Below are 72,089 nucleotides of genomic sequence, written 5' to 3'. Positions count from 1 at the left end.
CTAGAGGAGTTGTACACCCCTAGCTGCCACTGCTATTCAGTGGCCTGAAATCAAATGTCTCGCTCCAGATGACCACTGCAAAGTATGATCTTGAGTTTTGATTATAATGTGCTGATCTTTAAAGATGCATTGAAAAATGTTGATACTCCTGATACTCCTCTGCTGTTATGGAGTGACTCATGCTGCCAGCTATGGCTGCAAAGTTTGGTCGTACATGTTATGTATATCGTTTATTGTTAAATTTGAATCACAGTTCCTATTATTACTGTTACATTGTTTTTATAGCTTTATTTTGGTGATTTCGAAAAGGTTTTTGATTAGCCATATTTGTTTGTTGTTGTACAGAGTTAGACTGATAACTTTAATCTAAATTGTCTTATGGTTGTTATTGTTTGACTTGCATCCCACTGGGATTTTTGCACACAGCATTGATATACGGTGCTTTTTCTGGAAGACTTTGCTGTTTTTTCCTGGATTTTTCTGTTGCGCACAGTCACTTTAAGATGTTACTTGTTCATGTTTTTGTTTGTTGTGGTTGCACCCGATTCAAGAGCCGAATGGCTCACAGGGCTATACCTAATAAATGAACTGAAAATGAACTGAACAGGAGCACTTTCATCGCCTCATAGTGCACATCAATTAATTAACATCCCAGTGGATGATATAATTGCCCAGGTAGATGTAGCCCTCAAAGGCTTGGGACACATCCCAGACGTGGCAAGATCTGAAATTGCCACCATCCTTAAAAATGCTAAGAAACCCATTAGTAACATCAGCAACGACGAGCGGTCTGAACTTGCCAAATTAAAAAAGAGAGCTGATAATGTCATCCTCTCAGCCGACAAGGGCAATTCTACTGTAATCATGGATAAAACCACATACAACAAAATCCAAGACCTTCTTAATGATGGCAGTTACACCAAAATCAACAAAGATCCTACCAACCGCCTGGCTACAAAAACTAACAATATCATTACCAGTTGGACTTCTCTAATCGAACCATTCAAACGGCTCTCCCTAAAACATTCTGCTACTAAACCACCCAGATTCTATGGTCTTCTAAAAATCCATGAAGAAATTACTCCACTTCGGCCCATCGTTTCCACTATCAACTCACCTACCTACAAACTGGCCCGTTTTCTGTCTGATACCTTGCTTCCATTCACGGCAAGACGACCTCAGCAGTACATAACTCAGCTCACTTGGTCTCTATAATCAAGGGCATTTAACTATCCCCAGATGATTTACTCGTCAGCTTTGATGTAGTTTCTCTGTTCACCAGATTCCTGTACCTGCCACCTTAGCAATAATTGAAGACTTAGTCCAACATGGACTGAATCCTGATGTACCTACTCTGGTTAGGTACTGCCTTACCAAATCTTACTTCACCTGGAATGATACTTTCTACAAACAAAATTAAGGTACCCCCATGGGTTCCCCCTTATCACCAGTGATAGCGAATGCTTTCATGGAGAAAATGGAAACATGCCATCCAGACATCCACCCTACGTCCTTCCTTGTGGAAGAGATATGTAGATAACACTTTTGTCATTTGACCACATGGCCTGTCAGCTTTGAACCAATTTCTCAACCACATCAATTCCATACACCCATCCATCAAATTTACCATGGAAGTGGAGAAGGATGGTAAGCTACCATTCCTGGATGTTTTGTTTGAGAAGAGACCTGACGGCTCGTTGGGACAATCTGTCTACAGGAAAGCCACCCACACAGATTCCTATCTGAAACCTGATTCCCACCACCATTCGGCACAGAAGAATTCCATCATCAAAACACTACACCATAGGGCTCACTGCATTTCCGACCAACACCACCAAGCCAGTGAACTGGAACACGTACACCAGGCCCTCAAGATAAATGGGTCCTCGGACCGCATTATTCATAAAGCTGTTTCTCCAACCATGGAGAAACAACCCCCTGAGAAGCCGATCAAAACCATCATGTTACCATACATAGTAGGTGTTACCAAAAAGATTTCCAAAATCTTAAACAAACACAAGATCCAGGTCAGATTCAATACAGTACACAAAATCCGTGATCTAATCCCATCAGTGAAAGATGTCATTCCTAACATGCAATATCCTGGAGTTTACAAACTGAGTTGTACCTGCGGTAGCAGTTACATTGGGGAAACGAAACTACATGTCTCAGACCGTGTCCGCGAACACAAGGCAGATCTGAAACATGGCAGAACCAATACCTCTGCCGTAGCTGACCATTGGCATGATATTGTTTTTTCCGAGACCAAGGTACTCTGCTAACCTTCGGGCAACTATCAAAGGTTTGTTCATGAAGCCATCCAGATATATAAACATTTACATAACTTCAACCGAGAAGATGTATACATATTAAGCAATCATTGGAAGGATGTTATTAACCAGGTAAAACCTTAACTGCTTTATGGTTGTGTCTATCATATCTGCCAGGTAATAGTCTATTTTTCGAGTTAATTTCCCCCCACATCCCCAGCTCTCTCGGCCTCCCACTTCCAGTCCCACCCACTTCCCCCCCCCCCCCCAGCCTCACGTCCTCTCTCCCCCTTGCGCTCACGCAGTGCTCCGCTCCCCCTATCCCACACCGCCCCCCCCCCTCTCTCTCTCCCCCCTTTCCCCTCCCCCCTTTCTTACCTATATAACCTCTTGCCACGGCAGCTCTCTCTCCCACTTCAGCAATTATTTTCTTGCTGTGGTTTTCCCACCTGATGATGATTGCTTGTGTTGCAATCGAAACGTCATGATTTATTTTATTTCTAAATACATGACTTTACCGCAAGAACCAAAGAGTATGGATTCCTGCAGTCACGAAAGCTTCAAATCAGCATCAATTAATTATCAGTCGCCCTGCGAACGATTATTTAAGAGCGCTTTAAAAAATTTCATTTTTATCACATTACAATGTGGAATAAAACAAAACAAATGTTCCTGGGTAGTAAGTGTTATTTCCTAATTTCTTATGCCTGTAGTGACATATGACGTCACTACTATGCCGGGCCTGTATACACATGACGTCACTGGCATATTGGGCTGGCAGGCGTGACGTCATGGCCTGTTCGGTATGGAGGCTGTTGATGAGTGCCACGGGGGTTGTGTCAGGCCATGGCACTCCGAGTGACCCCGGCCGGACACGTGACCAGATCCAAGAGGGGGGCCAGGCACCCTGGGGGACCGAGGGGGTAACGCCGTCAGGCAGTGGAGCCTTCTCGAGGGTTCGAGAAGGGGGGCGTGGCCAGGGCGTGGCCGGCCACGCCGGAGTGGCTTATAAGCAGGCTCAGCGTGCAGAGCTGGGCTGTTGGTGCCTGGGATGAAGCCGTCGCATGAAGACTCGGAAGACACAAGCCTCCAGTCACCGTGGCCATGCAGTAGCCTCCTAGCTTGGCCACGCCAAGTAGTTCCGAGTGTTAGTGAGAGTAGGACGGTGGTCACCACCTTATGTATAGGGTGTGTTGTTGCAGTTGTGTTGCAGTTGTGTTAAATAAATAGTGTTGCCTCCACACGAGTGTGTGCGCCTCTGTCGGACCATTACATTTGGTGACAGAAGTGGCAAATTGTAGGTTAGACTTACCTATGGCGAGGCGGAATGCTCACACGTCAGAGGCAACCTGCCAAGAATTCTTCGGGTGAAGAGGATGACGGAGACTTCATCCCTCCAACTGCCCCGGGGAAGCCGACCCCGGAGAGTCCTGCCGAAACTTCGCCGCCGGCAGAACAGTGCTGTGCAGCTCAGGCAGTAGATTCTTCGCTGGCCGACGCACATCGGACGGCCAGCGCCCGCCTCGCTGAGTTACTGGGCACCGCGGCCGAGTTGGTCGCCAAACTCGACAGCGGGGAGCTGTCGCCGGAGAGGATCGCCCTGGCGCCGCATGTCGTCGACACCGTTGCTGCCGCCGTCCAAGCGTGCGACTCTCCTGCCGTTTATAGGAGCACTAATGTAAAGTTTTTTTTTTAGAAATTGTAAATGAATCGTGTCAGTCTCTTGTATTCATTACTGCCACCTCTTAAGTGTTGCCGTTACATATTCCGAACCCCATTCCGCCGTTTCAGTGGCAACGGCCTGCAGCAGCCACTAACTACGGAGTTATTGTTGTGGTGGAGAGGAGCCGAGCCAGCAGCCAGCAGGTTTAGAATGTTTTTATTGGGCTGCAGGATGGTTATCTATATATATTGTTCTGCCTCACGGAAGGTGTGGGGGTGTGCGTACACAGGAATTTCCTGTATTTATTTTGAGTTTGGTCACGTGACCAGGAAGTTACGATTTGACATTCTCTAAGCCACGCGGCAGGGTGTCAGCCATTACACAGAGTACAAAATGGAGGCACAAATAGCGTCTCAGTGAAGACAGGTGCATCTGTTCATTGTGGGACTTTAAGAAGCATTGTCTGTAAGTTCGTTTATGTTCTTATAAGACTGGGAATGCTGTTATAATGTTAGGATGGCCGTTATAATGCTGTAAATGCCTTTATAATGCTGTTAATGTTATATGAGGCCTATTTAACAACCAAGCCTGCCACTTGCATCATTGTGAATGTTACTTGTAATTGAATAAGTCGAGTCAAACTTGTACCCATATAACCTTATTGCGATCTTGCGAGCAAGGATGACGAAATATCTCACCCACAGTTCAGTGTTATGTGCAGTGCTGTACATTTAGGCTGCAGTATGGTGATTACTCGATGTGCCCTTATTTAACACAGTAGCTTATTCTCTTGTATAGATATTCAGTACTAATGTAGGTGCCTGGTCCATCCAGGTTCTATTGTTGAGTTTCATGTTATCTAAGACAATGTTATGATGCTGTAGTGTTCATTCATTGTATTGATATTCCAAGTATTAACAGATGCTGTATTTTGTGCTGTTTTTCCATCAGTTTTACCTCGTTCAATTCATTAAATACGTTTTGAGTCTGATATTCACCCTGGCTCTGAAGGTTTATTGAATGCGAGGTTATCTACTTGGATAGTGGTGCAACGCAGCGCACAGCGAGGCCGAGATATATATAAAAGGGAAATGTTTAGCATACTTCCCGACATGCAACAAACTTGAAATTTGGCATGTGGGTAGCTTCCAGACTGTAAAAAAAATTACTTTTGTATTTTGGGGCAAGTGAGCGGTGACGTCACATCTGTGATGTCACCCGCATGCAGCAGCGTTACGCAGTGTGCCTGCTAACGTCACACATCCCCCCCCCACCCCCCGCGTAGGCCGTGTATTAATCCAAGACAAGAATCCAAGTCTCGGGCGAAGCCGGATAATAAAGCTAGTTAAATAATATACCGCACATATAAAGGTGTTGCCTTCCACTGTGGACCAGTAGTCACTTGAATGAATCTCGAGGTAGCTCTTGCGATATGCATTTCCGTGGGTCGATCTCTCTAACAGGAAAGGAGTTAACACTGAAATCCGAGTGGATACTTCGTCTCACGACGTGACATCGATAGCACTATAGGGGGTCAAATTGGGGGAAAGGACAACACAAACACAGTTCCTCTCCCATGCAGTTGTATATGGGCAAGGGTTAAACAGGCAAGGTAAATGTGTAAATGAAGATGTATTGAGAACATTGCTCAGGCAATTTCATTGAAAAAGAGAAACCTAAAGGATGGCTCTTTTAATCATACTGCAATACAGCTCAAGCAAATGAAATGGCAGCGACACGCGCATAGGCGCCTCCATAAATAACGCCCGTGGCTTCGGAATCAATTTTAATTATTTGAAGAGAAAATAAAGTGGCGTGTTGAGGGATGTGCGGTGATGGTGTTGGTGGGACCCCCCCCCACCCCCGCCCAGACGCGAAGAGTGGGGTGAGTCTCGGTGGGTCACGCGAGGCGGAGCGCATGAGGTGGGTGGCGTGGAATGGAGACACCTTAATCTCCCCGTGGCAAATACAACACCCGCTCACACACTCACTCGCTCACTCACACAATGCACTCGCACACGTACATATGTAGTGGTGTTATTTCACACGGACAACTTCTTTTTATCCTGTCACTTTATTCGTACAGAACTCATCGCGTCCAACACCACGTATCTCCGTCGCAACTGTTCCTCTTGTCCTGCTCGGCCGCTACGCTCCACTCACTCTCATCTCGCTCCGCTAGCCTGCTATGTTGCATTCTGCTAGCTTCTCCACTGCTAGCCTCTTACTATACACTCTGCTAGCTTCTCTACTGCTAGCCTTATCACACTCACACTAGGATTCCGCAAGCCCCTCTACTGCTAGCCTCTTACTATACACTCCGCTAGTTTCTGTTGTAATCTTCTCTTGTGTTCACTCCAGCCAACTCCCCTCCTCTGCCTCAAACATTCCTCTGTTATCCCCCTCCTCATTAAGTTCCCCCCAGATGGCCCTCATTAAGCCGGCGTCCTTCCCACGCCTCATGCACGTGTTCTCCCCCTTATCGCCACTATCTCTGGCCTCCGTGGCGCCTACTCTGCTATGCATTTGCAGCCAGCCAATCACTGCCTCTTTCCCTAATTTCTGACGTCTCTCTATCTGCTGTCACCCAGGCCACCAGCCTACACCTGCTTATCCTTAGCTGACCTCACTGTCTGCAACCCCGTACATAATGCAACTGCTGTTTGCAAACCCTGCGCGCGTTACGCCACTACATATACATACACCAACATACCTTCATGAACTCACTCCCCCACATACACTCACCCACAACCTCTCTCGCTCACGCATCTCTGGAATGCTATTGCCCGTCTGGAAACGCTCTTCGGTCCGAAATTAGGAAGCCACTGGAGCGATTAACTTTTAAATCTTTAGATTTCTTTAGAACTGCTTTTTGTGTTTAGTTTTTTGTCCTTCCCCCACACCTCCGATGAGCACAGTTGGATATGTCCGGTGTGAAATAAGTCCAACATATACATACACACAAAGACAAAGACTGCCCGTATAGCTTTAACCGACTTTTTGGGCAAGTTCTGTTAACGAGCACCTATGGAAGGCCAATACGGCACACGAGGGGGTGGGTGGTCAGCACCACGCCCGACCGCCTTTGTCTCCCCCAATGCTGACAACCACAAACTCACCCACACTCATTGACACACACACTAACTCGCCCACACCCACTCACGCAGTCACTGACATGCAGCCCACTCATCACTTCAATCCGAGTGCCCTGTAGCCATTAAAACACAGCAAGCATACAACGATGATCATTATTATAAGGATGACGGTAATACCATGACGATGATGAGTTAAATTATGACGTCACCCTGCTGCTCTATTTAAGACTGGGAGCAAGTGGAGGACTTTACCATTCTGGCTAATTGCCCGATGATGCTGAATGTAATTACCAGCGAAACGTCGTACTCAAACTGTAAATGCTGTGGATTCACTCTTCAACACACCGGTGGGCTAAAGTGAACTAATTGTCTTTTGTCAACGTGACACTTTTTTGCTGATTGGCCGTGTCGGGTGGTGGAGGGTTACGACACATTTATAAATAACGCGATCTAACCCAAAAACCTTTATTATGGACGATGATGATGTTGGTAATGCCTGATTAGGCTCTTAGCAAAGCCATGACGATGGTGTTGGTGAAGTATGATGATGGTAATGTCTGATCATCATGATTAGTTAAGGATGGCAATCGTCAACATTATTAACAATACAGTATAGAGCTAAAGCAGACTTCAAACGGGCACGTCACGCTGGCCAAACGTAACAGACGACTCCATAAAAAAAGACATGCAGTACGACAAAAAAACCTCTTAATAATATAACCCTACCACATACACATATGGGATTGGGCGGGCGGTGTTCATCTCAGCCTCCCATGATCACAGAAAACAGTCAAAATGGATCACATTTACTCGTGACCAATACAGTTTGTATAATGTGTAAAATGTGGAGGGAGAGGTATTGACAATTCTAATAGTTCACTCGGGAAGTTCTTACGGGTGGGCCAATGAAAATCCTCGGTCGGTCTTTTCCATCAGCGACTCACAGACAAGCTCTCAGATAACAATCGACACTCGCGCTTTAATTAAGTGAGCATTGCAAGCAGCCGGCATCAGCTGCAGCTCGCAATGTGAGCATAAGTAGCAGGCAAGCAGGATCCGTGTTGACAACTGTTTTGTAGAGCTCCCTGTGCTGTTCGTAGAAGATGAGTTACAAAGGATTATAAGACGTTTAAAGCAAAACGTTGGAGGTGCGTTGTATAATCGCAGTAGGTCTGTGTGTGTTGCCAGATTTTTGTATAACTTTTACACCGGGAACAAGTTTGGGGTGCGTCTTATACTCTGAAGAATACGGTATACGCACCTTGATGTTTGCGCCTCAATATTGCAAGGCACCATGTGGCAAACGTTAAGAAACGCTTTCCACTTTCTATTAATCTAATAGAAGAAAAAGTCAAACCAGAGCGGGTGTGTGCGTGTATATACTGTATACGCATTCTCTACGGTTAAGTAGCATTATGGGTGATGTTAATATACTTATATACAAACATAAAAGAGCTGATAACCAGCTGCGTATTGTTATTGCAAAAGGCGAACTATGGTCGAGTTATTTACTATTGGTATACAGTAGTCGTGTTCTGTATCTTGTAATTGCACTCGTCTCTTTAACGCATGGGGGTCCGCGGTAGGCAATATATAGACATTAACACACGCACTTGACAGCCTGTGCAGTATATACGTGCACGCTAAGTGCTCGTCAACGAACAAGCCACAAAAGGCTTTGACAAGTGCTAATGGTCAATGCTACACAAATAAATAAATGAAGCCAACACTACACGGGCACATAATCCATTCCACTGTCGCTCGTTTTGCTACATTTAACCTCGGTGACATTAATCGACCGCTGGCCGCCACGTCCTCTATACGAGCTACGTGCCAACACCGGCCCTTCAACAACCCACGCCACCGCTTACAGTAACGACGTAGAGCTCAGTAATAAGATTCATAAATAATAATAATAAAATGTTACGAAAGAACAGCAGCATACGGTGCAACGGGACATCCTAACATGAGATGGCGGAAGTGGGCCCAGTAGAGAGAGTTCTAGAAAGGCCTTCTGGAAGGTATTTTCATCGACTCTTCCACGTTGGTCAGACGTATTTTAAGAGGTGTGAGTCCCCTACGTTACCTCATCACACACAACCTGCCAATCGGCTAACTGGGTGGACAGAGGCGATTTGGGAAAACTCTGGATTGCAATTCCAGGGTGCTATCCATTACACCACGGCAGAATCCGTTTACTTTGTGAGTTTATATGTGCGATATAAATAAAACTTTTTTTACTATTTCTTCCTAATTTTAGAACAGATTGTGCTATCGCTGTCATGGCATGAGAAGAATGTAACCATTTGGATCTTACAGAGCAGTGCAACGCATTGTGTTGCAGAACAACCCACGGCAGCAGATATCAAACAACTACTTCTGATATCAAGGCCGTAATTATAATATATATTGGGGGGGACATATCCCCCCCCCCCAATATTCCCCAATATTCAAATATGCCCAAAATGCCCCCCCCCCCCCCCAATATATTGCTATAAAAAATTGCTATGCTTTGTAAATAAAAACAACAATTTGCTAAGCCTTGGCCACAATATCTGGACTTGTCTTCGTATAAATCAATGCATAGATTTCTGTATATATGATTGTGTTGATGGTTGTACTTTATTCATCCATAATCTCTGCCATTACATACAATGAAACAAGAAATGGTAAAAAAAGTAAAAACAGAGCATGTAATACAATACACTATTAGACATTATTGTAAAAAAAAAAGTCCATCCCATGTGTTAGTGAATTTTTCAATATTTTAGGCAGGAAATGAGTTTTCAAATTTAGATATTTTTCTGGGTTGGGATCCCCAGACACCCTGAAAGATTAGGTACCCCCCAATGTTGACTCCATGGCTACGGCCTTGTCTGAGATCGTTTCAAGCCTCCTCCGTTCGACACCGTAGGAGGAATTTCCACCCACTCTGCATGTGAGAGTCACGTTCATTGCGCGAGAGTCAAACGGAGCTGGAATTTAGCCTAATTATAAGTACTGATGTTTAAACAGTCATTGTTGACCATCAGCTCACTACACTTAAGAACCCAGTTTAGTCACAACGGCTCTAATTCAAATCCAAAACTTCGAAGGCACGAGGTCAGTCCTTTGACCCTTGATCGACATAGCCACCTGCTGTAAGAGCCCTTTAAAATGTATTCGTTTTTCATGGTAAAGGAGAGATGAGGGAGGGCAAATAAAATAGGAGAGCACCTATCTGGTTTTTGGCACTATTGGAACTCTAATCCCAGAGTTCAAAGACCGATGCAGTGCATGATAAACCCATGAGCATGCGCGCTGAAGTTCACGCCCATTGGGTAAAACCGGACTTGTCTGTCATCATAAAGCTTTGGTGAGGGTCTTGGAATAAATGTTGATGAGTACTTGTGAAGTTAGTCACCAGCAGGAGTAGCAGCATCTGTCCTGATTTCTGTCTGAGACCCTGCTTCCATTCACGGGCAAGACCACCTCAGCAGTACTTAATTCAGCTCACTTGATTTCTCTAATCAAGGACATTTCACTGTCTCCAGATGATTTTCTTGTCAGCGTCGATGTAGTCTCTATGTTCACCAAGGTACCTGTATCTGACACCATAGCAATCATTGAAGACTTGGTCCAACAGGGACTGAATCTTGATGTACCAATCTTGGTGATGCACTGCCTTACCAACACTTACTTCATCTGGAATGGTACATTCTACAAACAAAATGAAGGTACCCCTATGGGTTCTCCCCTATCACCAGTGGTAGCGAATGTTTTCATGGAGAAATTTGAAACAGATGCCATCATGACATCCACCCTTCGTCCTTTCCAGTGGAAGAGACACGTACATGACACTTTCCTCATCTGGCCACATGGCCAGCCAGCACTGAAAAATAATAAACCACATCAATTCCATACACCAATCCATCAAATTCAGCATGGAAGTGGAAAATGATGGCAAGCTACCATTCCTGGATTTTTTGATCGAGAAGAGGGCTGATGGCTCATTGGGACATTCCGTCTACAGGAAAGCCACCTACACGGATTCCTATCTAAAGCCTGACTCCCACCACCGTCCGGCCCAGAAGAACTCCCTCATCAAAACACTACACCATAGGGCCCACTGCATTTTCGACCAGTGCCATCTAGCCAGTGAACTGGGGCACATACACCAAGCCCTCAAGATGAATGGATACTCAGACCGCACAATCCGCAAAGCTGTAGCCCCAACCATGGGGAGACAACCATACATAGCAGGTGTTACCAACAAGATTTCCAAAATCTTAAACAAACACAAGATCCAGGTCCGATTCAATACAGTACACAAAATCCGTGATTTGATCCCATCTGTGAAGGATGTCATTCCTGAAATGCAATACCCTAGTGTTTACAAACTAAGTTATATCTGCGGCAGCAGCTAGATTGGGGAAACGAAACGACATGTCTCGGACCGTGTTCGCGAACACAAGGCAGATTTGAAACATAGCAGAACCAACACCTCTGCAATGGCTGATCATTGTTATTACGCAGTGGGCTCGCACGATATTGTTTTTTTCGAGACCAAGGCACTCTGTAAACCTTCGGGCTACCATCAAAGATTTGTCCATGAAGCCATCCAGATATATAAACACAGAGACAATTTCAACCGAGAAGATGGTATTCAGCTGAGCAATCATTAGAAGGACGTTATAAACCAAGCAAAATCGTAAGTTTCTGTGGTGCTTCCATCCTTCCCTGCCGTTTGGCTGTTATCTCCGACTCTCTGAGTTGCATTGCCCTGTGAGGTGCCTCTGCATTAACGGGCTGGGGTCTCACTAACATGGCCACCTCTGCTCCCTTAGCCTCGATGTATCGATGGTTCTGGCTGTGTGATGGGCTTTGTGTCTCACTGGCGTGACCACCGTTGCGGTGGTTCTCTTGCGTGGATGCGCTTGCCTCACAGCGCAGTTGGCAACGCCGCAGCTTGTGTTACACATAGACATGACATTAACTTACTGATCCCCTTAATCTCCCTGCCTAATCTCTCCCATCAACATAGTGATAATCTCCCATTAACACTGCTTTTGTGCGCATATGCGGGGATGATACTCTTAAGCGGCGACGGAAGCTCATTTCATGCTAATCTCTTTCCCTAATCTCTCTTTTCCTAATCTCCCCATTAACACTGGAAAGGAATTTATCCGGGGATGGAATTCCTTTCCAGCTCAGACCCCGCTTGCTTGCCCATCGCCACGTAAATAACCTCTTGTTGTAACAGCTCTCTCGCTGTTTCAGCAGTTCCACTGCTGGATTATTTTTTTCTGCCTGAGGACGACCACTTGTGTTGCGATCGAAACGTCGTGATATGGTATTTTTTGTTTTATTTTATTTTTCTACCTACGTGACTTTACCGAAAGAACCAAAGAGTATGGATTCCTGCAGTCACTAAAGCTTCAAATCAAGACTTAACATACTGTTGGGGCAAGTCCTGTCAAGACCAGTCCCGATGTATTAAGGCTGAGTTGATGTAGGAGGATGTCCATGACTGGTTCAAATATCTTGGCATGTTCTATTCTGAACCTCAAATTTATTTACACTATCCTCCATCCTGCACACATTGTCAACAAATTGCAACCCACTGTTCTTAAATACATCTACAGGGAGGTCCAGATGTCTTATGACCACCAATATATTGACCCCGAACATTTTTTTCCTTTGCAAATTAATTTCTGTTTTAAATAAACCTCACCTTTAAAATATAGTTTTAGAAAATGAAATGGGGGTCACAAGACATCTGGACCACACTGTATAACACTTGTCATTCCACATTCAGCAATGAGAAGACACAAGTGAGAAAATAAAAACAGAATCTGCACCATGGCATAATGTATTAATGTTTCCCAACCTAATATATATTTTTTTAAAAAGCAAGATAATATAATCGGAGAAAAAAGAAAATGTCATTGAACATTGATGTCAAGAACATTTGTTAATTACCTGAGGTCGATGGTGCACTCAACCACGAGTTATGCGCGCGTCACGCAGGCAACGTTACAGGAAAAACTAGCCCCACCTGGTCCTGGAGGGTCATAACCGTTCATCTTTTAGCATTTACGCGCAAAACTCGCAGACGGCCACACGGAATAATAAACAGTGGTGTATCTATCGAGTGTGCAGGCAGTGAAACTGCAAAGGGGACCAGGCGCCAGGCAAAGAAGAGGGCAAGGGAGGTTGTGCAATTATATTATATTTAATTCCTTGTACCAGGGGCCCATACTTAACCATGCTACGCCACTGATAATAAATGCAGAAATTATCTTCGGTGCGTGCATGTTTAAAAATACGCAGCTCTCCAAAATGGTTTCGTCTTTTAGATAAACTATCAAGAGCTTAGTTTCAGCTGGAAATGACTAGGACCCTGCTGCTAAAAAATATGTCCCTGTAGGGGGATGTGGGGGTGGGGGGCCAGGAAATATTCCGTGATAAACCAAGCCCTTGAAACTACAGTCATTTATATTCTTGGTTATTTCGATAAAGTCACGTAGATAGAAAATAAAAATATAATGTTAATAAAAAATAATTAAAATTAAAATAAAAGCAAAAAACCACGACGTTTCGATCGCAACACAAGTGATCTTCATCAGGCGGAGAGAACAGAGGGGGCAAGCCTCCAAATTCAACTGCTTATAAGGGCTTTCAACGTGAGCAAAGCTGTGCGGTGAAAACAGCATGGGCGAGGCAGCCAGCGCCAATGTAGTAGCAAAGCGCCATAAGTACAAGTAAAGCGAGTGCGTTAGACAATGGGGGGAGGAAGGAGGCAGGGGGAGAGAGAGGGGGGAGGGAGAGATATGGTTGGAGCTGAAGGCGAGGGCGCAGTCCAAGTGTGTTAGACAATGGGGGAGGAAGAGGATAGAGATAGGGGGAGAGAGGGGGTATAAATGGGGGGGGGGGTATAAATGGGGGGGGGGGGGGCATTGCATCTCGCTACACCCATTCACACTGCTGACGGTAGAGGTTGACAAGAAAACACAAATCAAGTCATGATCCAAAGTGGTTGATGACATCTTTCCAATGATTGCTGAGTTTAAAACCGTCGTCTCGGTTAAAATTGTGTCTGTATATATGGATGGCTTCGTGAACAAATCTTTGTTGATAGCCAGTAGGCTTGCAAAATACCATCGTCTTAGAGAAATACATTTCACGTGAGCCAGCCGCATTTAAGTAATGATCAGCCACGGCAGAAGTGTTGGTCCTGCCGTGTTTAGATTTGCCTTATGTTCACGAACACGGTCCGAGACATGTCGTTTAGTTTCCCCAATGTAACTGCTGCCGCGGATACAGCTTAGTTTGTAGACGCCGGGATATTGCATGTCAGGAATCTTGTCCTTCACAGATGGGATTAGATCACGAATTTTATGCACTGTGTTAAATAGGACCTGAATCTTGTGTTTGTTCAAGATTTTGGAAATATTTTTGGTTATCCCTGTAATGTAAGGCAAGGTGATCGTTTTGATTGGATCTTCAGATGGCTCCTTCCTCACGGTTGGGGTGATGGCTTTGCGGATTGTGTAGTCAAAATATCAGTAATTTACTTTACATAAATGCGTATGTTTCGAAAACAACGTACATTTCCGAATAAATCACAACACAATGCCCTCTCATTGTAGCCAGTTCCGCAACAGACTAAAACAGTGTTGTTTCAGAGAGCCTACTTCAACGCGTGATCAATGCGCATTCGTGATGGACTGAACTCATAAGAGTGCGCAATATCAAATGTTCTTACTTACTTTTCGATGTACGTGTTTTGTGTTCAATTTGACACCTTAAGACAAAGTGGTTAATCCTGTGACGGCGACGTGAGAAAATAAAGGCAAGGGATGACGGTGACATCGCACCTTGCTTGCAACCTATCACTGCCAGCAAGTCATCCCAGAGAAAAATCCTTGCATGGATTCAGCCGGCATCGCTGGTGCCAATTGCAGGCCACCAGTTATAGATACGCGGTGACGGGGTGGGGGTGGGTAGACACAGTCTGTGCCAACATGATAATGAATACCACCGTTTTGTAATCTTAGTTTCCCCACATACGTATTTTTTGTGCTCTATTTTCTTAGTTTGAAACGCAAGCAGACACCGCCGAGATTTTGTTTTATCATGTCAACCTCTCTTCTTGAATGTCTCTCCAATTAAAATCCCAAGGAGATATTTTTGATGGTTGCGTATTTGCAATGGTCTGTGTGTAGGTGTGCACGTGCGTAGTTGATAATAATTCAGCCCTTTGCCCATCCACTGTTAAATGAAGGCCTCAGTCATGGGGTTGTTGGATCACACTTGACTACCTCTGCTCGGTGCCGTTTGGTGAAGGGGATAGGGGGCAGGACTGGCTCAAATACCACTCGCTGACTGGCGTGAGCTGGCCTCAAAGTACACCTAGCCTGGCACAGGCGATATTGAGTCGTCGCTTCACTAAATTACGAATCACTGTTTTTATTGTTAGTGTGTGTATATTTGTGGAGACGGTGACGCAGTTGATAGCATTGTGTTGTGAGTCTGGTAACAGGAGATTCATTACCAGTCACGCCTAACATTAGTGGCGAGTGACATATGCACAGATCCTGGTCCTTACCCAAGTTAACTCGGCTTCAAAAGAGAACCTTGTGTCGTGTGTAATGGGAACCCAATGTGGTGTTGGCCACTCACCCCCTCGTGTGCCGTGCCGGCCTTCATAGAAGCTCGTTAACACGGCTATGTCTCAATAGTATGTTAAAGGCTGTGCATGTGTGTGCGTGCATGTGTTTAATAGTGCAGTAAAGCAGATTTTGAGTTAAGTTTCGCTTTTATGCTGGACGCTCTGGTGAAGTGTTTCATCATTGCTCGGCTGACAATGTAAATATGATTTTGCTTCGCTAAATATATTTTTCTGGAAATAAACTTGATTTAGGAAAGGCAATCGCGAAATAAACACTGTTAACAAAGCGATTCAGGGCAGTGAACCATCACCCTTGGAAACCGACAACCTAGGGACATCGTCGCCGTCTTAAATTAGTTTTGGAATTCGGTTTTTCACTTTTTTTCAAGATTTTTATGAGCTGTCAAACAATGAACCAGCAGTAAGAAGGCGAGAAATATCCACAATAGCTAAGCTATGGCATTGACAAAATGGGTGGAAAGAGCCCAGAATACCTACAAAAATATCGCTTCGAGTGGGTCTAAAACTATTTACAGTCGTCACGTCCTTACGGGCTTGCGTGCACATGCGGTTACAATTTAACTCGTGACGTATTCATAGCAACCTTTTTCCCCATCTTCGTTTTGAACGGTAAATTTCGCTCACATATGGGGCTTGGACTTTGGATTGTCGATAGCAATTTAGTTGCGTGTGCATGTGTGTTGCGCAAGACGTATATTGGGCGTCAAATTTATGTGATGCATTCATTGATCACGCCAACTGGTACATAAAGGACCCAACAAACTATTATGTTGCAAGGAGGCGTTACGAGATCGCTACGACTGGCCCACTACTACGCGGTAATGCTACATGTGCACGTTGAGTCCAGACCATGATAAATTCAAAGGGCGCATTTATAATTGATGCGCCCCATACGAAAAGTCATTATGCTTTTATTGCACATGCGTTTGCATTACGCGTTGCTTCTCATGCGCACCAGTAGATCAATTATCTTTTCTGTATTTATTCCATGGCCTATATAGAAGGGGTTCGGGGCAAGGAGGGGATAGTAAGTACTCAATATTTATTGTACAACACAATGGAATACACGAGCTGATTCGTGTCTCATGATTCGCCTTTGATTAATTATCTGTGTGTGGGGTGGAGCACTAACCCACGTCAGTGGCGGGTGATATCTGAACTGGTCCTGACCAAAATGGTGAAGGATGGTCAAAAAACCCCATAACCGAGACGGCGTGGGGAGGTCGTCATTGAGCAGTGGATTAAGAGAGTGCTGTAAACATTTATTCAAGTATCTATTTACTGGCTAATGTGTTGTTTTTGTTTCATCTGCACTTAATGTGTGCGTGTGTACGACGGTCACCCAGTATTACGTAAACACACCTGTTTAACATTAGAAGGAAGTTCTGGTCCGGTGATCGATAACGCCAGATGATGGACTCAATTACAAATCAGCCGTGGCGCTCGCGTCGATCAATGTCGTCGATCGGAAAAACAAATGTGACGGAATGGACATACCTCTGGAGCGTTGCTGTTATAATCGCACCTTTTGAACGATGCACAATGATAATCTAAAGACATTTATCAATCAACCCCGTATCGGACATGAAGTTTGATTGATCATACTTCACCTCGCTGGTCACTGTGGGTTGGTAAAGTGGGAGATGCCAAGGCTGAGTTTATATATTTATATCGACAGGTCGTGTGTGGTGGGATAGAGTGTGGGTACTCCAACCTCTTTCAAACGTCTGGCCAGCTTAAAAAAGTAGGCCAAACTACCCTCTCTATATATCCTCTCTGGAGCTTCCTCTCACAGAATCCCTTCCACCAGCAGTGGAGTGACCAAGCAATTGCAGCGCCGCTCCTTTACCATTTTTATATTTAGACTGACGCTTATTGGACAATTGAATGTATAAGGGAACAATCATCGTGGTAATTTAACTTATCGCTCGTGAAGTATAAATATACTGTGCTCACGGTGAAGGTAATTCATTATTCAGAGGAGTAATCGCCTTATTACTCCAGTACGCGACTAAATCGCGTTAGGAATACTGTATATGGATAGGATTAACATTAGCCTGTGCCACCGGCCTTACGTTGCGGGCAGCATAGTGCATTGCAGCAGTATCCATTGTTGAGCTGTACTACACTACCACGTCTATGATCCTCGCCTTCACCGACCCGCGCCGACAAGCGTGGTAGAGTCTGATCAAAGAAAAAAGATCCAAAACCCGTACGTTGGAGGGAGGCCCTCATCTAGCAGTGGAGTAACAAGTGCACAACCAGTATCCACAGTTCGGTCAGATTTCTCACATTGTTTTACTTCTTTCGCGAAAGACAGTTGGGGTGACTTAAGAGGTCACCCCCAGCTTGCCTCAATCTGCTCCTCCATTTAGCCTTTCCTCTACCCACGCAACCTCTCAGTCAACCCCCGCAGGAACAACGTAATTTTTTGGGGGAGAAAATACTAGCATGGTATGAGCTGGAAATATGAATCGGTCGAATGTTGACAGCGAGGCCCGGAGGTACACCAGCCTCTTATTAACCAGGGGGACGTTTCCACTGCAGCAAAAAGAGATATAATTCTGGAATCTCCCCCCCCCCTTCCCCACGGTCGTAAGGCTTAAGTAGGCATGGCATCGATAGAGGGGAAGGCGGACTGGTCAACGGGGTGGACAGTGAAGTACACTGCATAAAACCTGATCACATACAAGAACGATTGCATGTGTAGTGTAATAGCGTCGGCTGGTGACCATGAGCGGCAACTGCGGTGTACAAACGCCGGTGAGCAGGGTGGAGGAACTGGGGCAAGGGTCATGGAGGGCCCCCATTTGGAAGCCCTTGGAACCCGCTAGTGGTTCGAGAAGGGAGGCGCGGCCAGAGCAGAGCCAGTCCACGCTGGTAGTATAAAAGGGGCTGAGAGTGGGAGCATTAAGGCTGCTGGTTTGGGATTGCATCATCTCGTTGTTGCTGTCGTCTCGTCGCCATCGTCACTGCCATCTTCGCTCGATATTGCGCTGCTAGATAGCCTGTTAACTGTCTCAGTCAGCGCCGCCGATGCTAGACGGCTAGTGTTGGGTCATAGACAAGCGAGTACAGAGTGTGAGCAGGCGAGATCGTGTGTGTTAATAAAAGGTGCCTCTACAAATATCATCTCCGAAGTCACTGCACTATACATGCAAGACACCCATCTGCAGATTTACATGTGAGCCATTATTGATTGCGGGCAGGGAGGAGAGTAGGATTATAGGGTGAGGGTTGAATTGAGAGTCAGGCCCACAATTAACAGTTGCATATGTTTTGATTTAAAGCTTTCGTGACTGCAGGGATTCATATTCTTGGTTCTTTCGGTAAAGTACAGAGTGTGCAAGCCATCTGGCTACCATGAGAGATTCGTTCATGAGGCTATCCACATATACAAACACAGAGACAATTGCAACCGAGAAGATGGATTCTGGCTTAGCAATCATTGGAAGGATTTGATCAACCATTTCGGGTCTTAATTGATTGTTCACGCTTACGGTGGCTTTCAGACCGCATCCATTATTTTCGTCTCCCTCCTCTTTTCCGAACATAGATGGACTCGTCCATCTGAATGACTGCCAAATCGCTCTCTGTGGTGCTAACGTTAAAAAAACGCCACTTTTTTTCAAATTTTCTTGTTGTGATTTTCACACCTGATGATGATTGCTTGTGTTGCAGTCGAAACGTCGTAAGAATTGTATTGTTTTATATTTTTATTATTTTATTGTTTCCCTTCTACGTGACTTTACCGAAAGAACCAAGAATATAGTTGCATATGTCTTCACGGGGACGCTCTTTGTGCCACCATTTTGTACTCTGTGTAATGGCTGACACCCTGCCGCATGGCAGAGAGGGAATCTTAAATCGTAACTTCCTGGTCACGTGACCAAACTCAGCATCCAAACAGGAAATTCCTGTGTACACACACCCCCACACCTGCCGTGAGGCAGAACACCTTCATCTCACCTTATTTTGTCCTCATGGGTATATATTTGATCCTCATAAGATTATAGTGTAAAATGGTATATGGTTATTATGGATAGACATGCATTGCACGATCGTGGTAATTGCCTTATGCCAATAAACCATACTCTAAACCAGCCTAGTAACGACCTGAAAAATATAAATACTATGCAAACCCAAGATGTATGCAAGTTGCAAATTCAAGCCATGCTGGTATAAATATCTCATTAAAAGTGATTAACACCAATTAGGATGAATGCGTGAGGAAGTTCCCTTAATGTTGATATCACACATTACTTCTAATTCATGTCAATTAGCACTACTTAAGTGTGATTTATCAACAACATCTCCATTAATTTTGAAAAGTAACACCGTGCGTCTTAATTAGCTGAGTCCGCACAGCACCACAACTTTACATGATTGTACTGTCTAAAGAGATGACACAGCCCTTGTTAACATCACCTATAATTAATAACACTCACATATCTCTTTCAAGTTATAAATGCAAACCATATCCGACTCGAGTTTCTTCAGCCGGTGACGTCTACATGCACAGCCTTGTCTGTCAATCTACTACTGGATGAGGGCATCCACCACGACGTGCAGATCGCTGAGGGTTATTTAAACAATACTTCACCACAATCATCAGCAGTGTGGATTGGTGCATGCAGTACAATGCTGAACTTTTCTATACTCGCCTGCTTACAACATAACCCGCAACAGCCTATATACTACAGTCACTTGTAATATGCATCGCAATCATCATACCCGACTGTGAAAAAGTGGCAGGATCGTCCTGACATAGAGTCATGAGACCCAGTGAGGCTTTCCTGGGAAAACTAGCGTAACAATAATAACACCAGTTCTATGCATTCTGGTCGCTTATTAAAACACTTTCCAGGAGCAACCTTCGGTAGCTTCCAGAAGCGTTCGCAATCTGTTGAGGTAATGCGCATTCCGAATGATTTGGTCAAAGGTTGCTTTACCTTACGCACACATATATTTTAAAGTGGGCACTGTGACTTGGCCGAGCTGTGTCGCATTTGCCACTTGTTGCAAAGGCTCGTGGTTCGATCCCAGCGGTCTGCCCTAGTTAACACTGCAGGTGTCGTCATTATGGTCCACATTTCGTCATTTGTTTCCACCTTCCTCTGCTAAAGTAATGCACATATTTCTGGCACCAATATCTCAAGTCGTGAAGCTGTTCACTGTTAGGTTTTCCTCTCTTTCCAGTTCCTTACATTTTTTTCCTGTTGTTGTCCATCCTACATATGTGTCCAGATAATGACAGTTTTACCTTTGCGATTCTCGCTCTGTCTTTTGTGCAGTCATTGTCCTATGTCAGTAGACTTCTCAAGTATACAAATCCCTTTACGTTCACAATCTTGCTGCTTTCTATTATGATTTATTTATCTTCTTTAGTTCTTTCGGTAAAGTCACGTAGATTGAGAATAAAATAATAAATTGATAAAATAAAATAACACAATAATATTCTCACGACGTTTCGGCCACAACACAAGCGGCCTTCGTCATGTTGTGGCCGAAACGTCGTGAGAATATTATTGTGTTATTTTATTTTATCAATTTATTATTTTATTCTCAATCTACGTGACTTTACCGAAAGAACCAAAGAAGATGAATCCTTGCAGTCACGAAAGCTTTAAATCGAAATATGATTTATTTCTCAATGTCCTCTCTTCCGAACACCATCGTCTCTGTCTTTTTCACGTGAATCCTCAGTCCCGCATCCTTTCCTGACATATTCAGTGTATGCGCACTTTCCTGCAGTACTACGTATATTTCTTCCATCAGTTCTATGTCGCCTGCAAATCTCAGGTTATTTATTCTTTCTCTTTTAACAATTATTCCCGTGCCATTGTCCTGAATGCTATCCATCACTATTTCCAAGTATTTGTCGAAGTTGTTTGGTGATAGTGGATCTTCCTGTTTCAAACCTATTATTGGTGGGAACCATTCTAGAATTTCTGATACAAAATTTACTGCTGAATTCGACCTTTCACCTATATGCTGCAGAATCTATGTCAGTCTTTTCCCTACTCTGTATGATTTTATTAAAATGCCCACATTATATTTTGTTAAGATGAATCAAATGCTTTCTGGAAATCTATTAAACGGTTGTAAAAAGTCAGTTAAAAACAGTCAGAAATCGCTGCAATCCTCAAAAACGCTAAGAAACCTACTAGCAACATCAGTAAGGGTGAGCGCTTTGAGCTTTCTAAATTAAAAAAGAGAGATGACATCGTCATCCTCTCAGCCGACAAGGGCAATGCCACAGTCATCATGGACAAACCACATACAATAACAAAATTCAGGACCTACTTAATGATGGTAGCTATACCAAAATCAATAGAGATCCCACCAACCGCCTCGGTACGAAAACCAACAATATCATCACTGATTCGACATCTTTAATCGAACCAACCAAAGCGGTTTTCCTTAAAACCCTCTGCTGCTAGACCACCCAGATTGTATGGCTTACCAAAAATCCGAAAAGAAGGTACACCCCTCCGTCCTATCATCTCTACCATTGACTCACCGATCTGCAAACTGATCCGATTTCTGTCTGAGACATTGCAACCATTCACTGGTAAGACCACCTCAGCTGTACTTAACTCAGCTAATTTGGTATCGTTAATTAAGGACATCTCACTAGCTCCAGGTGATTTGCTCGTTCGTTTCGATGTAGTCTCTTTGTTTACCAAAGTTCCTGTGCCCGACACCATTACAATAATTTAAGATTTAGTCCTACAAGGACTGAATGCTGATGTGCCGGCCCTGGTGAGACACTGCCTCACCAACACTTACTTCACCTGGAATGGAACATTCTACAAACAAGTTAAAGGTACCCCAATGGGTTCTCCCTTATTTCCAGTTGTAGCCAATGTTTTCATGGAAAAATTTAAGACAGATGCCATCCGGGCATCCACTCTATGTCCGTCCTTGTGAAAGAGGTACGTAGATGACACATTCGTCATCTGGCCACATGGCCGACCAGCTCTGAACCAATTCCTCAATCACATCAATTCCATACACCCAGCCATCAAATTCACCATGGAGGTGGGAAAAGATGGCAAGTTACCATTCTTGGATGTTTTAATCGATAGGAGACCAGATGGCTCAATGGGACACTCCGTCTACAGGAAAGCCACCCATACGGATGAATATATAAAACCTGACTCCCACCACCATCCTTCCCAGAAGAAACAAAGACGAGGCCATGTGCTCAAGTGTCAGGGTCCACATTGGCCACTGTCATTCATTACCAGCAAGTTACCTAAATGGGTGAAGCCACATTGCAACATCGCCCCATGCTGTGAAAATACTGTAGACTGACTATACTCGTCTGTGCAGCATAGCGCCGTCGTGATAGTTTTGACTTTTAAAATGGCAGAAAAATGTACTCGTGCTTTGATTATACTATGTAACACAATTTTTGTTCCTGGGTAGTAAGTGTTATTCGTAATTGCGTATGCCTAAAAAGTATAGGAAATGGCTATTATTCCCCACAACCTTTGATTTTGTGACCAAGACAGTGATATTTTGAAATTTTCCTATTTTCAATGAGACAACGGGCGAATTTGTGTCTTTTAGTTCACATAAAGTCAGAAAAAAAACATGCGTCTCAAAATTAACATGTATTTATACTAAAGTAATACAAAAATGACTTCAAAAGATTTAGAAGTGAATCGTTTTTCGAGATTTACACCGTAAATCACTTTCACCAATCAGCCCCCAAATGTAGTCTCCCATCATGTTCTCGTTATACTGTCTTTGGTAGCGGCGTTCAAAGTCCAGAATATCCTGGTGGAAGCGCTCGCCTTGCTCCTCCAAGTATGCTCCCATGTTCTCCTTGAATTTATCAAGATGAGCATCAAGGATATGGACTTTGAGGGACATCCTACAGCCCATTCTGCCATAGATCTTCACCAGTCTCAACCAGATCCACGTAGTTTTCGACCTTGTGATTGCCCAGGAAGCCACTAACCACTGCGACAAAGCTGTTCCAAGCCGCTTCCTCCATACTAGTGAGCTTCTTGGGGAATGCATTGCATTCCAGGATCTTCTTTATCTGTGGTCCGACGAAGACACCGGCTTTGACCTTTGCCTCAGACAGCTTAGGGAAGAAGTCTTGAAGGTACTTGAAGGCTGCCGACTCCTTATCTACAGCTCTAACAAATTGTTTCATAAGGCCCAATTTGATGTGCAGTGGTGGCATTAGCACCTTCCGGGGGTCCACCAGTGGCTCCCACTTGATGTTGTTCCTCCCTCCAGAGAACTCGGTCTGCTGTGGCCAGTCTCGCCTGTGGTAGTGCGCCTTGGTGTCCCTGCTATTCCAAAGGCAAAGATAGAAGGGACTATGAGAATAGGTTTTCCCCTTTTTTCTGGCAACAAAACAGGTGTTAAGCTGTTAAAACACCAAACTGAAGCCTTTTGGCATCCTCTGGTCTAACACCGTTTTGAGAAGGGGCTCAAAAGAAAGCTGTCTCTGGTGTGGACCAATCAGTTTCAAAGACAATGCATATATCATCAGAGTACTTTTTTGTTTGCGTTCTGACCACAAATATTGTGGTTAATGCAGACATTATTCCTTGTATAAGGTTTCAGTTTCGTGTTTTAACATCTTAACATTTTTTTTTGCGTTGAAAAAAGGGGAAAACCTATTATCATATTTTGGTACTGGCAAAGGAGGTCCCATGATGTAGATAGCAGGGAAACTTGATAAAACCGCCTTGGAGGCTCATCAGGAATACCCCCATTTTTAAGTCTCCGATGACTTCCCAGCCATACACATCATACTTCAAGGCGTCCAGCAAGGTCTTGATGCCGTTGTAATCCTCTTTGAGGTGCACCGAGTGAGCCAGGGGAAGAGACGGGTACTTGTTATCATTATAGAGCAGCACGTCTTTGAGGCTCCTGGATGAGCTGTCAATGAAGAGGCGCCACTCATTCTGGTTTCAGGCGATTCCGATTGCCTCGAACAGACTGGTCACATTGTGGCAGAAGCAGAGCCCATATTGATTTGTGAAGAAACTGCAAAAAGGTTGGTGACACTTCCTCTGATCTGCGACTTGCACACTTTCATCCAAAAAGTTCCACTGCTTGAGCCTAGACATCAAATGCTCGGCACTGGACTTGGTGAGACCAAGATCTCTGATCAAGTCGTTGAGGTCGTTTTGGTTGGGGTAGTATGGGTTTCTCTCCTCAGCTCCACATCTGAAATTGTCATCTGGATCTACAACGTCTTCCTCGCTCTCTGACTTGCTGCTCTCTTCTAAAGACGGATCCTCTTTCCGGAGGAGTGGGTATGGGGAGCTCATGGCAGTGTGGCACCGGGGCGATGGATGAAGGAAGGTCCGGATACGTGATAGCAGGTGCATTCTTGCCAGTCCGACGTTTGGAAGGGTCCACCATGCAGAAGTAGCAGTTGCTTGAGTAGTCAATGGGTTCCCGCCAAATTATTGGGATAGCGAACTTCATGGCTCTCTTTTCCCCTCTATACCATCCTACAAAAATACATTTATTTCACCCATGACTCATGTGTAAGAGATTCTCGCAACATTTTTCATATATGATACATTTTTTTCAATACATTGAAAATTGGAAAACATTTTAAAAATAAAAACTTTTACAATTTTTTTTATTTTCATAACAAAATTCCGAGCAACAATTGTCTATCTTACCTTCCAGAGTTTTTTTTTGCATTCCTCGCAGGTGAAATGAGGTGCCCAGGGTTTGTCTTGATCCCTGACAGGCATGCCGAAATATACCTTGTAGGCCTCACGCATCTTAGCAGATGTTTCCACAGAGTACTTTTTCACTCTTGTTTTGATAAATTGGCCGCAGACATAGCAAAATGCGTCTACCGGATGCTTGCAGCCTCTTGATGCAATCTCAGAAAAATGTAGATATGTATCCACTTAGGCAGCTGGAACTAAACTTGAACTGGTGGGCTTAAGGCCCCTGTATTTATACTATTTATATTACTGGAAAGTTCTAGAATGTTCTAGAAGTTACTCCAAGTTTACTCAGCATTGAATCAGTCTGAAATGTTCTGGAAAATAGGTACATTTCAAAATATCACTGTCCTGGTCACAAAAGCACAGTTTGTGGGGAATAATAGGCATTTTCTGTACTTTTGAGGCATAAGCAATTAGGAATGACACTACCCAGAAACAAAAAAATGTGTTCCACAGTGTTATTCGACATTGACATAGTCAATTTAGTAATAATAGGAACTTTTGGGTATGTATTAGAAGTGGAATAAATAAAAATAGGCAGGTCTACATATCTAGCAAAAAAACTACTGGATTTTTATTTTAGAAATATCAATGGTAACTTTAAATATCTGGATAAGTAAAGTTTTCAATAAAAATGTAAAACTTTGAAAGGTTGAAGCCATGAAATAATTACCAAATACGTGTAAATAATAAGCCAATATTTCTCCAGCCTCCGACAACTTTTGCTAACGTTGCTTATCTTTGCCAGAGGTACTAATTATCGTGTGCTCAAAGTGTGCACGGAAATTTATTCCATTCGTCAAAGCAGTTGTTGGTACACCACATGAATTAGCCCCAATTATAGCGTATTTGTTCATCTATAAATTCCCATCATAAGTAAAGCATTTATATAAAAAAAAATAATGACATCTCACACGAACAAACCAACTACACTGCTCATATATTTGTAAAGTGTCTCAAAAGAGATCGAAAGCTGTATTAAAAAAAAACACTTCAAGTAGGATTTTCTAAATGCTTAAAAGGTAATTAAAATATTTGTTCGTCTCTGCGTCATAAGTTAATTGCAAAAGCAAACGTATGGCCAAGAGGTTGCATAATTAGGGTCCCCCAATCCATCCCGAGAGCAATCACATATGCCAAGCACGATATTTTGCACTCAGAATTATTTCATGTGATAAACGCCCAATGGTATCGTCACAAATAGACTGCATATAAATTGCTATAAATATCGGTAGCGCGTAAAATGTGGAATTTACAGCAATTAACATATTGGGCTTAAACACACATGCACCACCAAAAACATTAAACATTGCATAACATTCTTTGGAGGTTAAAAATCCCACGTTGTTGCGTAGACTGCTTAGGAACGTGTTGTTAGCGAGCACCTATTAAGGTAAGAATGGTGCACGAGGGAGTAATGTGGCCACAGCTTCACGCCCAGCCACCTGCATCTGTCTCCCCCAGTACCGAGCCAGGTAATCGTTTTAAGTCGAGTCAACCTAGGGGTGGCTCAGGACAGGTTTCAGATACCACTTTATAACTGATGTTTGCCGTGGCCAGGAGCCCAAGTCATTGTATCTGGTTTCATAGCACAAGTTTGCTAACCACTGCGCCACCGCTCCAAATATGACCATACATCCACAGATTCCATACACAACGTGTAATAATCTAAACCCATACAGGAAATGTTGCCCTGCGACAGTTGAACATATGGATAACTTACATCAGTGACGCTTACCTATGGCGAATACACACACACGTGTATGTATAACGCTCTTAAAACGTGACTACATTAAGGCTACGGGAATGATCGAGAAGGGAGTGCGGTCAGGTGACGGAAGATAACGGTAGAATCTGCTAGTGGAGCGAGCATCCAGAGTCAGTGAGAAGGTTCGGCAAGGGGGACGTGGCCTCGGTATGTATATAAGGGAGATGCGCGGGAGAATCAGGGTCTCCGCCTGTGTCAAGTGAATGTGTCTTGAATAAAGTGCCATCTGAAGAGAAGTGTGTCAAGTCGTCATTACACATTTAAAGAGGGATTGTGTTTCTGGTCATCATTATCAGCCATCGTCCATCCACTGCTGGTTGATAGCCTCGGTCTATCCACCGTCGCCATCCCTCACTGTCCAGTTGCTGCTACCATCCATCTATACTAATGGACATGATGAACAGGTGATGGAGAGAGGGGTCGAATTTTAAATCGCTGAGCAGAAAAGGAAGCAACGGGATTGATGAAGGTGCGACTCAAGACAACTTTTGGGAGAGCACGAGAGACAATTATGGGCACAGAGGAAGAGTGAATAAAGTCTTGAGCCTGGACTTGAATGGGGACCTGAAAAGGGGCAGGGCAGACGGCTGGGAGGGGATGAAGAAGGAAACGAGACAGCTCATCAAATTAAAATTATAAGACATTATTGTTATTGTCAACGACGAGAGCGCGTGCAAAAACAAACACACGCACGCTGGTTTAACACACAACAAAGTTATCTTTACTTAGCAGCAGGTCACGCGCCACGTCAGGGGCAATTGACGCCATCGTGCATCTGCTTGCAGAGGCGCGCCCGCCATGGTCCTCACGATACCGGTTCCCCTCGGCGTCATTACCGAGTCACAAATATACAACGTGTTTACTTGCGACGTTTTCAATTCCGTTGCATGGAAACGACAAACCATGCAGGTTAATCCAAGCCCTTCTCATAACCTCCGCCTTCTCTCCTCCACCATCAACCAGCTGGTTTCTCCACCACCTCGAAATAGACATTCGATTTAGACGCTACCACAAGACCGCAGAAGCAGTTCGGGAATCGGTCTTGCCCGTAATCTGCGTTTGTGCGAGCAAAGGGGCCCGAACGCACACACACAAATACATCACTGTTAAATTGAAACCGTCTCAAGGTAGAATACATTTTACGCAATCTGTAGATTGGTGGGGGGGGGGGGGGTAGGTTTTCGTGGGTGACCCGTGTAGCTCTCCCACGTGTTTTCCCTTTTGTACCGCATGTTGTTGGGCACGATGTCCAACGTTTTGCTAATAGATGCTGGGAGCTTCTTCAAGATCTGAACTCAGGTCATGAAGAAGCTCCCGCCAGGTGAAGCGAAATGCTGGACACCAGAGAGCTCTGTAATCGAGGTTGTTTGAGATAGATCGCGTAAATATAAATGCGTCGTTAAACCCGCCGCCAACCTACACAGCCAATTAGTAAGGGTTGTCACGTAAAAAGAAATGTCAATTCGTTACTTGTACAGCACACCGGTGTGTTGGACAGTAAACCCACAACTTTTACAATTCGAGGACGACGTTTCAGCCAGAAATTACAACTAGGATCATCAAGCACCTCCACCTGCATCTCCTGTTGCCTTTCCGAGGGATACGCTCCGTCTCAGTTGCCTATGTGGGTGGAAAGAATTCAGATTTAAAAACCGTATACTGGGCAAGCTCGAGAAATGTTCTCCCATCGATTTGCAGATTCCATGTGGAAATCAATTCGCGTGCTTTTGTGATGGTTTGACGACGGTGAGAGGCTAATGTTTTTTGTTTTAATGCGTTTAACACTCGTGTTTGTTTCTGAGTGGAGGTCAATAGTCGTTTACATAAGGCACCTCGAGTGGATGTTGCTGTGCTTTTCAACCACGATAGATTATTCTGCTCACGTTGTGTTCAGTGATTCGTGCAAGTAAGGATCGACTGTTTAAAGTGTATGCAATTTAGGAGAATCGACAAAACAAAGGACACAACATACGCGAAACACAATACAAGTAGCGAATTTTGTATTTATCAAATTGTGACTTCAATCGTGACGATGCATCGAATCGAGGGAGAGGTTGAGGTGCTGCATTTCTATGCATATTTAATTTACATTCTCATGTGCATAGTGGCGCAGTGGTTAGCGTACTGCGCTATATAAACCGGACCATCCGAGTTCAATTCCCGGCTACGACTTACATCAGATATAGGTGATATCTGAACCGGTCCGGGGTCATGTCCTTCACCAACGACCGTAGTGCTCTTCTTTGGTTCTTTCGGTAAAGTCACGTAGAATGAGAATAAAATAATAAATTGATAAAATAAAATAACAATAATATTCTCACGACGTTTCGGCCACAACACAAGCGGCCTTCATCCACAACACAAGCGGCCTTCATCAGGTGTGAAGGCCGCTTGTGTTGTGGCCGAAACGTCGTGAGAATATTATTGTTATTTTATTTTATCAATTTATTATTTTATTCTCATTCTACGTGACTTTACCGAAAGAACCAAAGAAGATGAATCATTGCAGTCACGAAAGCTTTAAATCGAAATTTGACCGTAGTGCTTATGGTCAATCAACACCCCCCCCCCGCCGCCATCCCATGACCGACCACGCGTGAGGAGGCCTTCATCGAGCAGTCGATTGACGGATTGTTTGTGTATTAATACTCGATTTCATCACGCACGTGCACACTGTCAATGTCTTGCCAAGCTCGAGTCCTTTTTTTGCGTAACAGGCGATGCGTCAACGGCGTGCGTTTGCGCGGAAGCGTCTGACACGCATTTGTGCTGTACGACACGCGGCAACGAGGAAGCCCCGGTGGCAGATGCACGCGCAGTATCGAATAAACACGGGCGTCAAACTCCAGAGTCCATACAAAATATATATATATCACTCGCCGGTTACTACGCATTTAAATACAGAGGGCGGCCAGGGAATTCTCAGTGTCATCAGCATCACAATTATCCATTGTCATTAATAATTATCAGAAGCAATGTGCGTGGCAACAACAAAAAAAACGCCAACAGCATAAGCGTAATCGTCACCGGATCATTATAAACGCAAACATCGCTGTACGCAGCAACGGCGGCAGCAGAATAATCCTGATCATCAGAAACAGCAGCTGTCTCAACATCGAGCAATTACCGCAATTATAATAGTGATGAAGATATTTCGTGACGAAAAATCTGTCCATTGCTGCCGGAGCTCCATCCCGCTTCGCACACTCATTGGTACGGAACACCGCACCCCTCAAACCCCCCCAGACCCCCGCCCCTCAACCTCCCTCAACCCCCCCGCACCCCTCAAACCCCCCTGGACCCCCCCCCCTCACCCTCCCTCAACCCCCCCCGCACTCCTCAAACCCCCCCGGACCCCCGCCCCTCAATCCCCCCTCAACCCCCCCGCACCCTTCAAACCCCCCCGGACCCCCCCCTCAACCTCCCTCAACCCCCCCCCCCGCACTCCTCAAACCCCCCCGGACCCCCGCCCCTCAATCCCCCCCGCCCCTCAATCCCCCCCGCCCCTCAATCCCCCCCGCCCCTCAATCCCCCCCGCCCCTCAATCCCCCCCCCGCCCCTCATTCCCCCCCCGCCCCTCATTCCCCCCCCCGCCCCTCATTCCCCCCCCCGCCCCTCATTCCCCCCCCCGCCCCTCATTCCCCCCCCCGCCCCTCAATCCCCCCCCCGCCCCTCAATCCCCCCCCCGCCCCTCAATCCCCCCCCCGCCCCTCAATCCCCCCCGCCCCTCAATCCCCCCCGCCCCTCCCCCGCCCCTCAAGCCCCCCGCCCCTCAACCCTTCCGCCCCGCCCCTCAACCCTCCCTCCGCCCCTCAAATCCCCCGCACACCCCCCACCACCCGCCGCGCTTCTTTAATCCGCGTGTCAACAGGTAATGGCCCTGCGTGGCGACCCCCGCGCGCACCAAACTGCAGATCCAATCCCGGATTAAATATAATCCCGGCTGGGAAATGGCCTGACGTGATGAACATCCCGGTTTCAATATCTAGCTCGGCGGAGTGTACACACGTAGGCAATCCGAGCCCCAGAGCGATTAACGTGGTGCGCTACTGTAAGGATTACACGGATACAAAACAAATACAAAGATCCCCCGTATAGACTTAGACTGTTGTGGCAAGTGTTGTTAGCGAGCACCTATGAAGGCCGGAACGTCACAAGAGGGGGTGGGGTGGCCAGCACCACGCCCGGCCGCCTTTGTCTCCCTGGTGGTGATGTTTACGCACCGCATCAGGTACTCATTTGAGATTGAGTCGACCGAGGGGAGGCCCAGGACCAGTTCAGAGTATTGCCACTGGTGTTGGCCGCGAGCGGGAATCGAACTCGGGTCGCCGGGTTCGTAGCGTGGCGCGCTAATCGCTCCACTACCACTCTCCCCACACACAGAAACATGCATTGCACACACTATGTAAAACACATACACATTTGATACTCGCACAGTATATAAGCACACACACACACTATGCAGTACACAGACGTGACATACAATGCGTTACACGAAGAATGTATAACACAGAGGACTTAATTTCCCATAGAATGTTACCCGGGGCTGGCTCACCATACACATTTCGGACGGACACACATTCCACACAAACACGAGTTGCGCATACACACGAGGAGCCGTGCACAATATTTTAAGGGCAACATCATTAGTCTGGACTTTTGAAGTAACACGTTTAGGCACGTTACGATTAATCAATTAATCAATCTCAATCCATTCTTACGCTCAAGATCCATGGAACATGAATATCCATAGAATCAATTGTGCGTGAAAGAATACATTATTTACTAATTATGTCAAACGTGTAGGTACCTCTACTATAATCGAACAGACGAGAGAGAGAATACGTTGGAGACGACACAAACCAGACAAAAAATCCATTCTGGAGTCCAATTTTCTTTATTATGTGGAGAGAGTTATATTGGGTAAATATTGTCTGCTTATCTATTTTGATATTGATACTGGTCTGTGGACAGAGTCAGGGTGATTTAAGGAACTTCCCCATTGTTTCAACTGCCACGTGAGAAGATCGCATCTCTGCAATGCGGAGGTCCTACGGCGGCATAAAAAAACGAAAATAATTATCGTATAATCGACACATCCCTAATCTCAGCTCCTGAGCCACCTGGCTCCCTCGCCCAGCCACTCACTCATAAAGCACGGAGCAACCCCTGTGGGGGCATAAGCCCGATCGCCCGGGTGGAATTCCCCAAGAGGGCGGGCTGATAAAATAATCCTTTGTAGGCTTCATCATTATTTTTTAATGTCGCTTATCCAATGCTTGATCGGATATCAATTTAGCTGCCCCGTGTTTCAGTTAATGGCCAGCTGCAAGACTCAACGGTACGTTAAATGTAACTGAAAGTCATGGAAAATCACATCGCTCTACTGAGTAATAGTACCGTGTCGGTGTACGCTATATATACGCGCAGCAGATGGACACATAGACAAAAAGACAGACGGACAGATGTAAGTGACACATGGACGGGCAGACAAAGAAAAGGCTGCCATAAAATTTCCTCCAGGGACTATAAATAGGAGATCGAGAGCACAGTGAAATCCAGCATCACTGCAAGTTGCTTCTGTTTTTTTATTCGTATGACAATTGTGACAACGGATGTCAAGATTCCACGCTTAATCTATTTTATCCCCCAGCTCCCTCCGATAGACCCCCCCCCCAAACCTCTGTCCCGCATGCCACTTTATCATACAACGAAGAGTTCTTTATTGTACAGACTTTTTTTTTTGCAAATCCATTGCTGATATGGATCATCCCCACACCGTGTGGGTGGTGAGCAATATACGATCAAGCGTCACCATGGCGATCAGTGCGGGTTGATGAAAGAGGAGGGGGGCAGCACAATCATGAATTGATTTTGATCTTCTGCCCCCTCAACTCTCCACAACACCTACTGCACCTGTCTTTTTCCTCATTGTGGTCACCCATCCGAGTACTGTCAAAGCGCAAATCTGCTTCTGCTGAAGCTTTCGAGATCGGACGCATTCCGGGCGATTTGGTGATGGGCGTGAAAAAAAAGTGTTTAAAACATGCACTGTGTAACCGGAGAAAAGAGTTCGATTATTGACTTTGGCCGGCGATAAACGTCACTAAACGTCACTGAAGTATTATCCATATGTTCAACTGCCACAGGGCAATAATTCACGATTCGTCATTGGTAAACAATAATTCACGGTATGTACGTAACCTGTGCGTATTAGTTTGCGGAGCGGTGTCGCATTGGCTAAACGTATTGCGTCATGAAAACCGTCAAACGAGCTTCAATTTTTTTCAGTTTCATTTATTTGGTATAGCCCTGTGAGCCATTCGGCTCTTGAATCGGGTGCAACCGCAACAAACAAAAAACAAGAACTAGAAAACATCTTAAAGTGACTATGCATTCGCAGGTGACATCCCAACCAACCCGCACTGACCGACACGGCGTGGGCTGGAGGGGGGAGGGTGACCTTCATCCAGCAGTGGACTACCAAAATATGTTTCTTGATATACACCGATTGCTGGGCTTGGCGCAGTGGCACCAGTTGGCAAGCGGCACTCGCGCCCGCTCTGATGTAACGCAAGCAATGAATGCGGCGTGGCACCTGCCACTCGCTGCAAGTGTAGCTCGTTTCGACGCAATTTTTGCTTTCAACGGAGTCCCTTAGTTGTTATGGAAGTGCTCTTGCCAATAACATCTGATAATACATTGGGGAGTACTCATGGCGGCGGGGGGGGGGGTAATGATGGGCAGGAGAGAGTGAGGAGCAGGGCACAGATGTGTGTGGGTTCTGGAGGGGGGGGGGGTCAGTGTCTGGGTAGAGAGGTGCAGTTGCCTCGGACACGAGGTTTAGGTTTATAATAGGTGAACATTCGTATTAAAATGCTTGGCTCAGATTCAGTTATTTAACCACACCATCGCGGCGATAGCGTCTGTGCATTGAGCGACGCCGTTTACAACAAAAAAAACATGTACATCATTAGACCTCCTTTGCCAGAACCAAAATGTAATAATAGGGTTTTTCCCCTTTTTTATGGCAACAAAACTGAAACCTTTTTACAAGGATTCATGTCTGCATTAACCACAATACCTGCAGTCAAAATGCAAACAAAAAACATACTATGATAATATATGCATTGTCCTTGAAACTGATTGGTCCACACCAAGGGACGGCTTTCGCCAAAAGGCGTCATGTGGTCGAGCACCAATTGGGTCGAGGCTCAAAAGAAAGCCGTCCCTTGGTGTGGACCAATCAGTTTCAAGGACAATGCATATATTATCATAGTAGGTTTTTGTTTGCATTTTGACTGCAGGTATTGTGGTTAATGCAGACATTAATCCTTGTAAAAGGTTTCAGTTGTGTTGCCAGAAAACACCCTATTATTATAGGTGGCCCGCTAACAACTGACATTGCAGCTTCCTTCTGTCATGTTTACCTGGGGATAGTATTTGTGACTTTCCACCTTATCAGCAGCTCGCAAGTACAGAAAATGAATCGTAGCGCAGTACGTCACTGATGAAAGTATTATCCATATGTTCAACTGCCACAGGGCAATAATTCACGATTTGTCATTGGTAAACAATAATTCACAGTATGTACGTAACCTGTGTATTAGTTTGCAGAGGCGGGGAGGTACAGTCACACACTCGCAGCGACCGGCGTGACCAGGCGTGGGGTCAATTGACTTCGCACGACCCACAACGGGCGTGGGGACGAGGCCCCTCGTCGAGAAGTGGATTTGGCAAGGGCCGCTGCGCCCGTGCGCGTCTTTTCGAGTAACGGGCGCGCGTGCCCCATCAATGCGCGCACCGCGAGCGCCACCTAATGCCCACGAGGACGGCTTTGCCCCCCCCCCACCTCGCGCTTCCGGACAAATTGAGGCAAGCGGGCAAAGTCAAAAGCCTTTTTTTATTACCTTGCTCAACAACAGAGACTCTTTTTTTTTACAACAGCAAGGCTAACGTTATCGATTAAAAAAAAAACCCGTCAATCTTCACAATGGAATTTTAAGTAGGCACAGAATTACCCTCAAAAGTGCCGTCCGATGCTCGGAACATTGGGCCGGTGTGTTATCAACCAAACAAAAACATATATAAAACAGGGTTCACGTTGTGCAACAAAATACGTGTCCTCAATTTCTATGCCCCCATGCACTCGACTCCTCACCATCATCATCCCTCGCCGACAAGCGTGGTAATTTGTGGTCTAATAACTCCCCACGACTAAGTGTACAGTACGTGCAATTAATCGCTCCGCTTTGCAGACTTTAAGTTTACGCGATGCGTTCTATTAGGCTTAATATTTGTTTGTGTGCTGGTTGTATCATGTTGATGCACGACTGTTTTGGTATTTTTTCTGCTGTATTAAGGTTTCTGTAACCGTGTCCCCATCGAAAATGAGCATGTATTGCCCATGGGTTTTACCTGTGCCAAAATAAAACCTAACCCGCACGGTCTGGGAGGCTATAATTCAGCGGTAGAGTGAGGTGGGGGGGAGCGACTGGATAAGTTATGTATTCCAGATCGGAATTTAAAAGTTGTCTTTAAGTAGGATTGGAAATTGAGCTGTATTTAATACGTTGCACGTGGGATGAAGCCAGACCGCCCGCAGACCGCCTGGAGTGCAGTTTAAGATTATTAATGTTGTGTATATATGTATACACATGGGTTTTCCTGACAAGTATTATGATTCATAATTAGATTGTTTTGGGTTAAGCCGTGGAGGTAAAAATTTACTATATCCCTCCATCACCCGACAGAGCCAACCATATCAAGTTATCAAAGCAAGCAAAATGTTGACAATGTTATACACGCAGAAAGGATATATAATTTTTAGAGCAATTTCTGAGATCCCTTAAAGTAACCGTTTTCATGCACACATTATGAAGGGGCACACATTCACAATTTCCCCACACGCCCTGCTACAAAAATGTTGTCTTCACGTGACAGTCAACGTTTTAGCATTCATTCGTGACCGGGCTGAGACTATCAACTCGCTACACTTTTTTAAAAAAGTTGAATGACGAATGCAAACAAAAATTCGATTCCAGTTTTTCATAAATCCCAGCTCGGCGATCGAACATGCCCTGAGCAATCCAGGATCCTCTGACGGGAATAAGGCTTAACAGCCGACACAGATGCATTTACAAACCAATTTTGCTGTACTGCCACATCCTGGCCATCGCAAAGACCAAGAGGGGGCTTGGAGGGTTTAATATCTCCGTGCATGATCAACTAATTCTGGCCTCCAATTCCCCCTGGCCTCCAATTCCCTCGATTACATTCCTGTATCAATAATTAATGTTCTAAAAATAACCCAGCACGACCTTGCGGTGACAAAAACAAACATGCAATATTAAACCCTGTTCCTTTAATTTGCCTCGTGATATTACAATATGGATTTATTTTAATGGAAATGCAAAATGCTGCTGGCAAGGCTATTATGCTTCCCAGCACACATCCAAAAATACCCCACACATTTATCATTATAAACACGAAACATTATCACAACGTTACATTATTATAGACAGTTTCTGTTTATAAAGGCAGAGATGGTGACGAATATGGCGGTTTTATTTTCTGCAGTTTGTGCGCATCAACCCCTGCCAACAATTCAGACCCTGAGATTGCGCGTTTACTTCTGACGGCCACACTTTTGTCAATGCAACCCTAACCATAAGCTTATCCCTCGCCGTCACCCGAGCTTTAGCCCAAACCCACTGGAGGTTGGGAAATCCTGACTTCTTAGGTGTTGAGGGGGCGGATTATTTTATGAAAATAAAATACCCAGGCAGGTGCTTTGTTTGGTGCTGGTGGGGCTGCTGGTAAGCCCCCACCCCACCTGTTAGTAGCATGCCCCAATTTTAGCAGTAGACCCCAACTCCTTCTCAGAGTGAGCAGCAATTAAGATCATCTGCATACATAACATGGCTGACCAATAGGGAGGAATCCCTTGGCAGCACCAGGGCATCGATCATCCTCCTATTGTATCTGTACCAGGTGTAAATTACACTGGTATAGCCATAAAACACTTATTGGACTGCGTGATTAAATTATGTTAAATAATGTAGGAGCCAGACGACATCCCTGTCGCACCCCAAAGTAAACAGAATGCTTCTGACTCCTGGCCACGCAACTTTAGGGGCCGTCCATAAATTACGTCACGCGATTTTGGACGATTTTTGACCCCCCCCCCCCCTATTCATCACACGGCGTCACAAAAAGTCAGACCCCCCCTCAAATATCATGTCACAAAGCTCTGCCTCCCCCCCCCAAAAAAATAAAACATGCTTCAAATCGCTTTAAACTATTGTCATTGTAGTGCGTATTTAATGTGGCGCTGCACTCTTATGTTGTGGGAGAAAACATTTTTTATTTAAGTAGAACGTGTTGTCTATATTTATTTAAAGTTGCGCATTTTGATGTGACGTCACATTTCTCAACCCCCCCCCCTCTCGTCACACATCGTCACTAATGTCTGACCCCAACCCCCCCCCCCCCCCCAGGTGCGTGACGTCATTTATGGACGGCCCCTTACCCAGGCCTTCCCATCATCATGAAGGTACTTAATGATTGTGCGCAGAGTCAGGGACCCCGAAAGCATGAACAATAACCCCGAGCCCTGTGCCTATTGATGGACTCATAGGCATTGATCAGGTAAACAAAGGAAAAATGCAGATCCTACATCATTCACATGTACGCACCAAGATCCCTCGTATAGTCTGAACAGACCGATGCGGCGTGTGGTGTGAGTGAACACCTATCAAGGCCAAAATAGCACGATGAGGACGTTTGTGGTTGATGAGCGAGTGGTAGAGTCAGAGAGTTAAAGAGGGTGGATCGTCCCCTCTTCTTGCTGATACTGAGCTCCCCCCCCTCTTCATTGACGAGGCCTCCAACGACGCCAATGTCCACTGTGCATGTCCCCCTTCATCAACACGATTGGACACGTCTAATTTAGTTTCCTTCATCCTCTTGCGGGCTTTCTTATGTGATCGCACTTCACGGACACTGGATGGCGGTTTCGACTTGAGGTGATGAGTAGTAAATCGCTGTATAGTTTAAAAAAATAATTTGTCAACGACGTAAACAATACTGCAGTGGCAGTCAGACTGAAGGCCTGCACGTGTAGTGGTCGACTTCACGCGGACAACTTCATTCTTTTCTCCGACACCACTTTTATTACAACTTTCCACATTACGTCTATAACTTCACAGTTCATCTGTTTGCCGCAGCTCGCTCTTCTTCCTCCCCTGTCTCTCCCCGTCTCTCTCCGTCTCTCCCCGTCTCTCTCCATCTCTGTCCCTCTCTTCCCGTCTCTGTCCCTCTCTCCGTCTCTGTCCCTCTCTCCGTCTCTCCCCGTCTCTCGCCGTCTTCTTCCCCGTCACTCGCTGTCTCCGTCACTCGCTGTCTCCGTCACTCGCTGTCTCCGTCACTCGCTGTCTCCGTCACTCGCTGTCTCTGTCTCTCGGAGACTGTCTGTCTCTCTCTCCGTCACTCGCCGTCCCTGTCTCTCTCTCCGTCACTCGCTGTCCCTGTCTCTCCGTCACTCGCTGTCCCTGTCTCTCTGTCCCTGTCTCTCTCCGTCTCTCACTGTCCCTGTCTCTCTGTCTCTGTCACTCGCTGTCCCTGTCTCTCCCCGTCACTCGCTGTCTCTGTCTCTCTCCGCCACTCGCTGTCTCCGTCACTCGCTGTCTCTGTCTCTCTCCGTCACTCGCTGTCTCTGTCTCTCTCCGTCACTCGCTGTCTCTGTCTCTCTCCGTCACTCGCTGTCTCTGTCTCTCTCCGTCACTCGCTGTCTCCGTCACTCGCTGTCTCTGTCTCTCTCCGTCACTCGCTGTCTGTCTCTCTGTCTCTGTCACTCGCTGTCTCTCTGTCTCTGTCACTCGCTGTCTCTGTCTCTCTCCGTCACTCGCCGTCTCTGTCTCTCGCCCTGTCTCTCTCCCTACCCTCTTCGTATCTATGTCTCTCTCTGTCTCTGCTTCTCTCTATCACTCTCAGTCGCTCCTTGTCTCTGCTCCACTGCTAGCTGTTCTGTCTCCTATGTCTCCTCCCCGTTATCTCCCACACCTGCGTCGTTCCAGTCCCAACCACAACTCCCCTCTGTCTTCCCGTGTCTCTCGAATATATCCCGAATATATCCCCGTTCTCATTACCCACCAATTAATTCGTCCGCGTGCCACCGACGCCCCGCGTCCCCCCGCACCTGTTACTTGCCCCCCTCTATTCCCAGACATTCCGGCGCCACCTCGCCCTTGACAACAACCCCAGCCAATCACAGCCGTACATCGCTCCCTGGCTTAATTGGCCCATCATTACCGCACAGTTTCCCACCGCCACACCTGGCCGGCCCGACATAACCCCACTGGCCATAACTCACGCGTCTTTACCATTTCCCCCTGTATGCGCGTGTTAATCCACTACACACGCACACTTTTGATTTAGCGTCGCCCCGCCGTTTCGCCCCCGGTAGGAGGCGACGTTGAATCACTTTCCATGCATACGCAATGAAGGACTCAAAAGGCGGCAACTTCTTGGATGAAGTTTATTGTTCACTCGCTTTACTACCCGGCTTCGCCCGGGACTTGGATTCACCACGCCCGACCGCCTTTGTCTCCCCAGTGAGCGATGTTCACACACCACACCAGTTACGCGTTTGAGGCTGAGTCGACCTAGGGGAGGCCCAGGACCGGTTCAAATAATCGTCACCGGTGGTGGCCGTGAGCAGGAATCAAACTCGGATCGCCGGGTTCGTAGCGCAGCGCGCTAACCACTACGCTACCGCTCCCCACACACACACGCGCACGCGCGTCCATAGGTACACATACACGCGCTTGCTGCAGACCCATACAACTTTCAGGGTGTGTACGGCAGTAAACGACTGAAATAATAAAGCAATGCTGCGCGAAGAACTCCTTAGACCTGCAACACATTTGTACGGCACTTTACTCGCGGAGGGTTGGGGGGGGATGCGTGACATCAGCAGGCACACAGTGTAACGCTTCCGCATGCGGGTGACATCACAGATGTGACGTCACAGCTCACTTGCCGCGCAAAATATATCCATTATTGCACCCCCCCCCACCCCAGAAAATTTACAAAAGTCTATTTTTATACTTTTTGCATGGTGTACATTCTGGAAACTACCCACATGCCAAATTTAAAGTTTGTTGCATGTCGGGAAGTATGCTAAACATTTCGAACAGACACACATTCACAAATTTCCCTTTTATATATATAGATTGATAACGGAGGTTTTTGGGTTAGATCGCGTAAATATAAATGTGTCTGTTAAACCCGCCACCACCTGACACAGCCAAACTAGGAAGGGTTGTGACGGAAACAAAACGTGCCAATTCGCTATTAGTACAGCAACATTTACAATTTAAGTACGACGTTTCGCCAGTAATTACAACTGGCATCATCAGGCGACAGCCAAATTTGTGGAGAGATCATCCTGTTTCAGTCTTAAATAGAGGGATAAATGTGATATTTGTTTACGTGGCAAACCTTACTCATTGGCTGTATCGGGTGGTGGCAGGTTTACCGACACATTATATTTATGCGATCTAACCCAAAAACCTCTATTGTGGATAAAATTGGTCGTGAAAGCCTACATGTTAAACAAAGTTTATTGTCCTGAACAACAATGTCCAGTGCCCACCACCAGCCAACACCACTCTGATGAGCGTCCCCTTCTCCTCCCCCTCCCACTTCCCTTGTATCATCTTCACTTCTCCAATCTCTGCCCATGCCTTCCTTCTAACCAATCCCTCTGCTCCCCTTCTAACAGTCCCCAACGGGTCCCTTGCCTCTTTCAAATATTCCCACCTTCTTCTTTCAAACCTTCAAACCAATCACCATCTAGTAAGCCACATTCTCGCTATCCTTTTGCAGTAGCATCCCCCCTCGTGCAGGTTATTATGGTTTTTATGATATCCATGTCACCCCCATGTCCTTCAAAGACGCTATCCAAGGATGTCTAACATCCTTACACGTACACGGGTAAGTTGTTCATCGCGATGTTTTAGTGAAACAACGTTTAAACGGGCCAACGTTAAGTGAGCAGTGACTGTAGACCATTTGAGATGTGTGTTTTTTGGGGTATATGTGAACTTGTACATGAATAAATAATATCTGATTACTGTGTTTTTACTTTGAGATGCTGCTATGATTACTGTATGTGGTGTAAAGGTTAGCAGCCTGCGCTTGCGACGCCGAGGTGGTCAACTCGATCTCCCGGTGGTCAACTCGATCTCCTAGTGTGACAGTTGAAATAAAATACAGGTTCCATAATTGCCCCCCACCCAGTAGATGAATGAGTACATCACAGTCGATCGGCAGGTCGCGCGTGATGGGGTAAAGTGGGGGATGTCTCTTCCAAGATGTCTGGCCAGTGTGGAAGAGTAGGCCAAAATTCCCTCTAGAGAGGCTCTCTAAAGTCCTAACCAGTGAAGGCCCTTCTGCCAGCAGTGGCGTGAGCAAGCAATTTCAGGGCTGCACATGGACTTTTTTGTGCATTTAATTCTATTCTGAAAAATGTATTTGCATGCATTCATAAATTGTTCCTGAAATTAGTGACTTTGTATTGTGGTTTACCCAATTTGGCCATCATTATTTGTTTATAATCTGTGTGCGCCATTGATTATATTATCACTGCAGGGGTGACAAAGCTGCTACTCTCAGAAATCACAATGTGTTATTTGAATGCACGGCGATTCGCATCATTGCACGTTCAATTGTTACACTCAGTCAAAATACCGATTGCTTTCTTTTAAACATTTTATTGAAACGATTTCAGCTGCAGACACAGGGAGAGAGCACATCTATGAGAATCCACACCTGAGTGTGCAGTCATCTACGATCATTGATCGCCAAATTTGAGAAAAATGAAAGTGATGGTTAGAAGTGACTCGATCGATGGTGTAAGCTTCGTTTCGTTTTTCTTTTGTGAAAAAGCCACAGGCACCGATGACATCAAGTGCCGAACTTTACTTCTCCGTGTGTTTTTCTGACACGACTTTCTCGTTCTCCGTCTCGATGGTCTTGATGAGCACCTTCTTGCTTGACGAAAATCCGCCGCCCTTGCCCCCTGAGATCATACTGGACGACCCCAGCTTGCAATGGCTACCTGTGTGCATCACGAAAAGACAAGCGATGATTGCCCTGCATAGTGATACAAATAAAAGTGCCAGGAAAGCCTCGCCGAGTCTCGAGACTTGTTTTCAGAAAGGTCCTGCATTTTTTAGATCATTGGTCAATTTCATTGGTAAGTGTTTCATGTGTCAGAGGAAGCCAGGCTGCACGTAGAATAATATTGCATACGTGGAGATAACAATCAAAGCTACGCACAAATGGATGTAATCTACTGGCTGTACTAATATCGTCTAACCGCCTTGCAGCCCAGTTGGTTTGGGAATTTCACAAATTACTGTGATCCACCAATCCTCTCCTCCAAAGTTGCTAGATTACATGCATGGATCACCACGCCCAGATATACAAGCTATTTGGGCCAATGCTGCGAGAGAGCATTTATGAAGGGGCATGAGGGGGTGGTGTCGCCAGCACTTTGCCGTCTTTGTCTCCCCATTGCTGATACTTATAGGCTACACTAGATGTTTAAGGCTGAATCTTGGGAGTAGCGAGACAGGTTCTGACCACTCACCACTCCTGTCACCTGTGACCAGCAAAGTGCGAGGCCCATTGCTTCACCCCTCCGCATACGTGTGCATCACATGCACTATCCACTATTATCAAATAAACATCGGGGAAAGTGGGTTCACGAGCGGCTATTAAAGAACATCGCATTTCAATGACCTGCCAGTTATCTACAGAAAATGTACAGGCCACGTAACGAACCCATTCGGAAAAAGGCACGCCGTGATAGAGTAAAATATTAATGCTATTTCAAAATAAAATTATTAAAAGTAACATATTACATAAAATATATAAAATAAATTACGTTTTGATTAAATGTAATTTTAAATTCTTATTTTAATTAAAGTTTGTACAACAGCTTAGGGCTGAATGTTTCTTTAGAGGCATAAAAATATAAAATTATTCCACTTCTGTGTGAGGTTTCTCCATTGCTGTGTCGGTCAAGGGAGTTGATACTTCACCACACCAGTCAATGCGTGGTTGTGAAGGGGGGGAGCCCAGGCTCGGTTGAGATCTCATTCGCCACTGATGTTAGCCGTAGCCGTGACTCGAACTCAGCTTGCCAGGTTTGTGCACCACAATGCCCAAACCACTGCACCACCGCTCCCCCAACAATTATATACTAAGTGTGAATAAGAGTGTATGAAGGACATGCTGAGCCTTTTACTTGCATACATGCTACACAACACATACATAAAATATACTTGCATAAACAGGAACAAGCTAATCGCTCTCCATAACAATAAACTATCCTTTCAGTCCGTCGACTCATTGGCCTTCTAGACAATTTTTTTACAAAGTATATGACTATCACATAATACGTGTGTCTAGATTAATCTATTAGGCAGCTCTTGTCCCGTGAGCCTCTTACACATATAGAGTTCTCAGTGTCAAACCAGCTGCGTTGAGATTTAATGGAGCTAAAAGGTTTGGCCACCGATATCTTACTTTACCCATCTCTCTCTCTGCACTCCATGCATTGTTGCTGACACTTAAATAGGCTAAATCTATACATTTGACTAAATTCCCACGTCATTCTCCACGAGGAACCAATCTCCCACCTCTGCACTGTGCCTATGCTCCATCGCGAGAGAACACAGCCAAGAGGAAATATTTTAATTAAACGGACGTTTGCCTGGAATTGCAACTCGACGACCTGTGCTGCAATGGAAGCCAGCTTTGCGAATACAATTGTTGACAAAGTCATGGCCTATGACTTTCACCGGTTCACTCGGAATGCACCCGATCTCGTAAGATCTCGAAAAGCGAAGCGCAGCCGGATTCCGCATCAGTACTTGGATGAGCGACGACTGAGCACGCGGTGGTGACGTAGCGGTCTACTGAACAACGCGTTGGCAACTGAGGGCGGTGCTGCTAAAGCCACTGTTTGACCCGACCCTATTCTCTCACGTCTTGGCTCCCCCAACCCGAGGCAACCCGCACACGTCACGGTACACACATCAAGGAAAACATTGCATGTGCCCCACAAACACACACTCCTGAACTTTGCACGTAAGCCAGGGTGTAATGGTTCGCAGCACACGGGGCACGCAATGCAGCAGAGGTCGCCAGTTGGATCTTCCAGCGCGGCAGTTTGAACAATGAGGTTTCTGAAATCTCTCCCACCTCTGTCCATCGAGCAGTAAACATGGAAGCAACCGTGGTTAAGTCTATCGACAGGTCGCATGCGGTGGGGTAAAGTGTGAGAATTTCCACTTCTTCCAAGATATCAAGCCAGTGTGGAAGAGTAGACCGAATACTCTCTAGAGTGGGTATCTAGAGCTCCCTACAGTGGAGCTCCCACACCGCCAGCAGTGGCGTGAGTGAACAAGTGTGGGGAAGTGCCTTTACCACCTTTACTCACACATTGTATCAGCATGATATGACCTTCCACGCGGGCGGAAAACGATTTGATGGTAACATTTTGTTTAACGAGGGGGCTGCAATTCCCTTATGCAGTAAGACTTGTGGGGTGGCGGCGGGGATGGGGAAAGGGTGTTACCAGAGCTGCTGCCAAAGCCTCCGCTGCTGTAGTATTTGATGGAGACGTTGGATGAAGTCGGCACGAGCCCGTCCATGGTGTCGGTGAGACTGAGGGGTGGGATGGGGGAGAAGAATAGGGAAAAGCAAGTCACATGCAGGACTGGGCTTGGTGCCAGGCGAGAGGGGAGCCGAGTGCATCTTTGCATCTTCAAGCAAATCATCGTCTTTAGAGGGGTGTCCTGGAAAACGTTGATAACACACAAAATGACATTGTGCTTTGGTCTGATGAGCTCGGTTCGTAGGATTAGAACGAGTGATTTGTTGGCCAGTGCAATTCCTTCCCTTTAGTGTACCCCTTACCCACCACTACTAAAGTATCCAACGTTTTCACTTTGTATACATTTTACACATTTAAGGATGGATTTATACAACTTGATAGATCACCATAGGAATTTGCTTAATTGGCACATTCATTTGCTTAATTGGCACAATCGCCTGAACAACACACAAAGCGTACCTGGACTTATTCCCCACTAACCAATTCAAATCCACGCGCGGGTCGGTCCGTGTCAAGAGACCTCAACGGTATTCCTGCACCCAGCTGTCTAACTGCAACCTACCAGCAACCAGCAAAAAAAATCTCTGGCCGTACCTGACGTCACCACCCTCCAACAGCTGTTTGTACGTAGCGATCTCCACGTCGAGCTGCGTCTTCACGTCCAGCAGCTCCTGGAAGGCCACCAGCTGGCGCTGCAGCTCGATGCGCGATCGCTCCAGGGTGCTGCTTACGTCCGAGATTGACCCCTGTGCATTGGAGATCTCGAAGCGGAAGCGACCGTCGACTTCCATAAACGTCTGCTGCAGCTGGTTGTGCTGCAAAAGAAACAATCGTGAGGACACCATCATCAGACAATGGCTATCCACTGCTGGATGAATTCCTCCCCACACTATCTAGCAGTGTCGTCATGCAACAATACATCTAGCTTCCTGCACATGGGCAGATTTCATTGCTCCATTTCCCTTGGGGACACATTCCCAGGCATGTTCACTGCTTTGACTGCCACTCATGTACTCAGTCTTCACCACCAGTCATGATGCCTTTCTCGGGAAATGTGCTACCCAATAGTACTCACTTTTCTTCAGTATCAATGTCTTCTAATGACTGAAATTGGATAGTGGTGGGAAGGGTGTCCCATTTCATTCCTCACACCCATGATGGGCACGTGGCTACTATATTACACCCGCAAAAAAAGCAAAGCATGAGTGTAACTTTTCATGACGGTCAATATCATCAGTGTAGACGTGATAGCAGTGTGGTGAGGCTCTACCTTGGACATCAGCCCCTGCAGCTCCATCTGCATCTCCTGCATGCTCTTGGTCACCACGGACACCTCGCTGTGTGTCGACTCCACGGCAGAGCTCTTCTCCACTTGCTCCGCTTCGATCTGGCTCACCTGTGTTGTGAACCGAGGGGACGTTCGCCCGGATTAATTTCTCACCAAACATTTTCCGGGTGACCCGCGCGTTGGTAGGAGCCAAAGCGAGAGATGTGCACTCGATGTGGTGTGCCGAGTGTGGAAGTAATTTCTCGGTCGCTGACCCGGTGATCAAATTAAGCCATGGTGACTCGGCATATAGGGATGCGCAGCATGTGTAGTCGGTCCTACGATGCAAATCACATGAATGCGCTCGATCTCATCGGCAAATGGTGCATAGTCGGTTTGTAACCTGGTCAGTACTCTATTGGGACTGTAAGGGTGTATATAAAAAGTCAGTTCCTTTTGTTTAGTGGTAAATGCTGCGGACCCTCTAGCGGCTTGAGGGATTACGTGAACCCCTTTTACATACAACGTATACGAATCACGGGACTTTGATGCACGAACCGTTTAGCATAGGACTGCCTGGGAATATCACAATACCAGGCCATTGATATTCCCATGCAGGCTTATAAGCCAGTCTCCTTAGGGTATAAGGATGCGTAGAATCTTCGCACGCTAAACGATACGTTCATCTATTCGCGTAGGCTGCACACCAGCGTGGGTGTTCACTTGCTCGCAACCGGCCCGCGCAGTTCGTGCGCTTACGTTTCCACCCGTGCGTATTTCCTATGTGCTGTAGAAATCACCCAACCAAACGGAGGCTCCCTTGATGGACCAGATTTCCAGCTTGTGCACGTGTAATTCTGTAAGTGTCGGGAGGGGTGCCGTGCCTGGCTGCGGAAGTAGTTCTCAGCCTCCTCGCGGTTGCGCGCTGCAATGCTCTCGTAGTCATCCCGCATCTGCGCCAGCATCCCGGCCAGGTCGATGGAGCGTGCGTCATCCACCTCGATCGTGGCCGAGGAGTCCACCTTGTCGGGCTTTGCACCCAGACGTGACAGCTCCTGTGGGCAAACAGCATGGTGAGCGCACGGCCACGTGTACGTACGTGCACCACAAAGACAAACATCCCCCGTATAGCCTTCACCAGGCTGTTGGGCAAAGTGTTCTTAGCGAGCACCTATTAAGGCTGGTAAGGCACACTGGGCGATGGGTGGCTATAACCACGTCCGGTCGCCTTCATCTCCCCAGTGCCAATGTTTACACACCTCACCAGGTACCGATTTAAGGGCTGAGTCGACCTAAGAGAAGCCCACAAACCAGTTCAAATATTCGTCATCTAACTCAGGTCACACACTGATGCACTTGCACATCAGGACACACAAAGACAATGACACAAAGAGCCAAGGTAACTCACACACTGAAACTCAGACACACAAGCGATCTGCCACTCGGTGAAGGTTCCCCACCTCGTCCTGCGAGCGCTTTAGGAACTCGAGCTCCTCCATGAGCATGCTGTACCGGGACTCCAACTCAACCTTCAGCTCGGTGGCGCCGTCCAGGTCCTGCGCGGGAGTCACAATGGGAACTTGTATTCATCCACGGAAGAATAGTCTCAGTGCAACTTGCCTCTCTTCGCAAATCACTCCGAATGCACCCGATGATCTCGTCATACCTCAAAAGCTATGCGGAGTTTGAACCCGGTAAGTACATTACTCCGACGGTAGACTGCCTTGGGAATACTAGGGGTGTTTTAGGCCTGTGGTTGCGAGCTGGCTACGTACGGTGCGAGAGAAGTTCAACATACATACAATGATATGGCATAACACCAATGGATTCTTGAATCCATCTGTGCGGGGCTGTGTGTGCGTTGTCCTATAGTACGACACGTGGTGGCGTGGTTTTGCACGGGCCGCTCCGGTTTATTCCCACAAGTCAGTGCGTCAGCCAACAGGTCTGTGCGGAGATGAAGGTGGCGTTGGTGTGCCGTAGAAGTGGTACCTTGCGCATGTGGCCGATGTCCGTCTCCAGTTGGTACTTGACGCCCACCTCAAACTCAAACCTGTGGCACCGCGGGTACATTGTCAGTCACGGCGTGAACGGCAGTGCACAATGTGGGGTGCGTCGGTGTGTGCCTTTGTTTTGATGAGTGCGTGTGTGCACGAGTGCGTGTGTGCACTGGCAGGCCACGCACTTGGCCTTAACCTCCTGCGCGAAGGCGCGCAGGTTGTCCAGCTCGATCTCCAGGCGCACGTTGTCCAGCACCATCCCGTCCATCACGCCCCTCAGCTCCACGAGCCGCGCCTGCGCATCCCCCGGCTGCTCCGTGTCCACGGGCTGCACGACCGCGCCGCCCGTCAGCGAGTGCAGCTGCGCCTCCAGCATCGCGTTCTCGTGCTGCAGTTGCTGCACCTTGTTGATGTAGGTCGCGAACCTGAGTCGCGGAGAGGCGACAAGTCGTGGGTGGTTGTGGTAGTTGGTGTGCGGTGACGGTATGAAACTAAGAGACGGCGGTGGGTGGTGATGGTTCGGTGGTCATGGTGGGTAGCCCCTGGGTAACATCTCGATAGCTGGTGCTTGATTATTGGGTGGCGAGAGTGGACGGTGGTGGTCGTGGGTGGTTGAGTGGGTAGGTGGAAGGTCGTTTTGGTCTTGGGCGAATGGTGATGGTGGGACGGGTGCATGTTTGTGATTACCAGAGAGGATATACCGATGCAAACAACTACAGTACCAGGGGGGGAATGGAGGCCTTGAGGGAAGCATTGATGCATGGGTCCACCAATAATATATATTGAAATGCAGCATTTGCAAATGTTCCGCAGACTATTTCTCTCGGCCTTGCAGGACTACTTGTGGTGCACAGACCATGCTCTAGAGGGAAGCACTGAAACACGAGTCATTCCGTGTATCGATACACATCGATGCATGTTGGCTTCTGGAGGGAAGCGCTGATGCATGGGACCTCTGGTGGGAGTTAATGATGCAATAAGAAGCCACGAGAAAGAAATAATACGTGGGTCCTCAGCCACGTTATAAAATATTTACACGAATTAACTTTGTTCAAGCTTGTTTACGTAATACACACACGCATGCACCATGTTTCTTATTGTCTGTGGCCAATGTTCACTCGCTTGAAAACAAATCAAGCCGTAATTACATGCTGGTGTTTAATGAGATGTTTTAAATGGTAGACTTTCTTTGTTCATATTTTTTTCAATCAATGTTCACTCCAATAGGCCACTACCAATTTAAGCATAATTTGAAAAATGGGCAAAAACTCAAATCCGCCCTCGTAGAGGCGGAATCGGAAGACATTTCAGCAACACATCTCCAGTCTGACTCGTGTGAGCATGCATGGTCAAATAATCCCTGTGACTAATGCGGCTTGAAGATGGCTTTGTCCAGGAGTGGTTTGGAAAAGATCTCTCAAGCATTCGTTACTTTTATTGTTCCGATGGGATAAGTAAAGCGCCTCAGGTGGACGTGCACATGGTGATCCATTAAAAGATATGCCACTGATTTGTAATGACCCTGGACCTTCTCAACAGGTGATTGCAAAATATGAAAGGGATGTCTTCATAGATTATGGGGGAAGAGGAATCAAATATGTAATAAGTGCCTTGAGATTGGTGAAATGCAATGCACCGGCTTTAAACTAAAAAAAAAAATCCATATTGTTTGTGGGGCACCTATAAATATATCACCCATCGAAAACATGAGCATCGAATTGGCAGCAACCTGCAAAATGAAATTATCCAAATGCTGCATCACCATTCATCATCCAACCTGTCTCACCTCTCGTTGAGTGTGCGGAGAGTCTGCCGCTCCGTCTCTCGGGTCATCATCGGTGGTATGGCTCTCACTCCTCCTAGGGAGCCCGCGGTGCCGCGCATCCCACCCGACACCACGGAGCGTCCCACCTGGAACGAGGCGCTGTTTCCGATGTTGCCGCCTCCAAACCCGAGCCCACCGCCGCCTCCTCCTCCTCCCAAACCGTAGCCTCCAAACCCGAGGCCACCTCCTCCTCCCAAACCGTATCCTCCAAACCCGAGGCCACCGCCACCTCCTCCCAGGGACAAGCTGCCCAACCCCAGCCCCAAGCCTCCACCACCCAGTGCTGCTCCACCTCCGTAGCCGTAGCCTCCTCCACCACCCAGGGCCGCTCCACCTCCACAGCTGAACCCTCCACCGAAGCTGCTGGAGGAGCGCGACATCCCGCCGCCACCTCCGCCGCCGCCCGAGCGCACGCCGCCCAGCCTGGAGACGGTGCTGTAGGTGGTGACGTGCGGGCCCTGGCTCAAGTTGAGACGCGACGCCGTGAATGGCGTGGACGTGGAATGCTCCACGAAGCTCGAATGTACCTTGCTGGTCGACATCGCAATCTATAAGCCCACGCTGCCAATGAGAGCTATAAAGATGATGATTACGCTAAGGTTGAGACGGATGAAGGCTTGGTACCGTGGAGAGATCGGTGCTCTCTGGCACGCAGGGTGTGCCTTTTATGCACGGCTGGATGCGCCGCGGTTAGTGGGTGGAGGAGGAGGAACGATATTTGGCACCGGATTGATGGAAATGGAGGAGGGTGGATGCCGTTTGTAGTTGACAGGCGGGCGGGGTCAGTGTTCTGTGGTGAGGACGACCCGTTTACGAGGAACGATAAGTCTGTGTCATTCCTTCCACGTCCCCCGTGGAAAAAATATACAGAACTTTCACGGCCCAGGTATGAGTGCGCGTGCGAGCATACTGGTATGCCCTACACCCTGTACCCTCAACCCTAACATCGCAGGGATTTACCCAAGCATCACTACTCTGTTGTAGCTGTTTATACAAAACTTAAATGCCAATTTCCGTAAACCCCTTAAAGGTGCGTGAGAAAAAGGCGCATGCGCACCCTTGTATGTAAAAAGTAAATCGATATATTTAAAAAATCCCACAAGAAGTGCGAAGGCCCTCATTCAGCAATGGATTAACAAACGGGCTGTACAAGTGCATACGCCAGTACACAAATCATCTGGTCTTTATTTACCCATTTGCCAATCTTTAAGTAAACTTATTCTATTTTATGGGAATATTGTATTATTCAAACAAAATGTTTTATGAAGATAAATAGTTTACACTTAATGTCAGTAAACTAACGATTGAGCAACCCCATATAATCTCATAAGCGATTAACAGAATAAATAAGCAAATGACACACCTCCTCCCTATCGGTCTCTCCACATAAAAAAAATAAGCATTTGCTTAATTATTTACATTCTGTGGGTGCTTTTTTTTCCCCAACAGAATTGATTTATGCGAACAAGCTCTGGAGTCGGTTTCAGAGGCAGGAGCAATTCCGCTCAAACTTCACAAACATCGCATCCATTTCATTTGAATAAAAACCGGATTAGATTCGAGCTATACACGCACGTGGGTGTCGTAGGACCGAAGGAAGACATTCATAGACGAGACAGTCAGAATAGCAATACATCCTCCAGTATCATGTGTCCACTGCAAAGTATACACACATATTGATAGTAGTATCACACTTGTTAATCCAGTCTCAGTTAGTTTCAGAAGTCTCCTGTTAGGGAGGAAAGTCATGCAGAACAGCGGGAGAACAAATAAACTCCATCACCATACAGAAAGGCACGCAAGAAGGGAATCGAACCCAGATAGTTATTGTTGTAAGATACAAGTGTTCCCACTGCGCCACCATTTCGCCCATAATGAACCCATTATTTAAATATTCTTGTTGCACGCAAAAACTTTACCGTAAACTTCCAATGCCTGTGTGCTACTCAACACAGGATTTGTGGAATCGGGCCCCGTGGTAAGGGTGAAATAAACCCTTCACATGTTAAGCGCAATGCAAACAGGCGCCACACAAAACCGCAAATATGCGGTTTTGGAACGCAAACGCTGTCGGTAACTGAGCGTAGCCTCCAGCGTAGTTGTGTTGCATTTATTGTGCCGGTTATGCAGCCGCACCCGGGGCCCACGGGTCTGAGGGACCCAGACGCCGGCTTACAGAGAGCCGTGGGGGTGGGATAATTGAACAGGGGGGCACAACTCAGGGCCCATGCCAACCACGCACAGACGCCACTGCTGTAGTGATATACGAATGAGAAACGCATGCGGATAGGTCAGCAACCTCATTTATGTACTGCCAAAAACTGACCATCTGATAGCCCTTAAGGTTGGGAGTCTCGCAGCACGTGATGTTTTGCTCGATCCACCAAGCATGCATTGAAAGCGTATGGCATATGGCAAGTTACATAGTGCCATATTATAGCAACACCTTATATCCAGGAAAGCCTCACATCACTTTGAAACTTACATTACTAGTACAGCCCACATCCAATTAAGTATATCCAGTATAAATCTAAGGGCCCATCCCAACTCTACAGAAACATGACTGCATCTCAGCATGACATCTCGGGGACATTCCGCATGAACCTGCGATGTGCTTCATTCATTGTACTTGCTTACACTCCGGTGCAATTCTTACATCGAGGGTAGGGTGCAGTACGAGGTCTAAGTGGGGAAAAAATATTTTTTTGTCCTGGTACTAACGGAAGTGATGTGATAAGTTCGAGGTGCAGATTGACACCCTCCACTAGAGGCACCTGCTGCTTGGGTTTGCAGTTCAACAAAGCAACCACGTCTGAGCACAAGGACGAAAAAGCCTTTTAGCTCACGTAGGCCTCTTACCCAAGTCTACTATAAATAGTGTTTGATTTATTATAGACATACTGTGCGAGTTATATTTTTTTATGTTGACATCTGTGTCATTCCGTATTTGCGACGAATGTGTCACTTGACACCCTGGACACCCTTGCAAACGAGATGTTACGTCAAATAGGATTTTTCCAGGAAACAAAATGCAATTAGTTACTATTAACTCGACATCGCTGCATCTGAAACATCGCAGTGAAACTCACATCACTGTTCTACAGTTCACACCGGCCACATAAACTGTCACACCACTCCCAAAACCCACTCTCCGGCTCAGCCCAGCCTTGCGTCTCATTCTTTGAACTTGTCCGGGCAGCATTTCTTTCTGTTTTTTTAATAAATGCAGCCGCTACTCCACCTAAGCACACAAACTGTCAGAATGCGACATAACTCTGCCTTCTTCATGGCATCGTCCGATGAAACTGTCAAACTACCCGGCCAACGCCCCCTCAATGAGCCAGAAACAGTTAAGCACAAATTGTCGTGTTCCTCTAATAATAATTATCTTATAATAAGATGCATTTTGCTCCCTGTATTTTAAAGCAAAAGTCAGCATTGCGTCTTGTAGTCCGGTTGGTGTGTGTGTGTCTTTGCGACCAGAGTTGTATAACTTGATTAACACAACACGAGTTTGGGGTGCGTCTTACTTCCTGGAGCCCATTGTAAGATGTAATATTTGTTTATAATGACATGATTTTTTTTTACATTTAAGAGATTCTTGAAGTGGCCTAGTGGCTCGGCAATCAGAGAAAAAAGTGCTGAGTTGGTCCCCCAGAGATCCTAAGTTCAAATTTGGACATAAAGAATAGTTGATGGTCTTAGCTCGGTCACAAATACCTGTACAAAAATACTATTCAATGTTATATTGCACTTAATTTGGTTAAATTAAGTTCAATTAAATTAAGTTCTGAGAATTGCAATCAGTTGATTGACATGCGATGAACATGTTTCCCTTTAGCGCTTCCTGCTTGCGTGAATAAGAGATATATTTAAGATAACACAGAAGCAAGCTCTGTGAAATCGCTTTTGCAGATAGTTCTCTAACACGGAGTCCCGCACTGCTCTGAGATTTCCTAATGGATTCTTCCATCTCATCACGTGACGCCGATGGCACAATTGAGATAGACATTGTGGAAATACATTTATTTTACACCAAACGCTTTCTTAAATGCAAGGTTTGGGGTGATCACAAATTAATCATCATGCTATTGCTATAGACGTGGAATTGGCAAGCAAGCGGTGGGAGACACGTGAGTTTTCTAAGCCACATTAGTGAACCTGATTAATTTAAAACCATCGATACTGAGCACATGCCCAAAACGCCAAAACCGCCAGAAACAAACAACACTCTTTCATGTGTAACGATTAGATAATGTGCTTCTTGCAATGTGCAAGATTATAAGAAATTGTAAGAAAAATTGACAAGTGCGAAGAAAAAAGTGGCCAGAGCAGCCACAGCTGCATTTTTATTGGTGAGACAAAACGGTCAGTTTATTCCACCGATGTCTCCACTACAGTGGATGTCTACTACCTCGCCTGGTATGCAGAAGGTCGTGGGTTTGATCCCGATCCTTTGTTTCGGGGTTTTTTTGTCCTCCCCCCCCCGCACCTCCGATTAGCACGGTTGCCTCCGCACGGTGCGAAAGAAGTTACACATACAGACCCTGATGCCTGGCGTGGATTTTTCTCTGGGTTCTCCCGTTTTTCCCTCCACATTTAGAAACGTGCGTTTAGAGTATTTGACTGCTATACATTTCCACATGATAAGCCACTTCGTTGGGCTATATCATGCGTGGCCAGGTCGCTTCTGAAAAATATCTGTATAATTCAGTGAGCCGTACCTGGTGAAATAACCAAATAAAAAAAAATCCGTATTAGTGAAGTTCACGGGGAACAGAAACCATAGTGGCGATAAATGAGCGATGAGGAGACGACTGACTCTCGGTGAGCCAGCGAGTGTGAAGTGAACCTGTGAGCGCGTGAACATGGGGCGTTCACTGCGGCGCCAGGTCGACATGGCTCATGGCCAGGCACGCCCTGCATGCAGTCGCACTGACAGACACTCGCTAACACTCTACCCCTGCATTCACGTAAGCCACACCATAGCCGGCAGGCAGACGCTACTCACTGTGAGACGGGGAGTGGGGGGATCATGAGTTACTCTTTGCTTTTTTTCGGTGAAGTCACGTAGGTAAAATAAAATACATGAAAACAATTAAATTAAATCACGACGTTTCGGAGGCAACGCAAGCTTCCGTCTTCGGGTGGAACAGTCACTTGATACAGCTATTTTGCTGTGACTGTTCCACCTGAAGACGGAAGCTTGTGTTGCCTCCGAAACGTCGTGTTTAATTTAGTTGTTTTCATTTATTTTATTTTACCTACGTGACTTTACCGAAAAAAACAAAGAGTATGAATCCTTGCAGTCACGAAAGCTTCAAATCTAAGATCTTGAGTTGTTTTACGCACGGTCGAAGGTAAAGATAGAGCGCGCAACGCAATGCAATCCCATCACACAGCTGCATTGATATTATCCGTGCATGTTTGCGTGCATACGTGCAGATATGTATATACATAGTTACCAACATACGTGCTTACATCCATGACGACATACGAGACCTGGATAGCTAGTTATATACGGATACATCCACACACATGCACAGACACATACGCATATATGCATACAAACTTGGTTACAAACATACATGTATAGATATTTAGATGCATAATCGATTTTCTTTGGTGTTTAATTTGTTGTCCTTCCCCCGCACTTCCAATTAGCACGGTTGGCTACATACGGTGCGAAAGAAGTTCAACATACATTTATTCATACATATACATAACTGCATACGCTATTTACTTAATGTACTGTGCGTGCATAGTTACATACGTGCGTGGTAACATATACAGTATTCCTTTTTACTTCCATAGATACAACTTGTGAACTTTCGGATCAAGTGCGGTAAGGGGCCATCCATTCAGTAAGTACGCATGGAGGGGGGAGGGGGCGTTAACCCAAATATGTTCGCTTGCGTATGGGGGGGTTCCTGACAATGTACGTACGCATAGGAAACGGGGGGGGGGGTGAAGCCTCGAAAATAATTTGTCGACATTGGCCTTCAAATTAGTTATCGGCGGTGGACTATCTGTTTTGACAGATTTTTGCGTACGTACTAAATGGATTGCGTGTTGCAGTGGCCACAGCACCACGTCCAGCTGCCATTATCACGTCTCTCTCTCTGATTCAACGAAAATGTAGTGTATTCTTAATCATGCATACATACAAATATCCCCCCGCATAGCCTTAGCAGACTGTTGAGGTAAGAGCCATGAGCAAGCACCTGTGAAGGCCCAGTAAGGCACACGATAGGCAGTAGTGTTGACACCAGAACCACGCACAGCCGCATTTGTCTTCCCAGTGCGGATGTTTGCACTCTGCACCAGGAACGTCGCACACACATATACTCACGTGCGCATTCACACAACGTTAAAAACCCAGAATATCCCGATTCTGGGTTTTTAACGTTGTGTGACCTCTCGAGGCTCAACCGAGCTCGGAACTATTAGCGAGCACCTATTGAGTCCGCAACAGCGCGTGTTGGGTGGTGTGGCCAGGACCACGCCCGTTTGCCTGTGTCTCCTTAGCGCTGATGTTTATAAAATGTACCAGGTAATTATTTGCAAGTTTTGTCGACACGGGTGAGACCTGGAATCAGATTATGACGTTATCCGTGGCCCGGAATCGAGCTCAGGTCGCATGGTCCATTGCACATTGGGTGTACCACTTAATGCACGGCAGCTCCCCCACATTCAGTATACGTGCAACAGAGCATGCAAACCCTCACATGCACCCTTGACAGACTGTTGGGGCAAGTGGTGTAAACGACCACCTATGAAGGCCGGTAAGCCACACGAGCAGATGAGTGGCCAGCACCACGCCCCTCCGTATTTGTCTCCCAAGTGGCGATGTTTACACACTGCACCAGGTACTCATTTTTAGGCTGAGTCGACCTGAGTGAAGCCCATGACCGGTTCAGATAATCGCCACTGATGTTGGTGGCTTGAGTGCGACTCGAAATCGAGTCACCGGGTTTATAGCACAGATACACGAGTGTACATACATACATACACAGGGGTGTGTGCGCCGTGCACACACCCAAGGACACCGCACATCGACCGCATGCCTCTCTCGGACCCACCCTGAAAAAAATACATTCTTGTAAAACCACACACACACCCATTGGCACATGCAGCGGCATGCATTGCAGACCCATATCCTTCATCAACACCCGGTGCAGCAAACGTGGACTTGTAGCACCTGCACGCAACGTCAATCAATGTCTTCACCATCATCAATCAATACACTGATGGTTGCAAGTCTCCCGAAGCTGCCGCCACCCCCTCACGACTCCGCGATGAAATAATCCCCCCTAGCACCTTGCACACGAGTGTATTTAATCGCTCCATCTCCTCGGTGGACCATCTCGAATGCGTCACATTCTTTGGCTGACACTCCATTATTATTCTTGACCAACGCCATCGCTTCTATCGACGCGTCGTGCCCAAGCCACTTTAATTTTGTTTACAGTTTTTTTTTTTAAATGATGCCCTTTAACATTCGCATGTTCTGATCCAAGTGATCGTGTTTGTGTCTCTCAATGTAATGCCAAGCATGAACGCCGATGTACGGAGGATGATATAACAGCTCCACCCGTTCAGCTCGCCCACACCGGCTCATCATCCACTGCACACAGTTTGACGACAATGATGACGATTATGAAGAAATACACGACAGCAGCCGAATCGACGAGGGACTGTATCAGAAACTGAATATTTATTTATACTGGAGGAATCCGACGAGCTATAAAGCTCTTTTTCACAGATGCCCAGTAGGGCCGGGTAAGAACATTACAACACTAAACAGTACAAAAACATGATAGTTGTACAAAGTACAATCAAGATAAACAAATCACCCAAACACAAATACAACTAAACCATCTCCGTCCTACCAGGCAAAACCCACTGAGGTATTAACTTATTTTTCCAAAGCGACCTGGCCACAAATGACAGCTAAAAAAAGTAGCCCATCAATTGGACATTTATAGCACCAAAATAATCTAAATACTCTAATCTCCATGCATGCTTCTAAATGTGGAGGGGAAAACCGGAGGACCCAGAGAAAGAATCCACACAACCACGGGGAGAACATGCAAACTCCAAATATACAACAGGCGTCAGGCGTCAGGGTCGGGATGGAACCCCCCCACCGCCTGCATACCAAGCGAGGAAGATAACATCTCACCACCGTGGGGCCCCTTTAATAAACAGATAAAGTATATAAGTTAAAATTGCATCGTCAAATGAGCCACGCACGACCAAGGTATGGAACGCGTCCGAGAGTCCGTATACAATACCGAGAAGATGGGGGTGGTGAGACCAGCTCATGTATAAGGTGCGAGAGGGAATTATTAAAGTCGCAGGATCGTGAGAGATGGCACCAGCCTTGGGGTGACCTTCATCCAGCAGTGGAGTGATCATGGCCGATGGTAATTCTGCGTGCTCACAATGCGTTCGCAATTTCTCGGTCACTGCATTTGTACACGGCGGCCAATAGCCACATGCACGCACAACACCCACACCTTCTTCTTATATAGAAAAGTCTCCGCGCGCGCTTGCAAGGGATTTGGCTCTCGCGCATGTTTTGCCATGCAGCACGCCCTAAGCCCCGCAGTGAGAATAGTTAAATGATCGATTTAGTAGGATTTCGCTATATTCATTTATTTATTTATTGCGCGACATCGACCGTACCAACTCACGCCAATTGCGTGGGGGGGGGGGCGGACCCTGCCAAGTGATGCGCGTTCCGTCGACCTCACGGGGGGCATTTTCTTTCACGCGTTTAACATGCAATAAATATACACAACATGCAATAAATATACACATAACGCTGTGGCTATTTCTTCACAGCATGATGTCCTCTTCGCCCCCCCGACCCCCCAACACGATGCGTGGAGTTACTGCTATAAAGTCCTTCGATATTAATATTATTACAGTGCTTAGATAGCATTAATGTGGTATTATTGTTTACTATTATTAAACAAATACTTTGGCAGATATAACAATAATAATGTTTGTGTGCACAAAACTCATTTTTCATTATTAGGTTGCTAAATATTCCCTTTTTTGCTGTGCTTTTATGACGCTGCGATGGTCTACTGACAATTCTAGATTTGAAGCTTTCGTGACTGCAATGATCCATACTCTTTGGTTCTATTCGGTAAAGTCACGTAGGTAAAACGTCGTGATTTATTATATTTTTTACCTACGTGGTCTACTGCCAGTCTGTGCTGTGGCCTGCTGCCTGCTGATTAATGAACGTCAGTGCACTGGCACTCTATTATCTACACTACTAATTTTCCTTTTGACAATTATGAGTGTATGCCAGTCTATAATCTGTTGCCTGCTTCTTTACCTCACTCAGTGTACTGCCAGCCTTTCATGTCCACTGTATTCTGCTTTTTCAGCTGCTGCCCGTATTGTCAGCTTTTTACGTCGACTGTAGCAATGCTTATGTCATTAAGTCGGCGTACTCGCAGTCTATAATCTAGACTGTAGCCTGCTTCTCAACTTACCTGTGCGTACTGCTGCTCTTTAATTTACACTTATTTATGCTTATTTCTTCAATGCATTTCTATTGTTTCGATTGCTCACGTCCCGCTATTTACTCATACGTAGTACTGCGATACTGATAGCTGTGCCATCATCGGGGATTGCTGTGCACGTCGATGTGTGTGTTCGAGTCTATGTGTGTGTGAGTCGATGTGTGTGTGTTTGAGTCCATATGTGTGTGCGTGTAGGTCCATGCGTGTGTTTAAGTCCATGTGTGTCTCTGTCTTTTTCGAACGGACAACGCCCGATGTGGGTGTGTGTGTGTGTGTACGCCGAAGTGTTTGTGTGTGTGTCAATCCAAGTGTGTCAGTCCATTTGTGTGTGTTAGTCCACATGTGTGTAAGTCCATACATATGTGTGTCATTCGATGTGTGTGTAAGTCAATGCGTGTGTGTGAGTTGATATGTGTGTGTTAATCCATGTATGTATATCTAAAGTAGATGTCTGTGTGTCACAGTCCATATGTGTGTGGCAGGGCAATGTGTGTGTCAGTCTATGTATGTGTGTGTAAGTCCATGTGTGTGTGTGTGAGTCGCTATATGTGTGTACGTCGATATATGCATGTGTAACTCCATGTGTGTGTATCTAAAGTGGATGTTTATGCGTGTGTGAGTCCATGTGTGTGTGTAAGTTCATGTGTTTGTGTGTGAGTCGATATGTCTGTGTGTGTCAGTCCATGGGCGTGTGTGTTAGGCGCTTTGTGTGCGTGGCTTCATGTGAGTCAGTGTAAGTCCATTTCTTTGCGTGTCTGTACGTCCATGTGTGCATGTGAGTGAATGTGTGTGCTTTATTGACCTGGTCAAGGCCTATGATACCATCAGTAGGCCTGGCCTCTGGGTTGTTCTTCATGCTTTCGGAGTCCCTCACCCTTTGCTCACGATCCTTAAGGACCTTCATGATGCTGAGCGGCCCCGCGTCAAACTACGTGGCCGTCAGTCAGAGCCATTCCCTCTACACCTTGGGGTGTGACAGGGATGTCCTCTGGCTCCCACATTATTTACAGTGAGGGAAAAAAAGTATTTGATCCCCTGCTGATTTTGTACGTTTGCCCACTGACAAAGAAATGATCAGTCTATAATTTTAATGGTAGGTTTATTTGAACAGACAGAATACCAACAACAAAATCCAGAAAAACGCTTGGCAAAAATGTTATAAATTGATTTGCATTTTAATGAGGGAAATAAGTATTTGACCCCTCTGCAAAACATGACTTAGTACTTGGTGGAAAAACCCTTGTTGGCAATCACAGAGGTCAGACGTTTCTTGTAGTTGGCCACCAGGTTTGCACACATCTCAGGAGGGATTTTTTCCCACTCCTCTTTGCAGATCTTCTCCAAGTCATTAAGGTTTCGAAGGTGACGTTTGGCAACTCAAACCTTCAGCTCCCTCCACAGATTTTCTATGGGATTAAGGTCTGGAGACTGGCTAGGCCACTCCAAGACCTTAATGTGCTTCTTCTTGAGCCACTCCTTTGTTGCCTTGGCCGTGTGTTTTGGGTCATTGTCATGCTGGAATACCCATCCACGACCCATTTTCAATGCCCTGGCTGAGGGAAGGAGGTTCTTACCCAAGATTTGACAGTACATGGCCCCGTCCATCGTCCCTTTGGTGTGAAGTTGTCCTGTCCCCTTAGCAGAAAAACACCCCCAAAGCATAATGTTTCCACCTCCATTTTTGACGGTGGGTATGGTGTTCTTGGGGTCATAGGCAGCATTCCTCCTCCTCCAAATACGGCGAGTTGAGTTGATGCCAAAGAGCTCCATTTTGGTCTCATCTGACCACAACACTTTCACCCAGTTGTCCTCTGACTCATTCAGATGTTCATTGGCAAACTTCAGACAGCATGTATATGTGCTTTTTTGAGCAGGGGGACCTTGCGGGTGCTGCAGGATTCAGTCATTCACGGCGTAGTGTGTTACCAATTGTTTTCTTGGTGACTATGGTCCCAGCTGCCTTGAGATCATTAACAAGAATTTCCCGTGTAGTTCTGGGCTGATTCCTCACCGTTCTCATGATATTGCAACTCCACGAGGTGAGATCTTGCATGGAGCCCCAGGCCGAGGGAGATTGACAGTTCTTTTATGTTTCTTCCATTTGCGAATAATCGCACCAACTGTTGTCACCTTCTCACCAAGCTGCTTGGCAATGATCTTGTAGCCCATTCCAGCCTTGTGTAGGTCTATAATCTTGTCCCTGACATCCTTGGACAGCTCTTTGGTCTTGGCCATGGTGGAGAGTTTGGAATCTGATTGATTGATTGCTTCTGTGGACAGGTGTCTTTTATACAGGTAACAAGCTGAGATTAGGAGCACTCTCTTTAAGAGTGTACTCCTAATCTCAGCTTGTTACCTGCATAAAAGACACCTAGGAGCCAGAATTTTTTCTGATTGAGAGGGGGTCAAATACTTATTTCCCTTATTAAAATGCAAATCAATTTATAACATTTTTGACATGCGTTTTTCTGGATTTTGTTGTTGTTATTCTGTCTCTCACTGTTGAAATAAACCTACCATTAAAATTATAGACCGATCATTTCTTTGTCAGTAGGCAAACGTACAAAATCAGCAGGGGATCAAATATTTTTTCCCTCACTGTAACATATCTTTTGACCACGTAGTTCATGAAGCCTTCAATGGCTGTACCGGAGGAATTACCATATGGTACAGATACAATGGGAGGCTGAACGATGCCCAGGTGCGGTCAAGGGATGGCTCCCTATTGCTCAACCATGTTATTTATGCTGATGCTCTGGTGATTGTTGCTCACTCAAAGGAAGAATTGGAGGCACTGCTGCTAAACCTGGAGCTTGCCACTAAGAGGTGGGGCCTTACCATCAGCCCCACCAAAACTAAGCACCTGCCTGCGTATTTTGTACCATTGGACAATCCACCCCCACAACTCACAATTGGTGATGTGGCAGTTGTTGAGAGATTAGAGAGATTCATCATACCTGGCCAGTGTGCTCATGACTGTCTCCGCTTTAACAGCAGAGGTCTCACTCCCAATCAGTCGAGCGGCATTATCTTTTCATCGGCTGCGTTACGCTGTGTGGAAGCTACCTGGTCTCTCGCTCCGAATGAAGCGCCAGGTCTTCTGGGTCACGGTAATTCCCTCCCTTCTCTACGCTTGCGAAATGTGCACCCGCCTAATGGAACATCTTCGCCGGTTAGAAACATTTAGGCTGGCCTGCTAACGATCCATCCTGGGTTTAACCATATGTGTGTGTGTGTGTGCGTCTATTTCGATGTGTTTCTATGTGTGTGGGTCGATGTCTGTGTGTAAGTCCATGTATGTATCTGCCTTTTTCGCCCGGGCAACGCCGGGTATTTACCGCTAGTTAAGATATAAAACGCACACGAGAAGTCACAATAATACCCGCACACCACTACAACATGTAGATGTACAGTGCAAGGCTTTTGGTCGATCCACTGCTGGATGAGAGCCTCGCCACACCGTGCAGGTCATGGAGGTACATTTGACCTTACTTATGCTCGTCAGTGCGGGCCGGTGAAGGTGGGGAGCATAGACGTGTGAGCATAGAGAGCACATTACTGTACAGTACAACGATTTATACTGGTAGGAACCTCCTGGTTCCACCAGCCCAGGGGATTATTGTGTCCGTCCGTCCTTCCGTCGTGCATCCAAAAATGGGAGGGGTGGGGCTGGTTGGAGAGGGGAGGGTGGGGAGGGGCTGGGTGGGGAGGGAGGGGCTGGGAGGGGAGGGGCTGGGTGGGGATGGTGGGGCTGAGTGGAGAGGGGAGGTGGGGAGGGGCTGGGTGGGGAGGGTGGAGAGGGGCTGGGTGGGGAGGGTGGGGAGGGTGGGGCTGGGTGGGGGGTGGGAGGGATGGGGCTGGGTGGGGAGGGACTGGTCACCCCGTGGTGCCCTTATAAAACTCAACATTTAACCTACTCACGCCGGCTTGTGCCCGCCCTCACAGTCGGGCATATTTGCGAATACACCACGTGGTGCCGCTGTTGACCCTGGCCATTGACCGAGCAACCCAACGTTCCTACCAGCTCCCTCCGCAGGAATGTGTTTTTGCTGCACTTGTCCCCTGCTGGCTACCACGTAGCAGCAGCAGACATACACAACAACCTGACGGTGGCAACCCATCATCCGAGACCTCTTGAGGCTCAACCGAGCTTAATACAACACCTCTATCTAAACATACACCACCCCTCACCTTCAGACACACTAAGTACAGTAATAGGTTTCCCCCTTTTAACTGGCACAAAAAACTGACACCTTTATTCAAGGCATCATGTCTGCAATAACCGCAACACAAGCAGTCAAAATGCAAACAAAAAGACAGTAACAAGATATAGTAAAACCTATTACTATATCTTGTTACTGGCAAAAGAGGTCTCATAATGTAAATGCTCACCCCAAGCCCTCAATACTCTGAAAGTGTGCTGTTTTTGAGTTGTATGCCTTTTGGCGTCTTCTGGTCCAACACCAGTGGAGACTAGGCTCTAAAGAAAGCCGTCTCGGGTGTGGACCAATCAAATTCAAGGACAGTGCATATTATTATCAGAGTTGTCTTTTTGTTTGCATTTTGACTGCTTGTGTTGCGGTTATTGCAGACATGATGCCTTGAATAAAGGTGTCAGTTTTTGTGCCAGTTAAAAGGGTAAAACCTATTACTATATCTTGTTACTGGCAAAGGAGGTCTCATAATGTTAACACTAAGTACACTTTACAACACATCACCCGAACCCTGACACACCCAAACCCACGGCATTACTAGCCAACGCCTTTACTATCCACCGACCATGGGACATTTCCAGCGCGGCATGAAACCACATGGACCGCGCTACACTCTTCTTCTCTCTCTCGCCACACGTCTCACGCCCATCTCTCTCCCACAAAAAGGGCCCCATTGTGAGCCCTCCTTGCCCCGAGGGTGGTGACCGTGTGGGTGCAGGAGTGACTAGGCTGTCATGCCGAGACGTCTCCAGACATGCACGGTGTGGAAATATGCCTCTCTGAAGACAAAGCATCATTATCACCATCAATAGCCTCGAAGCGACATGTTCCGAGCCCAGCTTTGTTTGGCGTGCGTGCAAGTCTGTAGGACAGTGGTTCTTAACCTTTACTGCAGCCTTTTAACCCTTTTGGTTCTCAATCGTTAAAAATGTATAATGTTAATACATACATAGGTTTGATGAAACCAAGGAGTTGTACTTACGTGCCTATCCTTAATTTGTCTTTTCGATTATTTACCTTCTAAAAAAATCTGGCCATGTCTTGCACCCCCTGAAAGGGCATCTCGCACCCCCAGGGGTGCATGCACCCCGGGTTAAGAACCACTTCTGTAGGAGGTGGTGCAGAGCGGGTGAGAGACGCGAGGTAATCACCTCAACCTTTGTCGTGCAATCATCTCGTGTACAAAGACCGCCCCGGTATAGCCTAGTAATAGACTGTTAGGGCAAGTGCTGTTAGCGTATCACCTATGAAGGCCGACACGCCAGGCGAGGTTGTGGATGGCCAGCACCACGCATGTCTGGGGCATGTCTGGCCACATTTGTCTTTACACACCACACCAGGTACTTATTTGAGGCTAAGTTATCCTAGTGGATGGCCCAGGACCAGTTTAGATAACACTATGTAACACATTTTTTGTTCCTGGGTAGTATGTGTTATTTCGTAATTGCTTATGCCTAAAAAGTATAGAAAATTGCTATTATTCCCCACAAACTTTGCTTTTGTGACCAGGACAGTGACATTTTGAAATTTACCTATTTTCAATGAGAAAACGGGCGAATTTGTCTTTTCGTTGACATAACGTAAGAAAAAAACAACATATGAATCAAAATTAACATGCATTTATACTTAAGTGATACAAAAATGACTACAAAAGATTTAGAAGTGAGTAGTTTTTCAAGATTTACGATTACACTGTAATTCACTTTCACGAATCACCCCCCAAATGTAGTCTCCCATCATGTTATTTTTATACTGTCCTCGGTAACAGCGTTCAAAGTCCAGTATATCCTGGTGGAAGCACTCGCGTTGCTCCTCGGAGTACGCTCCCATGTTCTCCTTGAATTAATCAAGATGAGCATCAAAGATATGGACTTTGAGGGACATCCTACAGACCATTGTGCCGTAGTTCTTCACCAGCCTCAACCAGCTCCACATAGTCTTCGACCTTGTGATTGCCCAGGAAGCCACGAACCACTGCGACAAAGCTGTTCCAAGCCGCTTTCTCATTATTAGTGAGCTTCTTGTGGTATTAATTGCACACCAGAATCTTCTTTAAAAATGCCGGCTTTGACCTTTGCCTCAGACAGCTTAGGGAAGAAGTCCTGAAGGTACTTGAAGGCTGCCGACTCCTCATCTACAGCTCTGACAAATTGTTTCATAAGGCCCAATTTGATGTGCAGTGGTGGCATCAGCACCTTCCGGGGGTCCACCAGTGGCTCCCACTTGACGTTGTTCCTTCCCACAGAGAACTCGATCCGCTGTGGCCAGTCCCACCTGTGGTAGTGTGTCTTGGTGTCTAAATCTTTTGTAGTAATTTTTGTATTACTTTAGTATAAATACATGTTAATCTTGATTCATATGTTGTTGTTTTCTGACTTTATATGAACGAAAAGACACAAATTTGCACGTTTTCTCATTGAAATTAGGTAAATTTTAAAATATCACTGTCCTTGGTCACAAAAGCAAAGTTTGTGGGGAATAATAGCCATTTTCTGTACTTTTGAGGCATACGCAATTAGGAAATAACACTTACTACCCAGGAACAAAAAAGTTGTTACACAGTGTAATCGTCTCTTGTTGGCCGTGAGTGAAGCGCGCTAACTGCTGCACTATCGCTCCCCAGTCTGTTAAGGGTACACAGGAGGGTCTTTGTCTTTTTTGTGCACCTTTAGCAGGATATTTACATGACAAACCTTACTAATTGGTTCTGTCTGGTGGTGGCGGGTTTAACAAACACATTTATATATTTACGCGATCTAACCCAAAAACCCATATTATGGATGATATTGGTCGCGAAAGCCTACGTGTTAAACTAACATAACAGAAGTGAAGCATTGTTTCGTTGAAGGACTAATAAACCCAACTTGATTATAATACCTTCTCCTAGATCAAGTTGACATCATGGCCAAATCCATTGGTGCTGCTACCATACTTTCGACATTGCTTTCTGCCCTTTGCAAGATCCCGCCAGCTGCAATGTTATACACACCCATATATACATTTTTGTAGAAGACTAGTAATGAAATTAAAGAATTACCATCTTATATAAACTGCAGCTCACGTGTTGATACTCGCTTGTGCAATTATAAACACAGCCACACTTTATGATACAAAGATTATCCGCGATTCAAATTTTACGGGCTGTCATGAAATCGCAACATTGATTTATGATATAAATCTTACGTCGCCCGATAGCGTATAATTAGCAGGCATATTAATGAATAAGGACGCTTGTTCTTTGCAAAGCCGTCAGCTGCAATCAACCGGTGGCGATATTGCAGCTATTGCGGGGTTTGGCTCGCAATAGCTACATCCCGCAATGAGTTACGTTAAAATGTACCTCTCGACTAAAAGCTTTCGTGACTGCAGGAATTCATATTCTTTGGGTCTGTCGGTAAAGTCACGTAGATTGAAAAACTAATTACAATAAAATAATAAAAATGAAAATAAAGTGAATAAAAATATCACGACGTTTCGATCGCAACACGATAGAAACATCGTAGTTCAATAGTTTAATTTAATAGTTTAGTTTAATAGTTTAGTTTAACAGCTTAGTTTAATAGTTTAGTTTAATAGTTTAGTTTAATAGCTTAGTTTAATAGTTTAGTTTAATAGTTTACTTTAAGAGTTTAGTTTAATAGTTTAGTTTAACAGTTTAGTTTAATAGCTTGGTTTAATAGTTTACTTTAATAGTTTACTTTATTATTTTAGTTTCATAGTTTAGTTTAATAGTGCAGTGAACCATCGCTTCCCCCGAACCCTCAACATAACAAAAGACGGATTAACTTAGACCCGCAGGCCATCGTCGTCCATCGCCCCCTGCTTGGCTCCTCCCCCCCCCCCTTAACCTGTATATAAGCTCGAGGGTCTCAGAGCTCCCCACTTTATGCAGCTATCTTGCTGTGACTGTTCCACCTGAAGACGGAAGCTTGTGTTGCCTCCGAAACGTCGTGATTTAATTTAGTAGTTTTCTTTTATTTTAAATTTTATTTTACCTACGTGACCTTACTGATGTTGCTAATAGGTGTCTTAGCGTTTTGAGGATTGCAGCGATTTCTGATCTTGCCACATCTGCAGGAATGTCTGAGACCTTACAACCATTCCCTGGTAAGACCACCTCAGCTGGACTTAACTCAGCTCACTTGGTATCGTTAATTAAGGACATCTCACTATCTCCAGGTGATTTGCTTGTTAGTTTTGATGTAATAACTTTGTTTACCAAAGTTCATGTGCCTGACACCATTGCAATCATTGAAGATTTGTTCCAACAAGGACGATATGCTGATGTACCAGCCCTGGTTAGACACTGCCTCACCAACACTTACTTTACCTGGAATGGAACATTCTACAAACAAGTTGAAGGTACCCCAATGGGTTCTCCCTTATCTCCAGTTGTAGCCAATGTTTTAACGTAAAAGATTTGAGACAGATGCCATCCAGGCATCCACTCTACGTCCGTCCTTGTGGAAGAGGTACGTAGATGACACGTTCATCATCTGGCCACGTGGCCTACCAGCACTGAACCAATTCCTCAACCACATCAATTCCATACACCCAGCCATGAAATTCACCATGGAGGTGGAAAAGGATGGCAAAGTTACCATTCTTGGATGTTTTAATCGAAAAGAGACCAGATGGCTCAATGAGACACTCATACGGATGCCTACCTAAAAACTGACTCCCACCACCATCCATCTTAGAAGAATTCCCTCATCAAAACTCTACACCATAGAGCTCGATGTATTTCCAATTATCACCACCTAGCCAGTGAACTGGAACACGTACACAAAGCACTCAAGATGAATGGATATTCAGACTACACAATCCGTAAAGCTATCACCCCAACCGTTAGGAAAGAACCATCTGAGGACCCAATCAAAACCATCACCTTGCCATGCATAGCAGGGGTCACCAAAAATATTTCCAAAATCATGAGCAAACACAAGATCCAGGTTTGATTTAACACAGTACATAAAATTCGTGATCTGATCCCATCTGTGAATGATCTGATCCCTGACATGCAATACCCCGGCGTCTACAAACTAAGCTGTGTCTGTGGCAGTAGTTACATTAGGGAAACTAAGCGACATGTCTCGGACCGTGTTTGTGAAAATAAGGCAGATCTGAAACACGGTAGAACAATACCTCGGCCGTGGCTGATCATTGTTTTAATGCGGTGGGCTCACGCGAAATTGATTTCTCCAAGACGAAGGTACTCTGCAAACAAAGATTCGTTCATGAAGCCATCCAGATATTTTGACACAGACACAATTTCAACCGATAAGATGGGTACAAACTGAGCAATCATTGGAAGGACGTAATTAACCAGTTTAAGTCATAACTGGCTGTAATGTTTCCATCCTACCTTCTGATGTAAGCAGTTATTTTCGACTCTCTGATTTCACATTAACAGGTTCACACTAACACAGCCACCGTTGCTCGTGTCCTCGATGTGGTGGCAGCTCTGCGATCTTACATTGACATGTTAATCTCTGATTTTACATTAACAGGTTAAATAACACAGCCGCCGTTGCTCGTGTTCTCTATGTGGCGGCGGCTCTGTGATCTTACATTGACATGCTAATCTCTCACAATACAATGGCCACCTCCGCGCCCTCATCATGGAGGTAACTCTCCAATCTTACCTTTACATGCAAATTTCTCACTTTAACATCACTAGCCCCGCCCACCTCGTTTGTGACCCTTGGGCTAAACCCATTTCAAACCTTTAAAACAGCCTGACTCAGCAGCTTTCTCCCTCTATTTTCTCCTGATGACGATTGCTTGTGTTGCAATCGAAACATCGTGATATTTTTATTATTTGTATTCACTTTATTTTCATTTTTATTATTTTATTGTTATTATATTTTCTATCTATGTGACTTTACCGAAAGACCCAAAGAATAACGTACCTCTCATCATTCCCCATGGTGTCAAAGTAAAGATAGAGTGGATAAGAGTCTCCAACTCTCCAACTCTTATCCACTCCATCTCTCTAACCTATATGTTATATGAAGGGTCATTGCCCGAAACATCGGAAATTGTATACTTCTGTCCATTAAGACAGTCCTAACGACGAATGTGCTGAATAAATGGTGTTTGCCCTTGTGCATCACCAAATAATTGGGTTGTATTGTTGGGAGGCTGGTGCACATGTAACACGAGAGAAATCTGGTCAGTTTTCAATTGCTGTGTTGTTTATTCCAGTGACGGGTAGAGAGAAGTGGAAAGACTGACCACTGCAAGGATATTGCCGTGTAGGAAACGGCAATGTCTCAACGGCCCAAAATGCCAACAGACTGGAATAAGATGTTTCTCATTGAGATACATAAATGTTCGGTCGGATTAAATATGTTATGTATAAACCCATATCCTTGGCCCCCAAAGTAATTATTTGCGTTGATGTGGAGAATATAAATAACATAAATAAGCTAACAATACCGCTCTTTCATATATGTTTCTCTATATGAAAAAAACAAAGAACATATTATCCACAATAGAGGGTTTTTTTGGGTTAGATCGCGTAAATATAAATGGCATTAAACCCGCCTCCACCCAACAGACAATTAGTAAGGTTTGTCACGTAAACAAAACATGCCAATTTGTTACGAGTACAGCACACCGGTGTGTTGGAGAGTATACCCACAACATTTCAATTCGAGTACTGTACTACATTACGCAATTAATTACAACTAGTATCATCAGCCGACAGCCAGATTTGTGGAGAAATCCTCCTGTTTCGTTCTTAAATAGAGGGATAAATGTGATGTCGTCACTTGTGAGCCAATCAGGTGCGTAGGCCAGACGGGGGGGCGGGGGTTAATGAATGCAAAAAAATACAATGGATATCATTACCGGTCGGGTTATTCATAGGGTAATCAACATACATTGTGCATACACATTATGCATGCACACTGTGCTTGCACATCCTGCCCTTTTTTTGTGTGCACGAAAATCGCAGTACCTGTTGTCTGCTCATAGTTAGGCACCATCGACGATAGTGGCCTGTATAGACATGCAGTTAAACAATGTATTACAGAAGTTTAGTTTAGCCTCTAGCTATCCGAACGGTAATTTTATAATATTATTTACACAAAACATCGGCCCCACGGCCTTCTGGGATTGACTCATTTCAGCAGCATTGATTCAGTACTCTTCCCACACATTATCTGCAAATATAACATCTACATATCAAACGGATTTTCTTGGCCTCTACTTGCGAAGTTTTATTTTATTTTACAAAATAGCGATGTACAAATCATTATTTTAGGCTAATGTGACCAAAGTATACAATATTCCATGGGGCAGCGCCACCTCGTGGTAGCGTGTGGGTGCACAACACCAGCGCGGCAGTATATGCGCTTGCCTCTAACCCATCAATTCCACCACTCATATCATTCATAATATATAACAATAACTAGATTAATAGAACGATGAAAATCAACGTCAGCGTATCTAAGAACCGTGGGTCGCTAAGCCAACCATACTGGACATCTCTGAAAAGAGTTTCATAGCTCATCGGATTCTTCCAGAATAAGTAAAGATTCTGATTCTGACGTTGCCCAAGTCACACCAGAGCATGTTTAGGGATTCTAATAAATCAGTGTAAACGCTAAACGCCCCACAAGCCAAACTGTCGTAACATATAGAAGGTCCAAAGTTCTCTGGGAGCTACCCACAACTTATCTCTGTCACAAAGTTTGATAATCCACTCCCGCTGACGTCGCCGTGAGCACTCTCAAAAGCACAGCATATTTATCCAAGTACCACTGCCAATGCGCACAAAGTCAACATTCTAATTGAATCCATCGTCAATCCATTTGTCTTGAGTTTAAAAATACTCTTTCCAGACTTGTCTATCTCTTCCTTGGAAAGATACGTATTAAATTAATCTCTTTGTACAAAACTCTTTATCCATTTTATAAACAATCATACGTATGAAATTGCTATTCACGCCTCATGGCATGCCTGCCAGTCTGACACCGACTCGGTGTTTATTGAATGTGTCGGTGCTGTTCGTGTATGCACCTATGCCGTGTATGTACTCTTACATCATTTAGATCGTTTCAAGAGTTCGATTCCAAGTCACACGGATTGAATGAGGTCGTGGTGTTCCATCTCACACGCTTAGCAAGATGGCCGCCTGAGGCGTGCACGCTCCCGGGGCGCTCCCGGGCCGCGCTCCCAGCAGCGGCTGGCGGGGCCGTTTGTGAGGGGGCCGACGGAGGGAGCCGATGGAGCCGAGGGGGCCGACAGGGCCGGGAGAGCCGACAGGGCCGGGGGAGCCAGGGGGGGCCGACGGAGCCAGGCCGACGGAGCCGGGGGGGGGGTCGACGGAGCCAGGGGGGGGG

General features: G+C 45.8%; 1 protein-coding gene across 1 annotated transcript; it reads right to left on the bottom strand.

The window, feature by feature from the left end:
- Window positions 1-41,956: 41,956 nt before the first annotated feature.
- Window positions 41,957-50,635, bottom strand: LOC116946936 (keratin, type I cytoskeletal 19-like). Its single transcript, XM_032962221.2, has 9 exons — window positions 49,941-50,635; window positions 48,340-48,579; window positions 48,147-48,207; window positions 47,615-47,710; window positions 47,039-47,209; window positions 46,158-46,283; window positions 45,482-45,702; window positions 44,849-44,937; window positions 41,957-42,319 (listed from the first exon to the last, which is right to left on the bottom strand). The coding sequence occupies exons 1-9, from the start codon at window positions 50,519-50,521 to the stop codon at window positions 42,180-42,182; spliced, it is 1,725 nt and encodes a 574-aa protein (XP_032818112.1). The 5' UTR covers window positions 50,522-50,635; the 3' UTR covers window positions 41,957-42,179.
- Between the last annotated feature and the right edge of the window lie 21,454 nt (window positions 50,636-72,089).

This window comes from Petromyzon marinus, chromosome 2, assembly GCF_048934315.1.
Source record: "Petromyzon marinus isolate PM22_M1 ecotype Great Lakes invasive population chromosome 2, UKy_Petmar_22M1.pri1.0, whole genome shotgun sequence".
Classification (NCBI taxonomy): domain Eukaryota; kingdom Metazoa; phylum Chordata; class Hyperoartia; order Petromyzontiformes; family Petromyzontidae; genus Petromyzon; species Petromyzon marinus.
The sequence above is the reverse complement of the archived record's forward strand: the minus strand, read 5'-3'. Positions and strand labels throughout refer to the sequence as shown.

Coding starts and splice junctions, on each gene's coding strand:
- LOC116946936 (XM_032962221.2), bottom strand. CDS start 50,521: ATGTCGACCAGCAAGGTACATTCGAGCTTCGTGGAGCATTCCACGTCC. Junction 48,208..48,339: donor GCGCAGGAGGTTAAGGCCAA/GTGCGTGGCCTG, acceptor GCGGTGCCACAG/GTTTGAGTTTGAGGTGGGCG. Junction 47,210..47,614: donor TAAAGCGCTCGCAGGACGAG/GTGGGGAACCTT, acceptor GTTTGCCCACAG/GAGCTGTCACGTCTGGGTGC.